The sequence below is a fragment of the Liolophura sinensis genome, chromosome 5, assembly GCF_032854445.1.
Source record: "Liolophura sinensis isolate JHLJ2023 chromosome 5, CUHK_Ljap_v2, whole genome shotgun sequence".
NCBI classification, from domain to species: Eukaryota; Metazoa; Mollusca; class Polyplacophora; order Chitonida; family Chitonidae; genus Liolophura; species Liolophura sinensis.
The window spans coordinates 3,984,462-4,056,550 of NC_088299.1; the positions used below are offsets into that span (position 1 = coordinate 3,984,462).

The 72,089-nt window shown below is 39.2% G+C and overlaps 2 protein-coding genes across 2 annotated transcripts; one reads left to right on the plus strand and one right to left on the minus strand.

Annotated features, from left to right (window-relative positions):
• Positions 1 to 18,228: 18,228 nt before the first annotated feature.
• LOC135466051 (galactose mutarotase-like) lies at positions 18,229 to 23,562 on the plus strand. The gene is made up of 7 exons (XM_064743461.1): positions 18,229 to 18,356; positions 19,366 to 19,520; positions 20,276 to 20,485; positions 21,215 to 21,296; positions 21,938 to 22,082; positions 22,602 to 22,773; positions 23,440 to 23,562. Exons 1-7 carry the CDS (start codon positions 18,257 to 18,259, stop codon positions 23,518 to 23,520), a joined length of 945 nt encoding a protein of 314 aa, XP_064599531.1. The 5' UTR covers positions 18,229 to 18,256; the 3' UTR covers positions 23,521 to 23,562.
• Positions 23,563 to 27,933: 4,371 nt separating this feature from the next.
• On the minus strand, positions 27,934 to 39,533 carry LOC135465973 (degenerin-like protein unc-105). Its single transcript, XM_064743356.1, has 12 exons — positions 39,096 to 39,533; positions 37,839 to 38,014; positions 36,927 to 37,007; positions 35,605 to 35,720; positions 34,660 to 34,823; positions 33,367 to 33,456; positions 32,805 to 32,928; positions 31,776 to 31,854; positions 30,926 to 30,983; positions 30,478 to 30,563; positions 28,999 to 29,074; positions 27,934 to 28,456 (listed from the first exon to the last, which is right to left on the minus strand). The coding sequence occupies exons 1-12, from the start codon at positions 39,531 to 39,533 to the stop codon at positions 28,157 to 28,159; spliced, it is 1,788 nt and encodes a 595-aa protein (XP_064599426.1). The 3' UTR covers positions 27,934 to 28,156.
• Between the last annotated feature and the right edge of the window lie 32,556 nt (positions 39,534 to 72,089).

Here is a 72,089-nt window from a genome sequence, read left to right on the forward strand (position 1 = left end):
AAGGCTAAATTGTCTTCAACGAACTACTTACTTATTTGATGGTGTTTTACGCCATGCTCAAAATATTGGACTTATACCACGGCTGCCAGAATTATGGTGTGAGGAAACCAGGCAGAGCGACCGCATTGGTGAAAGGTTCCTGGGTAAATGCGCCGCGCTGTCGTGCTAGAATTGCGCAAATGGCCTAACAAAGGTTTTTTTTTTTTTTTTTTTTTTGATTGGTGTTTTATGCCGTACTCAAGAATATTTCACTTATACGACGGCGGCCAGCATTATGGTGGGTGGAAACCGGGCACAGCCCGGGGGAAACCCACGACCATCCGCAGGTTGCGGAGACTCCTGGGTCATTACGCTGCGCTAGCGCGCTAACCAACTGAGCCAAAGAGGCCCCCCCTAACAAAGGTTGTCCCCTGCTTATTATCATAGAGAACAGAGAAAGCAGGGGCATCTAATAATTACCTGTTTAAGGGCGAGTTGGAACACGCACTATTGAACAGTACATATTATAAATGACAAATCCTGTTAACTTACCTGGTGTTACAATAAATGTAATTATCTCTCACTAACTGATCCGATTTCCTAACGATTACATAAATTGCTTGAATTCGATCCTCTGCCCAAGGCTGGAAATTAAACATTGCAGACATATAGAACAGAAGTCAAAGCTTGTGTAAATTGCCTTTCTAGCTTTTCCAAATGCCAAAACAAGAAAGCATTTTGAAAATACTACTTTTCCAATATATGTTTTCTACCAGAATAATGACTGTCAAAATCCACAACAGACCAAAAAATAGGCGTAATCTCCCAAACCTAAAAATGGACCTGTGCCTTGCCAATGGTGAAGCAATATACCAAAATAACAATATGAATACCCGCTTCGGATACAAGTCAAGTGAGCTGTTCCATTCAGGGGAAATTCAAAAACAAAACAAGAACTTTCACGTGTGGAAAATGGACAAACATGATCTGTTTGATGGTGAAAGAATTTACTAAATCTCAATTCAATACAGCCGAAATGACTTAGGAGCTGTGAACCTATGGAACCCACAGTTCTAGTATCAGTATGGAAATTATTTCATCGATGTTTTACGCCCTTCTCCAGAACGTTTCACTTATACCTGAGCGGCCAGCATTACGGTGGGAGGAAACGGGACAGAGCCCGAGGGAGACCAACGACCGTCCGGAGAGGAAGCCAGCATGAGCTGGGCTTAAACTCACACTCACTCGCATTGGTGAAAGGCGCCGCAATGGCGTGCTAACCACCTCTGTCACGTAGAAAAACCAATGAATTGAGTGAACTTCATCCAATAACGAAAAACAGCATCAAGAAGACTAACCTGGAAGACACAGACTCCTTGAGGATAGGTACCATTCGATCCAGCATGGAATATTGAAGAAACAGAAAGCGCGGTCAGTGGGTCCAGTGTATAGATGTAAGTCGATAACCAGCACTCCAGAATAATCTTCATGGGAAAGAGCCGGTTGTTCTCGAGCCGAATGGTCACCAAGCCAAATGTGTCTGGCAAACAGCTGGTCGTATCTGCAGCAGGGAGGCTGGCTTTTATAAGATCCGCAAGAAACAGTATCTAGTCAACAGGTCTCAAGTGTAACAACTTCGTAAATAACAATTCGCCAAGATTTTCATTCGGGTCCTAGTTTTCACACGAGAATTTATTGAGTAACTAAGAATGTGTGAAGTAAAGTGTGTTCCAGGGACGGTGGACAAGAATAAATCAAATGAATGAATGATTGAATGGATTTTTAAGCCGTCAGGGATTTTTGTTAGTTATAATGACGTGAACAGGACGAGTTAGTAGTGTCGTGGATAGGAAACATTTGAAGCACAACAAACCTTAATGCACGTGAAAGATGCTATATATCTGGAAAGTCAAATATCAGCTTTAAGTGTAAAGGGAATTTTAGGACGGAATACTCACGTCGATAAGCTGGTGGATCGCTGTGAAGAAAAAATACGAAGAGCTTAAAATTGTCGTGACTAGCAGACATGTATGTTGGGTAGCCAATAAAATCTGTGTCGAAACGGGCATTCGTATACCAGCCGTCAACCAATAAGGTTATTCCAGACGAATAATCGCAAGGCCAAAAACGACACATAAAATAAACCATCAAAGAACTAAGAAAGTGTATTAAGTACGAAAACAGGACGGAATCATGCAAAGAGGACATTTTCGTGCACTTAGTGGATTTACGCCGTAATTTCAAGAATATTTCATTCATACATCAGTGGCCATCACCATCGTTGGAGGAAACCGGTCAGAGCTCAGGAGAAACCTGGGACCATCTACAGGTTAATGGCAGATGGTCTCACCTTCTTTAGCTGGACTTGAACTCACAGCGATCGGATTGGTGCTTCCGAAGTCATTGTGCTGCGTAAGCAGGAAGATCACTCGACTACGGCGGTTCTGATTATTTGATGCTTTTGTGTGTAACATCGCTTTTGTCCTAACCTCCAAATGCTGTAAATTTGTATGATATATTCTAACTGCGTTCTTTGATACTTTGATTCTTTGACTGAAGTCCTTCAAAACATTTACCTTGCAGAACACGTTACAAAATCGGTCCTAAACTCTTCTCCAGCACCTTGCGCAAAAACCCAGATGATCTGTTCTTCCACATGAATGTCCCAGATCTGAAACCGTATCAGTCGAAGTTTCGTTAACTTCATTTTTCAATTGATATTTTTAGCTATGTAACATTCTAAATTTTTCAAAAATGATTTTAATCACATTCTTAATGAAACAAAGTTTAAAAAATTCTAAGAAATTGCTGCCCTTTAAAGAACGCCTGTAAACCCATCTTGGCCGATTTACCAGATTATTTATTTATTTATTTGATTGGTGTGTTACGCCGCACTCAAAAATACTTCATTTACACGAAGTGTCTCACATTTGACGTACAGATGTGTGATCTTCAACGAACATTAGACTGCACCAAGGTGCCGCATAGGGGTTGTCAACCGCTTATTGTCACAAAGGCCCCACAAAGGGGGATGGCGTTAAAATGTAGAAATTCCGTGCCAAACACCGGGTCAGTGCTAGTGATTAAATGGCTATTATCTTGACCACTCGGCCACAACTCGGTTCCCCACGTCGCACAAAGGGTTCTCTCATTGCACATGTTGCTCGTGGTTGCCCATACCCTAGTGGAGCGATATATCAACTTACGTTAAACACACATGATTGCGGCACATACTGGAATCTGTAACCTCGATTAAAGGTTGACGACAGAGTAGTGGAGCTGCGAGGTTTAATCTGCCGGGTGTACCTTTCGTTATGACACAGCACTTCAATCGTTACGGATTCATCCCCTTGATTGTCAAGATCCACGTCAAAGGCCCCGGCATTGTTAGGGTGGCAAGAGGATGTAACTGATAAAATCGAAATCAAGGCTGATTTAAATATGTCGTTAAAAATTAAGATTTGTATAATTGTCAAATGTATTCTGTCATTTACTTTTCCGAGACATCCATTTAACTAGATTCAACTAACACATCTGATCTGGTCTTTAAAATGTGTCCACATATTTAACTGAACAGGGATATCAATTTTAAACCAGTTTTAAGACAGGGCATTCCGGTAGTTCGCCTGATTGAGCAGTTCGTAAAACTGCATAATATTCAAGTCATGTGATACATTCAAATATTGACCTCTAAACTAAAATGAATGATTGACAACGTCATACACCGATATTATTCTATAATTAGAGAATGCTAAGATTTTGCCACTAAAACAACAATAAATACCAATATTGTTACACTGTCACAACTATGACTGTTTATCGTATGCGTCAGAGCAGTGACTTCATATGTTATGGAATTGTAAATCATTGCGGTGGTAAGACACTGTGGGGAGTTCGTGCACAAATTTAGCGCAGAGGTCTTTGATATGCAAATCGCGAATTGCATTTAACAATCTATGTACTATGGGTGGAAACTGTCACGCTGTGAATGGCTGAGGAAATGTTGAGCTATGAGGTAAAAAAAAAAATTCCTTGGTCTTTGATATGCACATAACTACCGACGATTGGCTATCTGAATACTATGAATACCCACTGCAATTCATAAGATTGGGCAAAACCTTAACAAAACTGAACACCAACTTCGTACAGGCGAGCTAAAAATGATGCAAACCCAGAGTCTGGTAAGCTCTCTTGACCTACTGGAGGGGAGCATAACCCTCCGTTTCACCAAACATCGCCTAAAAATACATTTACATCACTTGACCCGTAAAAAGGAAGGAATGTTCTAAAATCCATTCCTAAATCAATCCCTAAATACAAAGCAAATTGTTCTAGTGCCAAATGAAGGCATTAAAATAGACATTTCTATATCATCCGTCAACCAAAATGAACGTTTCCGGTCAATAATCGCACGAACTACTTCTAAGACAAATTCAACATAAACCAAGAAGGTATATGAAGCAAGAAATTAAGAACTGAGCAGTTTTCAATGATGATATAAAGACGCAAGGAATGTTCTTCGCCGAAAAACGGTGTCCTGATTATCTACCATGCTAGTTCATAAGTCACCGATAATCAAATATGTATCTCAGCTGCGCTTTGATTTCACCTCTTCATATATCCAACATAGCGATTTTATTCAGCGCACACAGCCCCCGTCTCATTCGTGTTTTGAGACACAATATGAAACAGAGCATCCGAGATCCTGGGCATTTCATCCATATTTACATACAAGTGATCCCTATTCATTGTAAACTTTAAGAAACAGTATGTGTACCTATGGGAATGCTTAAACACTGTTCGTAAGTGTTATAAGAAGTTCATTATTTCATATCAGAGACGTTACTAATGGGAAGTTTAGGCAATTCAATAAACAACGAGACATCCCATGAAGGTCTGTATGCAGTGCAACTGGAGACAGCTTTGTTGCCTTGCTAATGCAGCGAAAAACTGACCGTTATAAGAGAGGCAGGGGGTTTATGTCTGCTAAGGTACTATAAAAAAAATGCCATTTAGGCCTTCTCTACCCAATGAGGCTTTTAAAATCACTGCTTTTGACCGATATGTGGAAAAACTGCTACTCACACAGAACATTAGGGCTTTTGCGGGGATACCTGAAAGATCAAATATAAAGTCATTTTATCAGCATTGTGTTTATTTTATTGGTGGGAAGAAAACGGGAAGAGCCAGGGAGCAGCCCACAGCCAAGAGCAGGTTGTGGTAGGCCTTTCCATGCTCGACCTAAGAGGAAGCCAGCATGATCCGGAGTTGAACATACAGCGATCGCAGTAGTGAGATATTCTCGTATCAATGTGTTCCGCTAGCCCGTTAAGCCTTCGGTACTATCCGAACTTATGCAGCAGCGTGTACCACAACTACATGGTCATCCTATTTTGGAGAAAACCCGCTACTCTGTTATTTTAATGTAAGCAGTGCCATGTAGCATCCCAAGCTCGTAAATCTAATATAGATAACGTTCCAACACCCCAAACCCCGATACCTTCATCTAAACAAAACCTTGGTGTTTGACGCCGTATTCAAGAATATTTCACTTATACGACGGCGGCCACCATTATGGTAGGAGAAGGAGCCCGGGGGAAACCCACGACCATGCGCCGGTAGCTAACAGGCCTTCCCACGTACGGCCAGAGACGATGCCTTGAACTCACAACGACCGTATTGGTGGGAGGCTCCTGGGCCAATGCGCCGTGCATCCGAAGCCCTAATCTAGATATTAGAAGGCAGCGCCCCAATCTGATACCTTAATCTAAGCAGCGCCATGTGCATCCCAAGCCCCTAAACCTAATCTAGACAACACCCCAGCACGTCAACCCTTATCCTAATCTAGACATAACATTGCAGCACCACGATCCCGTTATACCAGGAGCCATGCAGCGTCCCAAACATATGAGGTTAATTTAGGCAATACGCTTTTCACAACCCAACCCAACCCACTCATAATAAACCGAGCTGTTAAAACCCAAGCACTCACTCACAAATCGAGCAAAACCTACTGCTGACCTCACACGAGACGATTATACGCTGTCACCAGGTTTAGAGAAAGATTCCAATCAACCATTACACTGAAAAAAAAATCATCTGTTACATTTAACAAAAAGCCTACTGTCGGAGTGATGGTAGCATATAATCTGTTATTGCAGAGGATTGTTCTGTTAAACATAGCACACATCTTCTGTTTATCATTAAAATTAACAGATTATTGTTTTCAGTGTATCCCCGTGCAGTAACAAGCACACAGTATTCAGAACACCAGATGCTCCAGGAATGGTCACGAAAACATAGAGGAATAAGTTACTTACTTCGTCTTACAGTAGATTAAGCGACTTAGCGGCCCTTGGCCATGCCCTTGGCTCACCACAAAAAGGTTTTGGGTGCCATCTTGAACCCATGGCTGAAAAAACAAAACACGTCCAGATATTGAATTATACAAAAAATAGAATTATACTAAACAGTGTTCAACCTAAGTTAAACGACGACATACAAAGTAGTGTCACTTGCATATGTGGTTGGTTGTTTCAGATAAGCCTTCATTCACACACATTGAGAGAAAAACATTATATTCCATAAATCTATGCGCGCAAACAGACATTCATACACGTAACGTCAACCATAATTGGCGCCTGGGTAAATCGTACAAAGACCATTTTCCAAACCAACGTTAAAACAGGAACCACTAAAGAACTAAGAGTATTTATTTAACTGGTGTGTTACACTGTATCGGACTTATACGACGGCGGCCAGTATTATGGTGGGAGAAAAATGGGCAGAGCCCGCGAAAAACACACGACCACCGCAGGTTGAAGTGTGCAGAAGACGAAAATAGGACGTATTATCATGCAAATACAAGAAATCATCAGTTTTTAAAGATGACCGAAAGACGCAGTGAGTATTTTTGGCAGTATCTAAATCGTCTATCAACACAGTTTATAAGTTGTTTTTATAAACAATCTTTGTTTTAATAGGAAGCACACAAATACGTCTGTCTCTAATCCCGGTATGCGAAAATATCCTCATTCGCGTTTATGATTTCTAATCGAGTTAAGTACGAATCGAGGCATAGGCTATTAGAAATATATAAAGATTATTCTACCAAAGCCATGCCAGATAATATCAGATATTCGTGAGTACCGCAATGAACACATTTTTCGGAATCAGCTGAATGAATAATTATTTATTTATTTATATTTGATTGGTGTTTTACGCTGTACTCAAGAATATTTCACTTATACGACGGCAGCCAGCATTGTGGTGGGTTGAAACTGAGCAGAGCCCGGGGGAAACCCACGACCATCCGCAGGTTGCTGGTAGACCTTCCCACATACGGCCGGAGAGGAAGCCAGCATGAGCTGGACTTGAACTTTTTTGTGAAGGCTGAAGTAATTGGTTTATATATTTATTATTTGAACAAAAAAATTCAAATTGCCCACATTGGGTTAAAAGAGCCTAAGTATACTTAAAAAAAAAGAAACTTCACGTGTTTCTTTACCTTCCAACCATACCCATTTAGATCAAAATGTGATGCTTGTGGATGAATTTTGTTTGACTTAAACGTACACTGGCGTACACATAAGCATGCCAGCTGCACGTTCACGTTTAACATTCTGAGGCATAGCATGGGAAAATGTTCATTTCTCTCTGGATTGTTCGCGTGTTTTGCCTAATCACCAGCAATCTCACGTCTTGCTGCTCAACCACAAGAAATTGGTTCCATGTTGGACTTACACAATTGCAGGGTGGCGTTTTCACTAAAGAGCCTGCTGCATGTACCTAGCGTGGTTTATAACACTTACAATGATGAGAATCATGAGGTCAAACCTGGCCATGTACTAGTCCTTTTCAATATAATTTATAACTTCAAATGTGGAGCTTCTTGTTTTGGGTCATTATAGATACTTGTGCAAAAGTTAATGCTGTGCTAGCACGAGATATGTGCTTACCGAGAACACGCAGAGTTCATCTTGAGCACCGTCATACACACCATTCCCGTAGTCCAGATCTCCCTTGTAAAAAGTTGCTGGGAACGCAGTCAAATAGCCCGGGTCTACCCTCAAGTGGTAATAAGTGAACCAGCACTCAATGTAGAAATATAGGGGAGCGTCACCGTTGTTGTACAGGTTAATGACGACTTCACCGCTCTCATCTTCTTCACACGTGCTCTGGACTGAAACCAGTGAAAATAACAAGAAAGCAAGGGTTTCGGGTATGTTTTACTCAGTAATACAAATTGAAAAACTCCTATGACCGTGGTACGGCGGTCTGGAAACACTTGCCTGGTATCGAACAACCTCCTGATGTGAATCTGGGGTCGAACAAAGAGCTAAAATCGAATATGCGACATCATTTGTTAAGAGACAATTAGGCCTGTTAGAATAAAACCCTGACAGAGGTAAACTGACAATAGGCCGTATTTCACCGGTATCGTATGACCATTTGCCAGCTATCACTGTCGTCTCTGCTCTGGTGTTACTCTCTATGCTGTACATCTTTAATTTTATGAGAATATGGTTTTGTTAGTGTTGAATCAGTCTTCGAGATGAATCTGTTCGCTCTGAGTTTTGCCATGCAAATGCTCTGTCAATTACAATAACGTAAGCATTAGCAAAAAAAAAACACCGTTTCAACGAATACTTGTTAAAGGAGACGAAAACATACAAATGAAGTCAAATTCAGATCAAAGAGCGTAAAAACTTATTTGCAAATATAGGCCAAATATTCTTTTTAGGATTTTTTTCTTTTAGGAGAAATGAGTATTTGAAAGCATTTTTGTATGGTGGGTATTTCAGACCACTTCTGGGTATATAATGGCTTTGTATAATAATTTATATAATAATGACCTGATTAAGGATGTGATGTATGTCGAAGAAACTTAGTTTAATGTAAATCTGTTTGTATCCAAACACATGCATTTAATCTGAATCATGACAATATTTATAAATATTATAAACGTGAATATGATCAAAATCCAGGCTGAACACATTTGTTAGATGATAATACCAAATTCTTGTGCCAATATATTAATTAAGCATGTGTTACATCCCTTTTATAAAATAACAAAGATATTTTAGATCACATATACAACTAACTTTTCGCACTCTGCTGAACTTATAAACTTATATCTGAACATAAGTAATTGCTATGTTTTCTCTACGCTAAAATTCGAATATCATACTTACATTGTAAAACAGGTTTTGGTGGATCAGTTCTGTTAAAAGCAAAGGATGAACGTAATCAAAAGGTTATAAACTTTTCGCACAGTTACAGAAATGGATGTCTTTCTGAAAGAATCTGATAAACACAAGTGCACATTTTTTGTAGCTTGCAAGTTGGTCTGGTCAAATTAACAAATCAAACACAAGCTAGCATTACCATTGCATTAATGCCAGTGTGTTTATTGGAGATAGACATTGGTCATGTCATGTAATATAAGAATGAAAATGTTCTGTTTCTTGGACAATAATGGGTTTTAGCCTTTAGATCCAGTGTTCCATAAATTCAACTTAGGCAAAGAGTTGTAATAACTTCATTGTTACACAAATCACAGCCAAGTGTTGTCATGGCAATTGTTAAAGATCTTCACCATAAGGATGACATTTTTCCTTGTACCTCTTAACACCATTTATGTGTGGTTGTGTTCCTAGCGAAAAGCAGCATGGTGAATTCTTTGTACATTTACTTGGATTGTAATTTTGCTTGAAATAATGATTTGTCTAACCACTGCACTGTGGTAAGCTAATAAGGTTGTAGGCCTATTTACATCATAGACTCACTGAAACCCCATGCTGATTAAATGTTTCTCCCAGTCCCAGCATGAGGAAACAGAGTCAACCTGTACATTGGCTGTTCTCTTATGCCCTAGATGTGCCGTACCAAGATAGACAATTTCGAGTCTTTGCTACGTCCTGGTACAAACCGATATTAATCTAAAACACTACAACAGAGAAAGAGAAATAATTACAAATAATGTTAAAACAATGCATCGATGCTACCTGAAACTTAAACGTCGCTTGCTTGTTTCGAATTCCTCAAAATGCTGCATTTGATGTTATCACATTTAGAAAACAAACTCCTATAAACAATACCTTACCTAGTGTCACAATAAAGCCAATCGTCGATAACAATCTTTAACGACTGGGAGATCACCAGGTAGACGCCTTGCTTTCCATCTTCTGTCCAGGGCTATGGAGAAACCAAGCAGAATCCGCTGATAAACAATGCTAATGTACATAGCATTTAGAGCTAACCAAAGGATGTTAATAAAGTGAATAACAAATTAGGTCATGCAAGTAGGCCTGGTTAAATGCCGGTAAGGAGTTGTGGCAACGCATCACTTCAGTATGTAAGTATGTATACATGTATGCTTGGGGTTTAGCATTGTATTTAACAATTAATGACGACGAGGAATCATTAGGTGTGTGTACATATGTTGTGTCCATGCCGCTAAAATGTTTGGGCCACTGAAGTACCATGCCAAAGACACCAAACATGACACCCCACACAATCACATTATGCTGACACCGGGTCAAAACAGACATGATTCCGTGCTCTAACCTCTCAGCGCTGAGCGACAAGCGAGGCAACAGCAAGTACAAAGACTTTTAAAGTCTTTGGTATGACCCGACTCGGGCTTGATCCCGGGGTCTCCGGACTTGTGTTACTATGGTAGTCACCTTTGCGCAAATTTGCGCACACTTTGTAGAACGGGTCTCATATTTTATTCTGAAGTAAATAAATCGCCTGAAACTGACCACATTATCTGTAAAATGTGACAATTTAATATCTTGCCATATATTCCAAAATGCACAGGGTTACTATTCTGAATCACCCCCACAAATCATATTTCCCGTTTTCCAGTACAGTACTAATCACTTACCAAAATCTTGGACGTTATATTTGTTATTTTATTTATTTCATTGGTGTTTTACGCCATCCTCGTGAAGTTTTATACACTGTAAAGTTTGACCATTCGGCCACGCATCAAGCGCAAAAGGTAATTCAAAGGGAATACCACACACCTCGGCATCGGACCAACCAGCTAGTAATGACATCTGTGTGTATTGCACAGGGCCGAAATACATTCATATTGAGTGGCGGATTTATTTATTTAAGTTGCTTAACGCCCTGCTCAGGATTTTTCTCTTTTACGATGGCGGTCTGTTTTATGTGTGGAAGAAACCGGAAGCCAAGGCCTAAATCAGCCATCGTTAAACAATCGGCCTCATAAACGCCGTCGCCCTTTTGTCAATAAGGTCCCGCCAGCAGTTATAGCTGGTGATATTTTTGAAACCAATTATTCAAAAAGAAATAAGAGGAAATATCTAAAGGTCATTTGAAATACTGAATAAAAATATAAACGCAGCACTTTTTTGCAATATTTCACAAGATAATGCTGGGATTATTGTCATTATAGTACCCACGGATGGCCATGAGCAAAATCTTGCACCAGTGTATATTCCAGTCTCCAAAACCAAACTGTTGTCGATTTCAAGCCTATTCACCATTTTCACCAGTCAGACAGGTGTGGCTCTATCTGTAGTAGTCAATGATCTGTCAATTCTTCCCTTCTTGGCACTCCTTCAGGTATATGAAAGGCCACCCCTGCATTATAAGTTCTGCCAAATGACACGATGCCATAGCAGCCACAAAACCAACGACAAAGCACCATCTGCATGCTCGACGCTGGCATTACCCTTAGGGCTGTCGACGATTAGTCGTCTCAGAAGACGTCATGAAGAATTCGGCACGACAGCTAATCGCCCAACCGCGTGTAAAGACCCCCAACCAAGACCGCCATATTCGCCTCCTACATTTCCGCGACCGTTTCAGGCCAGCCACTGCCAGAGCTAATGAAACAGTCGGGTTCCGTAATAACAGTTCGGAATGGACTCCGAGAAGAGAATTTGCGAGCTCGTAGACCACTTCACTCCGTATAGACCTTACCCCTGCGCGACGCTGGAGTTGGCGCGACTGGTTTAACATTCATGTACGCTGGTCTTTGATACGATGGCAGCGTGTTCTGTTTTCAGATGAATCTCGTTTTCAGTTACACAGAGCCGTTGGGAGGAAGCACGTTTGGCGGAGGATCGGTGAGCAGCCGTCGTGCACAGGGTGCTTGTGTGGGTGGTGATAAGTTATGGCAATCGCAGTCAACTTCATCCAGGGTAACTTGCATGCGACAATCCATCCCCATGTTGTTGCTGTATGCAGAGCATTTCTACAGGCCGAAAATGTTGCAGTGCTCGACAAGCCAGCGCATTTACTTGATATGTTCCCAGTTTAATACCAGCGGGATGTCCTCGACCGGCGGGTTCGTCGGCGACTTCCAGATCCAGATAAAATCGCGGAGTTGAATTTGGCCCCCACACAGGAGTGGGAAAACATTCCGCAAGTCACAACTGACCAGCTCATCAGGTCTATACGTCGATTATATGTAGCAGTGCAGCGCGCATTCTGCGGATATACTCGGGGTATTGAAGCGTAGAATTTCCCAAACTGACCCCACTCCCGTTTCCTAACCTTCCTCAGTGTTACCATCGGTTATTCGTTTTGGAATGTATGGCTAATAGTCCATTCTATGACCCTCTGCAAAACTGTATCAATAGGAATTTGATAACGCAGTTAATTTTATCAAAATATTGGGTTTTGCGTTTATATTTTTGTTCAGTATAGCTATGCAATGGTTTGTTTTGCAAACTGTAATGATATAAAGACTACATCATAAAGAGTGTTAGTAGCAAAATGAACACACGTATTACCGGTGAAATACAGCCACTTAGCTGAGCACTGATTAATTTGCGCGTGTGCAAATGAAAGTAAATACTCACAGAAAACACGCACGTGGTTGTTGACTGATCGGAATATGCGTAGAAAATGGCGGGAAAGCGAAGTTTGGAAAATGGCTCAACGGTGACAGTATGCGTATCTTCCCAGCAGACTAAGGATACCTTCAAAGGGACCGACCGTCCGTTTTTGAGATTTATGACCACGTGTCCAGATTGGTCTGGTTGGCAGGTAGATGTGTCTGAAGGACAAGACGCCAGGTGTGATGTTTAATGTCGTACATCAGAATATCTCGTTTATACGACGGTGGAGAGTAATTTACTTACTATACTGAAACACTTTGAAAACGCATAAACCAATCGGTGGAACTGAAAACATGTTTATCAGTCCATAAACCACAGAGGAGTATTACCCTCACCAGGAACGTCGTTTATAATTCATAAATGTTGTTTTTGTCTCACTATTTCTGTGGCCTCTATAATATTTAAAAAATTCACCAACTTCTATGTTAGGCGTTTCCAAGGAGTATAGCTATAATTTATTTCTTGTTGTTTCGTTACTATGCTTCGTAGAAAAAGATTTCAAGTGTTTGACACAGATTCTTACATTAAAACGCAAATATTCAGGTCTGAAATATTTATTTGGAAAAAATTCTGTGACTGGCCTCTTCCTTGGAAGCTACTTGTATACTCACATGTCAGATCCTCCAACTCGGACCGAACTGAAGATACCTGTAAAGAAATATGTGTTTTTCAATTTTTTTTTATACTTTTCCTTATAAAAAAGTCAGAGTCACAATACGGCAAGCTCCTTAATCAATAGTTATACAACGGAGTAAATAATTCAATCAGTAATCCGTAGCAATGCACTTTAAAACTGATGATCTAAGATAATAAGAACAAAAGTATCCTCTCTCACACACAAGAAGACAATACGGCTCCAGTGAAAGCGACACAGCCAGATAATCTACTCAGTATGCAGAAGGGATTTGTACTCTTTGAATCCATCATACTGGAATATTTATTTCGTGCGATGTGGTTTCAGACCATACCCAGCTATATTTCACTTAAGCACCGTCTTCCAAAAGTTGGAGTAGTGAGAAAACCGAGCAAAATTTTGATGAAACAACCTCCCTTCCTGGTACCCAACCACTTCTCATTACGTAAAGCCGCAGCCTAAATATCATCGTCTTTATTCCGACGCGTGTGGAATATAAGTCACCAATTCCACGAAGCCATTTTTGACTTCAGTCAGGATTTGAGACAGGATTTTTAGAACTAAAGTTTGAACCCAATCAATTTGAACCAATCAACATTAATGTTACCCAAGACTAAAGTGTCAAAATTTAATCTTCCAATGTAAAAAATTAAGCACTGTGACGAAAGATTTAAATTTTGACTAGAGTCACAAATGGCGTTGTGGAACCGGCCCCTGCCACCGAAGAGCTTAACACCGACATTAAGCCGTCAATATGGAGGTCCCCATACATTTATTGTCTTAAAAGAATTGTCTTATTGCACAGTAAATAGCCTCAGTCAAGATAATATTTATTTATTTATTTATTTATTTGATTGGTGTTTTACGCCGAATTCAAGAATATTTCACTTATACGACGGCGGCCAGCATTATGATGGGAGGAAACCGGGCAAAGCCGGGGGAGATAAAAACCGGTCAAGATAAGATAAATATACTTACAATCAACAAACAAACGATAGGGATCCAGAACATCCTGAAAAAAAAAACAGATTAACACTGAGTATTCTTAAGATTTTAAATAATGCCACAATAAAATGAGATTCCCATCATCACACATCGCATGTGATAGTCTAAATGTGACAACTCAACGTACACTTCGGGTAGATTGTGTTATTTATTTATTCTATTCTAATAAAGGTTATTTGATTAAATAAATAAATTACCAATGCAATACATACATCGGTGGTTGGTGTCATTATTATTTTACTAGTATTCAACGCTTCACTGAAGAATATTTCGCTTACACGACTTTGGACAACATTATGGTGGGAGGAAAATATTTATCTTCTAACATCGCCCACCGACGTAAAGGAAGCTTCAGTCAGGATAGCTCCTTTATTCTTCTCAAACTTGAAATGAGTTTTTTCTCATCATGCCACATAAAAGGTAACTTTCTTCCACATTCCATTGTTATTTCATCACGATGGCAAGCTCGCCCAAACAGCGCTCGAAGCCCGATCTTTGCACTGCTACCATATATACCTTGTAACACATATACTGGCCAGCGCCTCTTGTCCTTTATATTTTGTGCAATACATTTTAAATTCAGGTCATTTTTTGTGACGGATATATTCCTGGCTGGATAACAAACTGGATAAATATTGGAGTAGTGGGAATCCAGTTACAGTCTCACACTCTGATACAGACAAACCCAACAGAAGCTCAAATTAAGAATAGCCATAACAAAAAAGAACCAACAATAACTTTGTTAAGTTATGTGTCAAACTAGTAATTTCTTACACCAAAATGTTACAGCACAGCCCACTCTACGGTATAGGCTATTTTGATTTAAGTTTAAATTTAATTGCTTTCTTCAAACAATGGGTTGCGCCACAAATTTGTTCGATTTTATGGAATGGCAAAGCGTACACCGTAGATCAGAAAATGATGTAAATTTGTGAGCCTGTTTGTTTATAGTTTTCACGGTTTCGGAGTTGTATCTGGTGTAATGATTGCTTCCTTAATCACAAAAATAAAAATAGAATCGCACGAAACAATTTTATATTGTTTTCTCTCAGTATTAAATAACGTATTTCTCAACTATTAGGGTAAGTATTCATTGCCAATTGTGGCTTCAATTTCAATTTCCACCAGAAGTCTTGTGAAAGTGGTCTCTTTGTGATGCTAAAGAAGAACACACTCGGTACTGAGTGCTGTGAACTGTGATTACCGACCACTCCGTTTTCACGCTGCCATAGCTCCTGGATTATTGGGCTAAAATATGAAAACCTGGTAAAACTGAAGCCACAGTTGATAATGAATACTTACCCTTATTTTTGTGTTAACACATTATTTAATACGGAGATAAAACGAGATAAAACAATATAAAACTGCTTCGTGCGTTTATATTCCTGTTGAGTATACTTTTAATCAAATCGGAAAGGTGCGGAATGAAGAGCTGTTTACCCGTAAACGAAAAGAACAAATACAGAGAAATGAAGACCTAAGTTACTCTGGCCCTGGTGGAAATATAATGACCGAGGGTCGTGACCGGGAACGGTTTATATAGTAGCTGGTGCACATGCAATAGCTGACAGTCCAAAACTATTTGCATGTGTTGACAGAGAAGGCCACATCTGCAATGGTAGAGCGGATACCCTTCATGATAGATTACACGAAAGTACATTTAAGCATCGGTAGTACTCGCGGTTAACGTATTAAGAACGTCATTGTCTCTGCACCAGCCAAACACACCCAACGAGGGGTTTATGTGATATAAGGATCAGGTAGCTTTTGTACCTAGGAATATAAATTACACAAAGCCAGAAAGCTAGTGGATAACTGACTGCAATTTGTCAGTCTGCAAAGAACGTTGTGCAACTCAAACAAAAGCGCGTCCATCGGCCCTAAACCAATTATCCTTCGTGATAGGATGCACGAAGTTTCCCTGTTGGCGCAATTGCTGATTGGCTCGCGTCCTACTGCGGAAGAAGGACTCGTGAGCTTCTCACTCTCTCGTGAGCAGCTACAGCAATTAAGCATGACTGGTTGGCCCACTGTCAGTATAATGTGACTAGTCGGAGTGTCATGTCTGGTGTCTTCGGCATGAAACTTCAGTGGTGGCAGTATGGACTCGCCCTGCCATTGGAATTACGGAAGTGCTAATAGAATACTGATTCCCTATAGAGTGGTGTACTGCTCTTTTCCACCTCGTTTTCAGAAGAATTCCGATCAGAAAACCTAGTACAAAACAGAGAAATTGGATTTAATCCCACAGCAAACTAAAGTGCATAAGCCTACAGCGAAGACTGACCTAGCGCTTAACGCATAGAAACATGTATGTGAATCATATACTAATTAGAGTAGAAAATGTAGAGCACAAAATGATAGTGTTGGGGGATTGACCCGATTAAATCGTTTTCAACTACACTGGAGCAGTAGGGTAGTGCATAATTTAATTCACTATCATTGTATGAAAATGGCAAAGGTAACGATCGAGAGAGACAGTTTTGGAAAGACTTCCTCTGGGGAGAATGTGGACAGGTAAGCAATGGGAGACTGTGGATGGGTAAGCAATGGGAGACTGTGGACATGCAAGCAAGGGGGAAACTGTGGACATGTAAACAATGGAAGACTATGGACAGGTAAGCAATATGAGACTGCAGACAAGTAAGCAATAAGAGACTGTGGGCATGTAAGCAATATGAGACTGCGGACAAGTAAGTAGTGGGAGACTGTGGACATGCAAGCAATAAGAGACTGTTGACATGTAAGCAATGGGAGACTGTGGACAGGTAAGCAACGGGAAGACTGTGGACATGCAAGCAAGGGGGAAACTGTAGACATGTAAGCAATGGGAGACTATGGACAGGTAAGCAATATGAGACTGCGGACAAGTAAGCAATAGAAGACTGTGGACATGTAAGCAATGAGAGGTTGTGGACTTGTAAGCAGTGGGAGACTGTGGACATGTAAGCAATGGGAGACTGTAGACATGTAAGCAATGGGAGATTGTGATTAGGTAGACTGTGTACATGTAAGTGATGGGAGGCTGTGGACCGGTGCGCAATGGGAAACTGTGCACACCTAGTTAATTTGTTTGTCTGTTTGCCATTTGTTCAGTCTTGTTACGAATGTGTTTCCGCTCACCATACTAGTCCAAAATGTTGCCGTACTTTATGGTGCTGCCTCACTGGAACCACAAAAGGAAGACACCACATTTGAAACAACGGGCATAACCATCCCCACCCACCACAACCCCAAGTAAACTGACATTAGATCGATAGGGAAAGCTTCTGAAACCCACTGATGCTGCAGCACGCGGTATTTTCAGCAACCTGCGGGTGGTCGCGGGTTTCCCTCGGGCTCTGCCCGGTTTCCTCCCACCCTAATGCTGGCCGCCGTCGTATGAGTGAAATATTCTTGAGTACGGCGTAAAACACCGATCAAATAAATAAATAAAATAATTAAACTGCTTACTTCCATTAAATTCTATGCCAGATTGCTTCAAATGTTGTAAAGGTATTTTTTGTTTTGATTGTTTGTTTATATTTTTTCTTTTGTGATTAAGTCAATATCCTAATGTTTTGTCCTTATCTAAACAACAAAAACACACTTGGGATTGATAACCGAACGGGTCGTCGCCATAGGTACGATAAGATTAAACTTTTCACCATATAACGTTTAATAAACTCTAGGCCTGCATTTAGAAAATGTCTTACTTTTTGACATTAGTGATAACAATGGTTTCAGGTATACCTTCCGATCCCCCAACAATGTAACAATGCAGGTTATAACATATGGAGGGATTATCACTACCCTATATGTACCAGATAAAAAAGGAGCTGTGGACGACATCTGCCTTGGATTTGACACATTTGAAGGTAGGTATACCTAGACGGGCATGTCAGTATAATCTTTCAGGCGGCAGAGTGTAACACATCTTCCCTTGTTCTCTTATCTGACTGAAGAGTTTGACCCTGCAGTTTCCGATTTGCGACATTGTAGCAGTACAGTATCGGTCCAATTAATTCACCGATATACGGCACTGTGTACAGGACTGTGTACGCAAATACTCTGTACAGAAAAAAGCTTGTAACCAATATTTTTACATTTTCGCACTTTGGCACTGTATATTTCAGGGGAACAAAATTTGAAAGATTACTGACTTTTTTTTGATAACTGTCAGTATTGTATATAGACGTAAAATATCCGACCGCACAGCAGTTTTAATGTTTTCAGTCGAATTCAAAATGTAGTCTTTTTTTCAAGCTATAGAGATTTCAGATCTCAAGCATGACAGTGTGTGGCTTGAAATGGTCATACCCAAGTTAATTTATTTTATTTATTTACTTGGTTGGTGTTTCACGTCGTACTCAAAAATATTTCATTTATACGACGAGAGCCGATGGAAGGAAACCAGGCAAAGCCCAGTGGAAGTCGGAGAGGAAGCTAACATGTGCTGGGCTTTAACTCACAGCGACAGCATTGATGGGAGGCTTCAGGTCTAATAGGATTCCTGAGTTTCCTAAGTTTACCTGAAACGCTTGGTTTTTATTCCTTAATACGGACTATTTGATGTGGCCGTCTCAGCTTTCTCCTTGGGGAGTGAAAATGGAATTAAGCTACAGTTTTCTTGAGGCCCCACCGGTCAGTCCGGAATTGGGGGCCCAATTGTTTGTCTTCAGTTTTCTGTTGAGAGCCAGGCCTGCATGTACATGACGATGTGCTGAATTTTCTGTGGGGGTAATGTAACATTACTTTCATTTTTTATCCTGACCATAGTCATACATTTATTTATTTATTAATGATTAATAAATGGTTAATGATGTCAGACCCCATAGAGTTATTACAAATAATCTACTGTTTTGTAATGTGGTGCCTTCGTTTCAGATTATGAGAAAGATCATCCGTACTTTGGCGCCATTGTGGGCAGAGTAGCCAACCGGATTGCCAAGGGAAAGTTTGTGCTGGACGGAGTGACATACAATTTGCCGATTAACCACGGCTCTAACAGCATCCATGGCGGTATTAACGGATTTGATAAGGTACATCTAAGCGTACACCTTAAGACCTTCTTTGTCAAATCCTGTGTGATCTCGTATGCTGATGAGATCTGTCTTATTGGCCCAGCAGATCACGTTTCACATCTACTGTCAGATTGTACTTGTACAGAAAGTGTCTTTTTGAAAAATAAAGATGACAGTTGACAGCCCATTGCCGTCAACGTCAGATGGGTATTTCCAGTCGTGTGACCACAACAGATAAGTGTTTTTTTCAACACAGGCCCCAAATCAAGTTTTGCCACGTCATATTCCCATGATTACCACCAGCATAGTTCACAAATAAAACGTCCAAATATCCTATGCAAGCTTAATCTTTTATCATCGATTTAATTAAAGCACACAGAGAGATTCATATGGATCTGGACGAGAAATCTTATGATATTTATTATCCATAAACTTCATCCTTTGCTAGGATTGATGTAAACCGAGCTAGGGAAATTGCGTTCAGTCAAAAAATCTACGTGGTATGTATTTTAGTTCAAGAATTTAAAATCAGTACGGTATAGAAATAATTATGTTTTGGGTTCTTTCATATATCCGGTATATGTTTTTATTTATTCATTTATTTATGTATTTGATTCGTGTTCGTGAATATTTCACTTACGTCAGCGGTGGGCATTATGGTGGGGGGAAATCGGGTAGTGTCCGGTGGAAACCCACGGACACCCTTGCGTTGCTTGCAGATCTTCTCACGTAGGACAGGAGAGGAAACTCGCAAAGTTTTCTTTATTTGACAGAAACTGTGGGATGCAACATTAGATGGATCCCAACTCAAGCTCCAATATATAAGCAAAGACGGTGAAGAGGGTTATCCAGGGGAGGTAACTGTTCAGGTGATGTACGAACTGACAACAGAGAATGAGCTGCTCATAGACTACACGGCGACTACAACGAAAGCCACGCCAATCATGCTAGTAAACCACGCCTATTTCAACCTATCAGGACATGTAAGCTAAAGTGTGAAATAAAATTGTATTAAAGGTCTGAGTGGAAAATGTACAAGCTGTCTTTTACATGTGTCTCTAGTGAAAATACTGTCATAATCATCTTCTTAGTTCATTACAATTTCTCTTAAAAGGCAACACTATAGTCCAAATGGAAGGAATGGAGGAAGTTGAAAATAGCATTTTTTGTGATGTAGCACAAGAGAGATATCGGAGTTCAAAGTAAGAAAAATGGCGTACATGAGACAGTCGAAAGCGCCGCCATGTCGTCAATTTTAACCAATCAGGCGTGACTTATTTCTATAGCTCGAGGACGCAGCTGTTGCCGCTTACGTCACTCGAGCCCTGTTTTGCCGGGGTATCAGTGATGCGACATCGTGTTTCCTATTGCTCTAAAATAATTCCTGATTAAAGATTGATATATAGAGTTACGAAGCCTGTCCGAAAAAAATGTTTGTCGCCTTTAAGGCCTGTTTCAACCCCTCTTCCAAAATAATATTAAAATATTTATTGCTTTTTCTGTCAAGACTAAAATAACGACATAGAGTAAATACGCTTAACTTCTTTATGTTTTACTATTAACATTCACTTAACAACAGACAACTATTAGACACCTTGAATATTATTCTGTATAATTTACTCTCTAACCTGAATAGCACAGGCGCTAACTCAACTATTTTTGTACCATGAATCTTTGTCTGAGTGACCAAACTTGTTTCCTTACACAAACAGAACAGCAAGGACATCTATGATCACATGGCCCAGATTAACGCTGAGCGGTACTTGATCGTTGACGAGGAAGGAATCCCGTCTGGTGAGCTGAAGTAAGATGTATCTGTCAAATTTTGATATCGTTTGTTACTATTTATGTAATTCTTTAGTCACGTGACAACGATTTATGCATTGATATGAACTGTTAGAATAAAACTCTATCTGACGTAAACTGACAGGCAGCTGTATTTCACCGGTTAAGTGGGACCATCAGCCAGCTATTACAATTATTGTCGGAGGGCCTTCGTGACCGAGGTGTTCAGCGTGCTAGCGCGGCACAATAACCCAGGAGCCTCTCATCAATGCGATAGCTTTTCAAGTCTAACTCATGCTGGCTTCTTCTTCAACCTTGCGTGGGGAGGTCTGGCAGCAACCTGCACATGGGCGTGAGTCCCCCCCCCCCCCCCCCCCCCGGTTTCCTCCCACAAAAATGTTGGGCACAGGAGTACAAGTGGAATATTCTTGCGCACGACGTTAAACATCAATCAAATCAGATGAAATCAACCTACGCCTTTGGCCACTTGGTAAACCCTACTTTATTTCATCACTTTCACCTTCAGCCAGGAAGTGCGAATATTTCTATTTTTAAAAGTTTACACATGACCTCACCAGAGATTGAACTTGCTCGCGCCTCCCAGTTAAGAGGCACATGCTCCAACCATACAGTTGAATTGTCGTTTTCAGGTGAGATTGCTCCGGTAGAAGGTACACTTTTCGACCTACGCAAGAAGGTGCGTCTGGCTGAACGAATCAAACTGATAAACGACGGCATAGGATTTGACAACAACTTCTGTCTGGATCTTTCCGATCAAAGGAAATATGTCGCTAGGTAAAGATAATTTTTCATCTGAATTCCCACGATTGAAGTCTGTGGTGGGTTTGACAAAACCAATCAGTAATTTTGACATCTTAAAACAGGATTTTCATTTCATGTTTTATTGCTATCACCAGAATAAGTTAGCCATATATATCCGGGTACTTCACTCAAAGATTCATAGAAGATACATAACCCCATTGCAACTTTATAATACCCATTATAATGTCGGCCATTGATTTCGCTTCATTAAAACATTTTGGGTAAAGGGTTAAGGATAACACACTGAAGGATAATACAAGGATGATTATCACACATGTGTACGAGATTGTTTGGTGGAGAGTATATGGTGACGTCTAGTAACTTGCTATAAGTATCACTACATTTTTTAGACCTATTTCCTGTTTAAGCCACGGTTCTAAAGTGAGTGTAATTTGCTGCTATGCAGGCATTAACACGAGTAAACTGACAAGGGGCCATACTTCACCAGTTACGTATGGCAATTTATAAGTCTCTTTTTGTACTGCATTACAGAGTTGAATGTCCGCAGACAGGTCGCTTCCTCGAGGTCTATTCCACAGAACCTGCTGTACAGTTTTACAATTCTGGCTACCTGGACGGCGTCAAAGGCAAAGGCGGAATAACGTACGGCAAACATGGTGCCTTCTGTTTGGAGCCACAGCATTATAACGACAGTGTGAATCAGGTAAGTTGTTTACATGTATCTTTCTTAAACACAGTCATGCAGAATTGAATTTTTTTGTTATTTCGGAGTGTTAAGTGTTAAATGTAATGTATCCAACCCCCCACCTTTGTTTCTATCCTCTCGAGATTTGTGAAAAGTTTAACATGTTTTCTCAACCTGAGTCTTTGCAATGAGTATGATTCTCTTGTAAATACATATTGACAGAGCGTCCAGAATCTCTGGCACTCTGCTTTGATTGTGTCTAATTCCGCTTGATCCGGGACTAGGGGCGGTAGATTCATCGTGTTGTGAATCAGATCGCCAGTTTGGATATAGGAACAGTTGCAATAAAAGCGCAGTTGAGATGCATTTTTATTATCGACAACTTATATTCAAGCATGCTACACCGTTTGAATGCTGATTTCACTCAGTGGCCTAAAACATACCTTGTGTCTTTCCATCATCAGTGAAAACTGTTGATCGTTTCTCTTTGTATGATTCTGTCATATATACTTTATATACTTTCTTATTTCTTTGGTTGTTTGTGTTAAACGTCGTTTGGGGGGATTCGCCTTGCAGTTATTGACCCAGAATATCCTTACTGGTCGACGTCTGGTATGCAAATGTCTGTTGCTAGGCATAGATTACTAGGTGAAACATGTACGTCACTCGTCGTGTCTGTTTTAGCCGTCCTTCCCAAACACGGTCCTGCGACCTGGAGAGACGTACCGACAGACCACCTGGTACAGGTTCGGGATAGTCGAATAGGAAGTAGCGTGGTTTTATAACCGATGCCAGATTCAAAGGAAGGATGGGAGGATTGTGGTCGAGTTAGTTGAACTTATGAGGAAGGACATTTTGAAAGACGTTAAATGTATAACTCGTAAATCTAGAGCAACGTTGGTTTAAGGAGTTTTCGTACACTATGTAAGCCGTTTTGAAATATATCTAAGCTCTTCATAAATACAAGTTTTGGGCTTTGCTTTTTGTTTTACTTTGTTCATATAATGCTACAAAGAGTTAATGGAACAATTCCACTTTTTGAGGCAAGAAAACGTTACGGTTGTTTCCTCAGAAGCTGTGGCTCAAATGCCCACTTTGAAGAACACGATCATCAACCAACAAGAAGAAACGGCGACAACAATGACATGGCCGTCTTCCAATTGGGATGATCAACCGAGGTAAAAACTAACGAATATGATGCCATAATTCTGCGACTCGATGTGAGGAACGCGTTTTAGCTTCTATATACGAGCAGTTCTTCTCCAGGGGTTCTCCTTGATCATGGGTGCATTTTTTTAAAATTTAGCCTACATGCCATGTCCAGTTTATTGACTGGACATGGCTTAAGATTCCTTACTTATCCTCGATATTATGCAACAGTGAGACAATCTTTGAAGAAATGGTGGTATGGGAAACGTGGTTACAAAACCACAAACCTTTTCCATGGAGTAGCGATTGCTGCAGGAAATTCACTAACCCTTGAACAATTGGGGCACGGGTTCAAATCCCGCCGTCGTCGGTTCGGGTGAATTTAAGTCAGTTTTTTGTGTTTTTCTCCGAATATAAATCTGACCGCTGTTAAATAAGTTAAATATTTCAATACGTAGTAAAACATTAATCTACACAAATGAATTAATAATGCAAATGCGCGAAAAACTATATGGAAGCCGGTCTAGGTCATCATAGTGTATTATCATCACATTCGAGTAGCACGGTGTCATGTGGCGATGGTACAATGGTGTAAAGTTATGGTCATCGGTCACCGCTTCATGCTATCGTTCTGTTATCGCGTGTAAATGTGCTATCATTTCGCGCCATTATATGTGTTAATGTATGTATATGTATGGTGAGGAGAATTTACATAGGACAAAAAAAAATAATAAAACGCCTTCTTAACTTTCTACATTCTGTTATATTCCAACTGCAGTTTCAAACTTCATATTATTTTCAAGGAATACGAATATGAATGTCCACAGAGGTCTTTATATAGGATATGTGTTACCAGTAACTAAGGAACGTGTCGTGCATGTCAAAACAGGCAGTGGTTTAGTTACATGGCATAATACATGAATAAATTGTTGCTAGGAACAAGCTCGTACATGTATAAAGCTGTTAAGTAGCGAACAATAGAAAAATCAGTACCTAAGAGTGTCTGTCCGCAGGGCGAGTAGTGGCGATGCGTCTTTATTGGCATCGAATGGATGGCCCTGCGGATAATCTGTGACATAATATTTGTATATATACAATGAGTAATATATATACAATGAGGAATAAAAATGAAATGCTTTGACAAAATTAATCAACATAAATTATACAAGCATGATATTATGAGATACGATATTAGAGCCGATGACTACCATTGAGATATGGGTTGTATTTATGAAGAAAGTTTCTTTTACATCTAAGGTGGCTTGATTTCCATCTAGTACTTTATAAAATGGAAAGACTGTAAACGAGGGAGTCAGTGACAATGCGCGTGAGCAGATGTGCTTACTGACTGGAAGATGACAATATTCTTCGTTGTTGATTTCTTGTTGATGCAGTGTCAATCTGGAGCGGAGATCTGAGGTCTGGCCAATATATTGTGTGCCACATTCAATGCAAACAAGTGCATATACAACATTTTTTACAGTGCAGCACATGTCAGATTTTACATTAAACAAAGACTCTTCTCTCTCAATCTGAAAACTTGATCCTTCTCACATGTGTATTCATGCTCCACATCTAGGTTTATCGCATTTAGGGACCGATGGAGTCACAATTTTTTCTGAAAAGTGAGCGCGAATTAACATTTGTTTAGGCTTGGAGCCTGTCGTTTGCTATTAATAACCTTAGGCTAGAATGTCTTTCATCCTGTCACTGTTTTTTAGAATTGGTAAGGTATTCACAATGACTGGGAAGATGTTATTATTGTGATTATGTGTTGAAACAAATGGAATTACCTTCTCGTCAGGTTTTTTTCTGTGAGGGTTCCCTGAGTTCTGTCATTGAATGACTCTGAGCGGTCCTAATTCCTTTGTCAATTAATCCTTCCGGATAAACCCCTGTTGCGTAGACATGATTTAAGTTCTATTGATCTCTCATTTTGTTTCGATTTTACCTTTACCCTTGTACGGATTCTTCTGGCAAGGGAATATGGGATATTTTCCCGAGTACGAAGTGGGTGATTCGAACTAAAATGAAGATAGAGTTGTGTGTCCGTGGGTTTTCGATAAATATCAGCTGATATAGAAGTCCAATCTTTCAAGACAAGTATTTCTAAAAGGGTATTGATTTAGAATTTACTTCCATTCTGAAGGATATTTGAGGATGAAGGTTATTGAGGCTATCAAATAGAAAATCAATCGGCCCGGCTTCCTTTGGCTAGAAAGGATATATATATATATTATATACTGGTTTACCCGTATCAGTATAATGGCTCGGGCGGGGCGGCTTACTTGCCTTAGGTATGGCGTCTCAATGAAGCAGCACTAGATAAAAGAGCAGTGGAAATCCATCCTGCTACAAGGATGCACATTACATACATCCTAAGGATTCCGTCGTCGTCATATGACGCGACGTTAAACCCCAAGCACTCACTCACTCACTCACTCACTTTCAGTTCTGAACGCCAACGGAGGCAGCAGCAAGTATATTTTTAAAATCTGTTGTTTTTTTTTAAATTCTCTAACCATTAGGCCAACGGGGCGCTAGGTTTCCATCGTAAAACCCCTTCATAGTAGTGTATAAAAACATTTATTTGTAAATTTATCCCGCAAAAACACATCAAAAGATAGATGTCAAAGCTACACGTAATATATAAACATCTTTCTTCAACGGAAAACTAAATGCAGAGAGCAGGTATCACTTTACAGATACCTTGACAACATTCTCTCATTAACAAAATCCATAACATATTTCAAACATTGATTTTCGATTACCTGTGTGAAAACTCGCCACTAGAATTTACAAATAATACGTCGCTTAATCCTTAAAATCTAGTAAATAACATTTCACAAGAAATAAGCCCCATATAAAATACTTCGGTGGGTGTTGTGTGTACAAATTTATGTTCATAGCTTAAAATCAAGGAAGGAAACATAAACAAAATTTTCATTCCTGATTTACATCATATTCTCCTGCGAGATCTCGTAATATCAAACAAGCACCAAAGTCTTTACACTTATAGAGCTATGAGAAAGTCGATGTGACACCTGACGCCAGGCCAATGCGTAACACACAATATATCTCCGCATTATGCTGTGTATACTGCACTATATTATGTAAGCTATACCGCTGAAGTCCTCGGTACTTTTATATATGACCACTTATCTTACTTTCAGCAATGTTGAGCAGTGCCTGCATTTTGCTGTTACTGCTTTGATAACAAATATAGCTATATTAGCCACATGTTAACAACAGGAGATTAGTGTCGCCTCGTGTCAAGTGCGAATCAGGTCATCGTTTAAAGGGGGAAAGACTGGCTCTCGTGTTACTAGAACCCATTAATCAGAGTGTCTTACCCAAATTTCTACTTGCACTGTCGTTTTTCTTGGCTTAGTAGCCACAGACTTCGGTTTTGCTGAGAAAATCAGCGGTTCACAATTTACATTTCACGCCGTTTCTTTGTATCGTATTACGTGTATTCTTTGTGAAGAGCATGTCATATAGTAACTCACAAGAGTAGCCTCCCTTTGTGGTTGCCTGACCGACAGCCATAAACAAGTAGCTTCAATTCACTTTTAAGAAATGACTAGGCAAAAAGGATTTATCTTTGACAAATGAGACTTGAATTAAGCTTAAATTTTTCATGTAAATAAGACTAAGATAATATGCATTGCTTTTCCGGAGTAGGAGTCTGGGTATAAGACTGGCACTATCCATTGTTTTCTGGAGGGCTCGGAGTAAGAGTCTAATCACAAGACTGACACTGTCCCATTGCTTTTCGGAATGCCCAACATTGGGCGAGTTACTGGCAAACTATCCGTGTGACATACGTCACATTGGTGGAGTTTATATATCCAAAGAACTTAATGCAGAACCACACAACAGAGTACTATCACCTGACTGTTGCCACCAACGCTCCAAGAACAACTAGGCCTACTGAATCAAAGAAAAAAAACTTCCTCGTGCCAGAAAAGGACTGAATCCACGTCTCGATTGATCTAGGGATTAAAAAGACAGGCACCTAAACACTCGTCGTTCGGTATCGATTCTACGTTATGACATATTGCTAACGGTTTTATTGCAATACCATGTCGTAGGCAATTCTTCAGTGACCATGCTGCCGAACTGGATACTTGGGCCGTGAAAGTCCCCTTTTTAATACAAACTTTAGGAAGCAAATTCAGACCTTTTGTAGGCTGGTGACCACTTGCTGAGACGCTTATGTTTCTTTGTTTGAACCGCTGGTCACCATAATTCATGTCCTGTTGATAATGGTAATCGCCCATCCTCCCATTAAGATTCCTACGTCCCTAGGGCCGCCGTCCCTTCCCGTAGAGACGGTATTCACCGATCCCTTGGAGACAGGGTGAGTTCCATTGGCTTCTACTCTCTCGACGTTCCTTCCCCTGGAGCTGTCTGTTTTAGGTTTCATACATTTCTGCCCATCCACAACGAATATCTGCAGGCCAAGCTCCAGAACCTCTATGATACTAATGACGGATAGTCCCACATACAGGCCGATAGAACCACCGATATCAGACAAGAACTGGGACTCCTGATGGGATAAAAAAATCCATTATTGAGTCAGACGGAGAATGCATAAACAAAGAATAAAAACACGTATGAATAAATTTCAAAATTAAATGGGCTCTAGCAGGTTTCAAAATAGAACATTTAGTCAAGAAGATTTTATACAAAGCATATATATTCTTTTTGCCTTAAACGCGATGCGTTTAATAGGTTTTATTTTTCGTCATAGAGTACGACTTTCATTACTTCTTTGGCCAACGATTGGCATTTCGGTAGGCAGTTGTAGAATCACATTACCCTAAAACAATCGGAATTTATGGATTGATAATTGATACGGAGGCTGTTTACTATAACATTTGTGTACTTGAAGCAGATATAACCTGTTTCATATCGGTGACATTTTATAAAGGGCAAGGTAAAATAAATAATAAAACTATATTTAATATATTCACTAATGAGCTAAGAGAAAACTTAATTTAGATTATTTTTTTGTTTTATGCCTGATTTAATTTCGCATTTGCGTTCATAATAAAACTTTAGGCACTCTCGCTTAAACTTTTCACATACCGGGTAATCTGCCTCTTCCGATAAAGTCTCGAAATTCAAGTCTCTGTAGAACACATTCAGCTTCACAAAGTTTCGCCTGTAGAGAGAAAATACATCCGATAAATTATTTTTCCAAAATTATAAAGTAATTTCAGCAAATTGCACCACGCACATTTTTGTTTCCGGAGCGTGTAAAATCGAAAGTTGAACAAATTTGTTCCATTTTCAGTTAACGTACATTGTAGTTGTGGATGTCGCAACGCCACGTTCACCTGGTGAATTCTTAAGAATGAAAATACATGTATGGCAAAAATTATTTCATACAGTTCATTAAATTCAACAAATTACAAACTGTGTTGGGTTCAGGAAACAAAGCACTGCTAAAGGAGACGGAAACTTACAAACATGACACTATAGACTGAAAAGAGCACATTTTTTTCTATCTGGTGGTGCCCCCTACATCATTTTTCGATTTTTCCTCGCGATACACGTACAGCCTGAAAAGGCAAAGCTGGCAAAAATCGTCGAGTCTATCGCGTCCTCCATCTGTAAAACTTATGCTGGTGGGGGGGAGGGGGGGGGGGGGTTGCTCTCAGCCAGTGAGAGTTGTTAAAACTGCCAGCTTGTTCGTGTAAACTCGGAACCTACGTCCAACATTCCGGTTTCCCGATCGTCAATGCGGAAAATGTACTGCTCGCTACCTTCTGAGAAGAAGAGTTGCATCAGAAATGCACTTCGGCGGTTTCCGACGGCAATTCTCCTCCTAACACAGTAAACTAAAGGACTAGTTGTTAGTCAAAATGGAGTCACCCACAGGGGATTTTGGCGCTGACTTTATTTATAATTTATCAACTTGGCAGGCATGCACCTGCGAGGAAATACAAACTCTTTTCAGTGGTATTTAAAAATTTAAATTTTCTACTCCTTTAAAATTTATTTTCGTTCGACGAATTCCATGACTTAAAGGATAATAAAACGTTCGGTTTTTATTTCTTAATATACAGCTTTCTTTTTCGGGTTTCAACTGGCGTTTTCCTCAAGCCCGAGCTATCAGTCCAGAAACTAAGTAGCCTGCAGTCGTGACGTCAACAGATTGCGTCAAACAACTCTGTGGGAAAAGCCGAAGTTTCGAATAACTGACGTCATTTCCAAATATGTTCGCTCACCAACGGAAAATATGCATGGTTAATCAAGAGATATAAAATATGCAGCAAAAATGAAAATTTTTTTACTTTTTCAGTTTTTTCATTTCCGTTAAAACTATAATCTTCGTTTTAGAGTTCTTTTCCATGTATCTTTTAACTTACTACAATCTCGTCCATAAGCGTAACGAATCCCTCGACCAACGAGGTCTCCAGGCCTGCTGTAAGTCTGATATGCACCTATCGAAGGGCAGTTAATCCACCCAAGTGAACCATGCCTCAAATTTTCAAGTTTTTCATCATCCGAAAATACTGAAAATAAAAAGAAAAAATTGAAAAAAAAATAACCGAGACTGACCTTTGCTCAGAGGGAGGTTTTCGTAGAAGATCGTTACAGCTGCCCTTTGTGCTTTCAGATCTGCAAACTTTGTCTATCAAAGCGTTCTGAAAAATAAGTAGTCAACTTTAATATGGATTAAAGTTTAATACTTCTGATTTAATAGCAGCTTTCTTCCACGATATATGGGGATATCTGAGGGTAATATCCTTAAATATAAAACTGGAGATATTTGCGGTTTTATAAACTAGACTAATTGGAAGTGGAGATATTTGGAGGATTTCATGACCTAGCCATTCGGAAGTGGAGATATTTGAGGCATGTAACGGCCATTTGTAGATGTGGATATCTCCGTTCTGTAAGAATCTAGAGTATTTGAATATGGACTCGATAAAGGAGGCAAGACTGAAATACCAATAAATATGAAAAATATGTCTAGTTTTACTTGTTAAAGGCTCTATTTACTCACCAAGTATCCATCCTCAGGCCATTCCCGACTAGAAGGTCGCGTATCATAAGCGGTTTCACTAAAATAAAAAGGTGATACATTTAAACTGTTTGAAAAATCCTTACATAAACATAGGAGGTCACGATGACTGGAAGTCACGCTAACTGGTTTGATATAAGTCAGAACAATGTAAGTATTAATATTACAGATTTAAGGCATAGAAAGTAAAACTACAGCAGCGACGACAGTATGGTAGTCAACTGATGACCGTAGTCTCTGTGCTTTAAGTCTTTTTATATTGTATTCTTGTCGGGATTCTGTTGGGGACTGAGCATCCCCCAGGTATGGTCCCTTTGCATTGTTGGAATATTTTTGTATGTTAAATGTGCTGATGATAACACAGCATTTTGAGTCATCCTAGACTAGTGACATCTAATAAATGGGGAGGCGGCATATTTTTAAATCCCGTGAGGTGGCGCTAGTGTGAGGCAGGACCTCGAATTATTGTCATGTCATGAATTGTGAGGTAACATCTACACCACTACCATGTATCAGTTTCTATTGTAACGTCTTTTAAGTGACGTCATCATGATAAACTGGGAAAGGAACATTTAACGTCAATAAAATGACGTCAAGGTCCTGCTGCCGGGTGTTTGACACGGCCCCATTGCTATTAACATCTCTTTTTTTTTACTTAATTTTGTTTTTGGCCATGATGCTAGAGAGCCGGCAAATTGCTACTACATGTATTTCAGCATATGTGTGGATAAGAGTATAAAATTAAAATCTTTAATATTATGTGCTGCATTAGCAGTATGTCAATGTTCATATAATAATATTCTGTCGAGACAAAGAAGACATGTGCTATTACCTGCATGGGTTTGGACAATCACATGTTAAGGATCCTTCTATCATTACTTTTAGCTCTGTGTTTTCCATACAATCGAGTTCTGTGAAGAGCAAGGAAAAGAACATTTTTACACAAAACTGTAAGCAGAAACGGAAGCAACAATGGAAATGAGAAAGGAAACAACAACCTTCACGGCATGCACAAGTTGAATGGCCCATAGCTTGTTTAGCGCCATACACTATGACGACTTTCCCCACGTCTGACATAAAGATATGTACTGTTAGAAAACAAGTTATGTACAACGAACGTCAGACAGCGAAAAAAAGCCAGTCGGAATACAAGAAGAACACTAGTCTTTAATCAGGGATACATTAGGGCGTTCATTTCCTAGTTGGTAAGATAATGATTTTTTCAGTAACATACATGACAAATACAATCCGTTTTGGTGAGTTTCATCTCAAGCAAAGTAAAAAAAATAAATTTAATGTTAAAACTATTTACAATTATATTAAGTCAATGCCTATCCTATTGAGAGCCATGCGGCACAAACTGCTATTATTAAATCATCACTCTTGCAGAATATTCCCTAAAAATAGGGAGTGTAAAATATACTGTCACATCTTAAAAATGCATAACATAGATCATAGGGATTTATACACATAATTCAGGCCAAAAAAGACATTGCGGCAAACATAACTTTTATGAGTGACAAAGACGTATTTTGCTGAGGACAATATTCTTCTGTGGTTCATTGACTGATAAACTGTTTTCATCGAATAATAAACGTACGTGGGAAGGTCTTTCAACAACCTGCGGATGGTTGTTGGTTGTTCCCGGACTGTGCCTGGTTTCCACCCACCATAATGCTGGCCACCGTCGTATAAGTGAAATATTCTTGAGTACGGCGTAAAACACCAATCAAATAAATAGATAAATAAATTTAATAATAAACACCTTTCAGTTCCTAGGATTGTTTGTCGGTTATTCGTTAACATGGTGTTTCAATACAAAAAAAAAATATCCAGTCAGTGCAACGCCCTACTGTCTTACCCGTTTCATTTGCGCATGGCGAGTACTTTTCCCTGACGTTGAGTGGGTACAGTCGTCGAACGGAGGGGTCAAAACAACCACATTCTTTCATGACGTAGGAGTGTGGACAAATGGACTGACAAGCCTGAAACGAAAAGCGACCATGGTAGATTTGTGCATGAATTATATAAACATCATGGATAAAATGTCACATTAATCTCTTCTCTGAATAGATCAAATCTAAGTTATCCAAAGGAGCAACATGACGAGTAAATCCAATCAGCAGAAAAATCCTTTTTGTTTTGCCCACAAAATGAAAGTACTGCAGTGATTTCGCTTCACTAGAAATATAAACTGTTCGCGTTATATACATCTCAGGATTTGTCATGTTATCAACTCAAGCATTTTCCAAACAACACTTCCAAGTTACACTTAAACATTTTCCATGTTACACTTCTATTTCAAAATCTTCCTGTCTTCACTTCAATTTTACACTTCAACATTTGCCGACGGTGTTAAACCTTTCCATGCTTGACTTTCGTATTACACATTTTACGTTTATAAAACATTTATTTAATCTTACCGCCCTTGAATATTCAAACCCAAACTCCCGTACAAACGTTCCTGGGTTTTCACATGAACCATATACGCCCCCCAGACGAGAGATATTGACCTGGAGACGAAACACACAGATGTAAATCCAAATATGAACAAACACACAACTTTATAAAACAAGAAACTGATTGATAGATTGCATGATTGGTTGGTGTTTCGCGCCGTGCTGAGGAATTGTTCTCTTAAATATAAGGGCGGTTAGGTTTTTTGGCTGGAGATTGTCCGGAGTAAAACACCGACCTGACAAGTACCCCACAAAAATCTCTACTTATAGACGCCGCCAAAACAGCCAGAGGGGTATTCGAACAAGCGGTCTGATTTGCCACGGGTCTGATAGTCTGTAAAGAATGAGAGCCGGTGTGGCTAAGTACTATATCCGAATATCAGGAAGAAACCTGGCATCTACGACATTTTCGACCTATAACGTAAAGCCAAACCCATATACATGTACGTTAAAACTATTCAAATGTAGGGCATGAAATGGTCAACCTATAACGTAAAACCAAGCCCATATACATGTCCGTTAAAGCTATTCAAATGTAGAGGGTACAGATGAAAATGGTAAGAATCAAACCTTAAACTTATCCCTACGTCCGATTCTGCATGACACCAAACAAAAAACGTAATATTTTCAGTTACCCGAACAATAAAATAGTATTTCCAACTTTTTGCATTTACACGATCATTATTGTTAATACTCCTGTTTAAAAATAAATGTAATATAAAAATACATTTGTAATATTTGTGATACATCATTTGTAAATATATGAAAAATGATGTCCATCATCTGCATAGTTCTTTTCAAGAGATTTGATTCTTCTTTGAAAATTGAAAATTGGCCGCTTTACACGTTAGCAATGAGGTTTCATTTCCCTTTTATGTTCGGTAGCTTTACTTTTAGCGTTAATGTAACGTTTTACATATAGGGTTCAAATTTTGATTGTTAGCTTTTGCGTTTATCATTTTGTTAGATTGATATCGATGGCATTCACATCTGTACATTTGATTCACTAAGCATGCTGTCTCTGGCTCTTATGTTTGAAGTTCTGGCTCGCTAAGACTATATCAAGCCCTTGACTAATGAGTCGTGAGATCGAATTCAGCTCTCTCCCATATTTGTCGAATAATAACGAATGGTGGTTTACTTCAGACAGTCCGGTTTACCTCATCCATAAATTTTACCGCCGTCATGTTGAGTGAAAAACTCCTCGTGTCCCAATTTCAACATCAACGGAATAAATAAAATATATATTTCACTTACCATTTTTACTCCAATATCAGTCTCCATGCCAGCCGACACAAACATACCGTCTGAGGACGGGAATGGCATAGTCTTGGGGTAATTGACGGTCACCCGGAGCCCGTACCCCTGGGCAATGCCGGTAAGGTATTCATCTACTTGCAGAAACATCATCAGCTGAAACCCTGGACAAAAAACAAACAACAATAACAATAACTTCACATATTTTACATCGAGTGTTATCTAGGAAAATATTTTATCCATATATATCACTGTGTGCGTGCGCGTGTGTGTGTGCGAGCGCGCGCGCGTGCGCGTGCGTGTGTGCGTGTTTGTCTAACTAAGATTAAAATCCACTCTATATGATTTGATAAAATAAAGCTTTACTGTTTACAACACGCAGTATTTTGAACATGCGGCCTTGTAAACATTAGTAATCTCCATAAACAAAAGAGCAGAAATGGCCTTGCTGACATTAACTCTTTAATGCGCAAAAGTGATCATGTATTTATTATGGCAGAATAAGGTGACATCTGTTTGCACAGAGCAAATCACTGAACAGGTCATTTCAATTGATGGAATAGTTCATTGGAAAGAGGTAGTTAATGGACAGAGCAATTCATTCTTCAGAGAAATTCAATGGACAAACACATTCAACGGATAGATCAATTCAATGGACAAACACATTCAACGGACAGATCAATTCAATGGACAAACCAATCCAAATGACTGGCCAATTTAACCCACAGCCTAATTCAGCAGATAAGCCAATTCAATAGACAAATCAGTTTAATGGACAGACCAATTCAAGGGACAATGCTCATTTAGAGGTACAATTTTGCCACTTGCAAATGACATAAGTCTCCCCCTTCACGACCACCTTCAAGCTTCACCCATTTTCATTCGCCACAATTACCATCAACTATCCGTACATTTCCGGGACAAGCAGTCGACCCGCTGACTCACCGTATCTACTGCCTCTCCTGTATGACTTTTGTAGGGGCTCATGTGAGCTGCCCAGCTTGATCTGGTTAAATGAATAACATGCGCCATAATCGTCTGTCAGGAACTTGGTGAAGTTGCTGGAAGTTTCAAAACAACAAGCAAAATTCAGAGAATTTATATCACACGCTAAAGAACAATCATAATCAAGGGGATTCATCAAATATGCAAATCGTATGCATGATTTAAGTCTTTTATAAGTTCATCTGATGGCCTCACAAAATGAATCGACACGCAGAAAAATATTTATGAAAATCTGACACCATAAGCAAAACTTATGTACGAATACTTTTTATGTTCAGATTTGATCTGGTGTTCTACAAAATAAACCCGCAGACAAAATTTTATCAAAATATAAAAAAATGGGTAATTGTATTGCATGGAAACCAAAGAGACTCAAATGAACAGAGAGAATGTATTGGTGACCATTTTAGGGCCTAAAAATCTTGAGAAATATATGACTGAGCCAGTTACAGATGCATTTCTAAACTGAGCAATTGGAAACATTACACAAATGCCCCCCTCCCCCCCCCCCCCCCCGCCCACCCCAAAAAAATGCGCTACAGGACGTTTTGTAGATAAAAACAAATTTACCACTGAAATTAGAGGTATAAAATGTAATTTTTCCTGTAATTAGTGAGTTACAATTTGCTGTGTAATTTTGCATGTGATTTATTGTATGATGCTCAGCTATTCAAACAAAAGGCATTGATAATGTCATTTTTATCTGTCATTTACCACCACGTATCTCGCCAGATCTTTGTTTGTTGAAGCCATATTACATCCAAATGGTGAAATCAATTTCCCAAATGGAGCTCCCATCTCAGAGTCAAAATCGTACTTGTATTATGATGTATTCTACTTTGCATACCTCGTATATACTCTGTTGTGATATTTTGCACGTTCGTGAGGTTAGAGATATTTTTTATGGCCTATTAAACAGGCTGTTCTTGTTTCTGGCCTAAAACGTGAACCCAGCTCACGCTGGTTCTTCGTAGCCTTTCATGACGTTTGCAAGGCTTCTTTGTGGAGCCTGCGGGCCGTTTGCCAGGCGTCTTCGTGGAACTTGCCTCGCGATTTGTCTGTTTCAGTGGGTTTTTGTGACTCCTTCTGGTTTACTTTATATGTACCTGACCGCTGTCGTGTAGACTGTAGTATTCTTGAGCTCAACATAGAGTCAGTAAAATAATTATGACCGACTTGGCATAAAAAGTGAAATAATCTTGGAATACGACAAAATGTATCGATCAAGTCAATGAATTAGAAAAAAGTACACCTGTACTTACTTCACCTCGCAGGTCCGCCCTTCAAATGCACATGATAACACCATTTCATCTATCTGGTGGCTCATTGCATACCGTGTCGTCCTGAAAAACCGTCAAGCTAACAGTTAAGTATGGTTTGAAACAAATCCACCATTTGTTGACTCACAAACATATCAATAATGAAGACTAACTGATTCTTGACCAACGGACTGGATTATTGCGTTTGTTCTTACATTTTGCAGCGTAAATTTGGCATAAAGTAAAACTGGAAAGGCTTCTGCCAGTAAATTTAGTGACAAGCTCAGACTCTGGAATATTTTCCCCTTCACTGAACTATACCCTGGGACCATTTTCACAAACAGTAATCTGGGACCATTTTAGCAAAACTATAATCTGGGACCATTTCAGCAAAACTGTAATCTGGGACCATTTTAACAAAACTATAATCTTGACATCGGGAAATGTTGGACGTAGGTTCTGAGTTTACACGAACATGCCGGCAGTTTTAACGACTCTCACTGGCTGAGAGGCAACACACCCTCAGCATAAATCACAGGGTGTTAAAGATGTAGGACGAGATAGACTCTGCGATTTATGCCAGCCTTGCCTTTTTCAGGCTTTACGTGTATGGCGAGAAAAAATCGCAAAATGATGTAGTAGGCACCACCAGATAGAACAAAAATGTGCTCTTTTCAGTCTATAGTGTCATTTTTGAAGTTTTCTTCTCCTTTAACTCTTGTCCCTTTGATGGCGATTTGTTGCCAAACGGGTTGCGTATAGTACTCGTTTATTTGTCCATCTGTGACCCTAGCCATTATTATGCCAATATTGACAAGAGGCTGTATTTCTAGCGGTTAGGCATGACCATTTGCCAGCTGTACACTTTAATTGTATAGTCGTTCGTCTTTAGTTGCATTTAATACATGTACTTACGCGTTTTCCAGGCCGATCAGATACTTTAACTCCTCTTGGGACTCGAACCGAGGATCAACCTCACCACCCAACGCCTTTCCAATTTTATCTTCATGAGGACGGAATGTTCTGTTGCCGCCATTTTGCATCCGTTGGAAGTTGTCAATAAATCGCTTGTTTCGACCAGGTCCTGGCCCCTGAAATAGGCAAAGGTTATCTGTTAGAACTGACATCGTGAATAAAGCCCTAAATACGGTGCAGAAGGTGAATTTCCTTTTAAAAATCTCGTTTCAAGATTTCTTTATTCACATTTGTACGTGCAAATGAACACTAACGTCTTCATTTGATGACAGGGACATTCCGTTGTCCATTTTAAGGTTCACTTCTAAAGTGCAGCCATCATTTTTCATATATGTATATATCAAGAAGTTACAATATGCTCTTGTAACTTTAAACTTCCCTCCTATGTTGAGAATTTCTGACAATTTCACCCAATTTCGCAGAGCAGAAAGCCGAGTGGCGAAAGCTCACCAGGAGAGGGTTCAACCACAGCCGTGGGAATGGAATGTGTGGATTCCGTCGCTTTATTATCCGTGTGGTCTTGGTGGCAATAAGCGGTTGACGACGTACAGGAACAAAATCAACAGTCCCTCTTATACTTTACATGTTTCAAATGAATGTGGTTTATACATGGTCTTAATTCTGGCAGAGACCTACGTTCACATCTGACTCAAAAACTTGACGTCAGAAAGAAGTCAGACCTTAATTACAATGATGTTTGTGCGGTCGCATCTAAGTATCGTCATTGGGTGTGTTGAAATTTGCACAAAAATGTACAACTAATTTTTTTTGGCATATAATACTAAAAAATGCATGTATGTATGTATGTATGTATGTATGTATGTATATATGTATGTATGTATGTATGTATGTATGTATGTATGTATGCTTGAGGATTAACGTCGTACTTTACTCAAAAATGAAAAGCATAGGTGACGCTTAGATTACACATACAGTGGTGATAACAGATGCTTAAATGAACGTCCATTCGCGACCTGGTGTTCTGACCAAATGAGCTCATGTTCCTTATAAACGCTATCGTTATTGACATTCTGATTTTCCCATTATATAACCTCATTGAAAATGGCAGGGTATTAAGCAAAGTGTCCCATGCTTTGAAATAAAGTAAATATACCATGTGCAGATTCGCCAGTGCGTTTCTTTTTGACCCTCTTTACTTAAATATGTAAGAAATACCTGTTTATTCATAGGACTTACAGGAACCGGGCGCATAAACTTATCCGTGTCCTGAAGATCCACGAACTCCTGCAGCTCACTTCCTGCCAAGTGCAGTTTGGACTTCCGGACAGCATTCATGTTGCACACGGTTACCATAGGAAACGTCAGAGCCGAGTAGCCAATAGTAATCGTTGTCTTTGTCGGTCTGCTGTAGTAAGTATCTATGTTCATATACAAATTGGTCAGGGTGGCAGCGATCATTACTAAGAAAACCACGGACCAGAAAAACTTGGAGTAAGAATGGTTCGCCGAATTAATATACGGTGGCCCCACACACGATGTCCGCTCCGCAAATCGACTGAGGATGCTGCTGAATGGACGGTTGGGATGGGTGTCGTCCGTTTCTTTGATTACTTCGGTAGACTCGGACTCCGTAGAATGGTTTCTCTTGAATTCGCCCAGTTTATCTTCTTGCATCCCATTGAAGCGCCTCTAAAAAATAAGACCATTGCCTTGTATATATAATTTTTTGGTTCAGTGTTATAACCAAAAACATTTTCATTAACAATGAGAGGCTCGTAAAACTCCTTCCCGCGTTTTTTTTTTTTTTTTTTTTTTTTTTTTTTTGATTGTTTGTTGGTTGGTTTTTGTAGTACGTTACACTTTTCGGTCTGTATGTGTTTATACAACACGCTAGTAGCGTTACGTCAGAAAACGATGCGTTTTACTGCCGTTTTGGGGCCTTTATCTAACCCCCCACTACTGTAACATTCAATTTTACCCAGTGTACAACTTGACTTGATATTTTTACCACCCTCATTGGTTTTCCTGATAAGAGGGATATAGAGGATTCAGTAAAGAAGGAAACATTGCCGAGCAAGCCAAGATGACAGGCTTACAACTTCAAGAATGAAATGATTAAGGTTAATGCCACATTCTTAAATACAGTTTGCAACATGTTTTAGAGATACATGAAGTCACACACAACATATTGTAATGTGTAATCGAAAATAACAGTTATATATTACATTTGATAATCTGGTCAAATAGTGATATTGTATGTATTCCTCTCAACAAACTTGTAATCGTCATAATTCATTGAAGCAGAACGGGCACCTGCTTTTCTAAGACCTTAGGGCACCCGGGAGGGTTTGTTTTGCATTTAAATGGGGTTAACAAATATTTGCCAAAACCTAATGAAGCGTGACAATGATGACCTCGTTCAAACCTATATCCTTAGCCTACCCCACCACATACCCATCCATTGCTACCAACTTTAGCAGCTAAGCGCAGTTGAACTTCTGCTCTTGTATAAACCTGTAGGGCAGTTCGACCTATCATGCATGTATGTACCTATACACATATAAACGTAGTAGTTTCTCAATTCATAATATATACCTATACAGCCACCATCAACAACTGCGACAAGAGCATACTACGTGTACTTCGCCGAGAACTAAATAAATGTGGTCTACATATTCATCTAATACATCGCGACGAACCATGCTTATATTTTGTGAATCACCGATTTCTGTACAGCTATTTCCAAAACGTCACATCAGAATTATATAATATATTAACATGTGTGATGTGACTCATATAAACAATCGCTAACCTTCGATAATGTCAACAGGCAATTACTACCACATAATCGATGACACAAACAAAAATGTTATTGCATGTGGTAAGATGCATCGCGAATGTACGTAGTACATCGAGCCAGATGTCCCCTTTCGCAAAGCCATTTTGTACTGGTCCAAAATTTTACACAACAAAAATATTTGAAGTTTGATGTCAAATTTAGCAGAAATTGTACTTATTATACTGTAATTTATTTGATGCATGTGTATAAGAGTTTAGTTTGAATTACAATTTTTGGTTAAAGCTGACATACTGACCATACTGACCGTATCATTAAGTACACATGGTTTCACATTTCGTTACTATTGTTTCTCCTTGGGCCTCCGTGGCCGAGGGTGACCCAGGAGCATCTCACAAATTCGGTTGCTGTGAGTTCAAATCCAGCTCACGCTAGCTTTTTCTCCCCTCCTCCGTGGGAAGCTCTGTCAGCAACCTGTAGACGGTCGTGGGTTTCCTCCCACATTAACGCTGGCCAACGTTATATAAATGAAATATTCTTGAGTACGGGCGTAAAACCCCAATCAAATAAATATATATTGTTTCCCTGTCTAATCAATATTTCTGATATTGTAATGCGAGTAAATTTCGGATACTTTATCCAGTACCAAGGCTAAATTCTTTCCCCGTCTAACCAACATTTTTGAGATTGTAATGCGGGTAAATTTCGGACACTTTATCCAATACCAGGGTTAAATTGTTTCCCGGTCTAATCAATATTTCTGATATTGTAATGCGGGTAAATTTCGGATACTTTATCCACCAAGGTGTTTCTGGAAATAGTACCGTACTTTTAACTTTAAAAAGATAACAAAGTGAACTTCTCGGAATTGTCGTTCCTTGCCGAGCTTTAACCAATCCCAGATACAGCTGATGTTCTGGTTGGACAATAGAGATGGAAAACCAGGCAAGTTCTAGTTGAACAATGGCGGTATACACCTATTGATAACTGGTTGAACAAAACTGTTTCTATTATAACATATCTTCACTCTGATTTTTCGAAACGGAAATTAAATTTTGTGTAACATTCGGAACTATAAAATTAAAACTAGATTGGCATTATGTATGTCCACTTACATTCTGAATACCATACATTGGCAACGTATGTAGAAGGTTTCCGTAATATTCAGAATCTGGCCTGGTATTGACAGTCGTTCGTGAAACGTCTGAAAGGCTTCGTGTCCATAACGGCTTGGGAGGATTTGGTTCCAAAAATCTGTCAGAAAACTCACTGCGCCGCCAGTCGTTGTTGTACTGTGCATAACGTGGATCACCCATTCTGTAAATCACTTAAAGTCACCTGCAAAACTCGTAGACGTCCTTAGTGACTCCTCACACTTCCAATCGTGATGTTAACAAGAAAAGCGATATTCTTGAAATTAGACCTATGCGCTGCCAGTCATTGTTTCTGGAATTGTTGTTGTTGAAATAAGTGAATATAAAGGACGTGTCTGTTCCCTTAGACGAACTTGAGTGCTTACTGCTGTCACCACAAAGCCTGTGCATATTTGTTATGAACGCTGTGGATGGTAGCAAGGACGTCTTAACTCCCCTCCTGTGGTCAGGAAAGCACCCTAGTGCTTGGCCATGGACGGCAGCCTCTACCTATGGCTGTTCTCACGTCAACACACAAAAAACCAGTTCTGACTAATCCCTCTAGCTTTTGTCACCTGGACAGACCCAGTGGTATAAATTAACCAACTTTGGCTGAGCCAGATACGGTTGATTAAACCAGATGTGCAGCAACCCCCGCCCCGTACCCCCCCCCCCCCCCACCTCCCCACTTACAAACCCGCCACCCCACTCATGTCATATAAACGCCTCACAGTCAAAAGTTCATCTGATTTTGACAAGTGCAGAAATCTTAAACCCCATTGTGGGGACGGTGGGGGGGGGGGGGGGGGGGGGCAGATGAATATATCCAGGCTACTCGTCCTTAATTGTTTCATTAATGTTGATGAGTGGAAAAAATGGAAGGTAAGTGCTATTCAACAAACATTGGACTGCGCAAACATTGGTAGGTTATTGTTACCACGGTCCCAAAAGCGGTGACAGAAGGGAGAATTATACAACCCACGGTAATAGTGGGTAGCTTTGTGTTACCACGGCACCACAAGCGGTGACAGAAGGGTTCATAAAGGTCACTAGATAACGAACTGTACATAAGTAAAAAAACATTTGAATGATTAAGTAAAGGTATTTCAGATACTGCTTTAATGGTCTTTCTACTCCTGCTTATTTCATCTTAATAGTTGTTTTGTGTGTGTGTGTGGCATGAAAACCTCAAAAATATGAAACAGGTGACTTTAATTTCTTTTTACATATTCTTTCGCATTGGTTACTATGAGTGACGATATGAAATAAGCAAATAACATAGCCTAGCAGCACTGAGTATTTTTTATATCAATTTTCCAGAGGCTATTTTCTATCTGAAGCCCTCCACATACTGCATGTAGTGCCGAATGACTGATCCATTCAGTTGTTCATGACGACCCATTGCATTGGTATAGTGAACTCACGTGGTCGCCATTATTGCTGTACCTCCGAAAACTGTTATGGTAAACAAGTCGGAAAATACGGCACTCGTGAGTAGTTAGGACTCGAGAATGACAAGGCAGCACGCTTGATAAATATGAAGTACAGAATGATCACTGCTCAGACCAGGTACAAAAATGGAGTCGTGACATGTAGGCTACTCTCATGGCTGTAAGACGGGAGTCTCGATTTGAATCGGTGGTGAGAATCATTACAAACCAATTCAAGGTTCATCACCCGGTTATATTCATATACAATGTGTATATCACATATACATATCTCATGGTGGGAGTGTGAATGTCAGAAGATCTTTCATACCTGCTCATTCTTATCCATGTCACGAAAGGTTTTATTTTGAGGAAAATAACGAATCGCTCCAAAATGAAAGGCATATGTTTTTTGTTCAAAAGGAGGGAGAAAATCCCTTTTTTGAAAAAAAAATGAAAACAGGTTTATGTCGTCTCTAAATTAAAAGTTGTTTCTATGTTGCCTAAGTTCAAATTACTAAGGACCCTGCGTGCCCGAGGGGTTGGCAAGCTAACGTAGCACTATGGTGGAAGGAAACCCGACAGCGCCAGGAGAGAAGACAAGGGACACGACCATCCGCAGCGTTACTGGCAGACTTACAACGTGAGAGGAAGCCAACATGAGCTGAACTTGAATTCACAGCGACCACACTGTTGATTCATCCCTGGGTCATTCTTCTGCGCTAGCATGCTTATCTCCAGGTCACATAAGCTGTTTTATTCCAAACACCAACACAGTGGTCAAGGCCATTGGTCTTTATAGCGAGTTACCACAGATATCAATTTTTTCACAAACAAAATGTCCTGTAATTAGTCCATGATCCAGTCATTATGAATGTACCCGGTGTCAGTATAGTGTGACTGGATGGGGTGTCATGTCTGGTGTCTTTGGCATGACACTTCAGTGGCGGCATATATAAGTTAGTCACACTGCAGCAGACCTGGAGAAACAACCAATAATCAGGGGACTTAGAAGAACTTCAGTGTCGGACTTATCAGAACTATCAATGTCACGTCATTGTTAGGCCTACTATCTGTTTCAGTACAGAACACGGTAGAATCTAATGTTATAAAACCATTTTATTGGGTTGGAAAAATTCTAAAAAAAATAAATTGAACTGTTTTCCCGCTCAGTGTTTAATGGCCTTTCATCTGATGTATAATTCATTTTAGTGTTTTCGTAGCGTTTAATTTTATATCTGGTATCATGAATTCTGATTGCAGTGGGTGAATAAAAGCTGTGTGCGGTTTTTTGTTCTTTAAATCAGTACACTCACGCTTCCAAACCTGTTAAATATCGAAGCTCCCATACGAAATGAGGTAACACAGGTATTATTCTGGACTTACAAGGCCAGACGTAATGTTGTATATTTAGAATGGTGACTCTGATTTGAAGGATTCAGTCAAAATGACTGAAATCTATTTCTCAATATGTAGTCTATGATATAGCCTAACATATAAATGTACACAAAAACTTCTTAGCGTTTTTCTTAAGGCGAAAAAATGTCTTTAAACTACAGTTTCCACAAGTCCCTAGCGGTCAATCGGGAAATTAAGTAGCCTGCTGTGGTGAAGTCAACGATGATAGCTGTCAAAGCAAGTTTGTCGAGGGAAAACCCGAAATAGGGGCGCAAAGCTTTTCCAGAGTTCTTAGTATGTTCAATCATCACGTCTTTTCCGAATATTTTCGATCTTTCACAGAAAACATGCATAAAAGAAGGTGATTATTAAGAAATATAAAATATGCGTCAAAAATGAATTTTGTTCTATTTTTTTATTTGTTTGGCATGTCTATTTTCATTGTCCATTTTCCCCTTTTTTTCATTCTCAAACCACACTCTTCGTTTTATAGTACCTTTTCATGTAGCAGTATTAGTATTGCTCAGTGTACAGAACAGATCCGTTTTCGAAATTGGACTCAGTCAGTCAAATAACTTTTTATTACCACCACCAAGTAGGTTATTTTTTGACGGCATGTTTTTGTGTGTCTATTAGTCTGTCACCAACGCTAAGGTAAAAGTTATGCGGGGACTGTGATGAAAGTTTTAACGCGCAGGTTGCAGTTGACCTCAGGCCAAGGACTAATCAAATCAATGTTGACGGTGATTCAAGGATCCTGAAATAGTTGAAACGCTTTTTCGCCACTGACAAATAGAACACGCAGAGTAATGTCCCTTTGTTTGTAGTGCAGAAAGGATGGAAATTTCAAACACTTTGTGCGTTCCTTTTATTTACTATTGCAAGCTGCGGAATACCATTGCCACTTATTTAAGTCATTTAAAAGTCTTTCTCTTTAATCTTTGAGTTGCAAAGAAGGCTCTCCATGACCTAATTTAGGTCGTATAAAATGTCACTCAGTTTAAGTCGATATATTGATCTTACGGTAGATATACAAGACGAAAAAATAAAAAACAAGAAAACAGCATTAATATGAGTTCTATTGCAAAAACATCATAAGCTAATTACCCTTCACAGTCAAGGTCATACCATGTGCCAGATCAAAGCTGTATGACCTGAGAACGTTCATTGAACATACTAACATTCAATCCAGATGTTTGTGAGAATAGCAATAATTGGCCGATGTCAAGGTATTGACTGGAGAAAAGTGTCAAAATCGATTGAGTGGACAATTGTACATAACTATTAATGGCGACGTCTTACAGGATTGCCAAAATGTGGCTTTTGATAGTCTTAGCATCGAGTCCAACATCCGTTCCCAACTCGTGCGGCATTAACGACTAATAATCCCTAAACCCATTTTCAAACAACCTAAAAGCACGACATCCCCAAAGAAATAATCTATTTATAGTAAGTAATGCTGGTAACATGCAAGACAGAAGCAGTCAGCATGTTTCTGTGAAGTGGAGAAGACAACGGATATTCTAGACATGACGTCATTGACATAATTGCCAAGTGGAGAACATATTTTGCTAACAACGGTGTTATGCTCACTGTAGAATTTAAGAAACTTATAGCAAATATATAATATTAAGACGATTATTAAGATATTAAGAAGTTAGGGTTTTATTATAACTGTTCATATAAATGCATAAATAGTAGCAAATCACACGCCCCCCAGCACCATGGCTGAAGCAGAATTAAGAAAACATGCAGTGATGTTAACTGCAATTTATTAGACGTCACTGGCTTAGAATTACTCAAAGGCGATTGATGAGTATCAGTATTAAACGTTTTCATTGCAATAATATGGACAGCCAAGAAATCGATATGTAGTGCTTGTGGTGGTAGGCGTTACAGGCAATTTGGCTGTGAGATTGGGTCATTTTACAGGCAGGTGACTATAAAGGCGACACGTTACAGAGAAACAGACTACAGTGTAGTTACATGTACTAATTACCGATAAGTAGATTGTGCAGCTACACATTGTGCCATGCTTATCATTAAAGGTTGTTATGCTTTCCTGTTAACAAGTCCAGCATGTTACATGTAGTCACGTGTTCCACGCCGCTCACGCAATCAAGATAGAGGGGAGTTTGTGGCCGAGGTGGTTAGCGGCCAGCAAGAACTCAATAGCCTCTCACCAATCCGTCGCTGCGAGTTCAAGTGAAGCTCATGCTGGCTTCCTTTCCGGTCGTACGTGGCGAAGGTCTGTCTGCAACATGGGGATGGTCGTGGGTTTACCCTACATTCTGTCCGGTTTCCTCCCACCATAATGCTGGCCGCCGTCGTATAAGTGAAATATTCTTGAGTGAATTCAAGTCCAGCTCATGCTGGTTTCCCCCCGGGCTGTCTCCCGCTTACTGTCACCAAGGCCCCAACATTTCAGCCATATCGTGGGGACTACGGCGATTCAGTGCGGGACAATGAGACGTGCATTGTAAGAGACATTTGTTAGCACAGGATACTGTGGTCCATACAGCTTTAGTGTTGGGGTGAGAGCCCGAAGATAATCACCAATACATCTCCTTAACTGTATTAATTGATCAATGCAAGACATGACATCTGCTAGAGACAGAATCTTCATCCATATCTACATGATAAAAATCGATTTTAATTTGAAGATGGCACAGGCTACCGAACAAAGGTGTCAACCAATGTGCTAACTGTGCTTAAGGTGATTGCACTGGCAATGAGAGAGAGAGAGGCTAAATTTACCGATTCTCTCTATCTAAAAACGGACCTGAATCTGCAGACCCAGTGGTGTTAGATTATCGCTTTTGCTAAGTTGGCTAAAGTAAATACGCACCGCACAATATTAGCTAATGATTTGATTTTTACCGGAAGTACTACCAGACAACCCCATGGTTACCGTTACAGTGATGAAAGCTAAACAATGCTGTTACGACGTTCCGTGCGGATAATGACAATCCCATGGTTACAGTTACAGTGATCAAAGCTAAGCCATGCTGTTACGATGTTCCGTGTGGATAATCTAATCTCTGAAGCCATGTTGATTTTGTTTCAGCAATAATGATATCACTGATATTGATCAAAGGAATTTATTTATCTCTACGCGCGCTTCAAAGGACTGAATTCTCTTAGAGTAGGAAGACTGGACTGCCGGATCGCTTACAATACATACCAAGAAATAATTTATCCTTGTACTGTCAAGAAGTAGAGTATATTTATTTTTAACTTATTTATGTTCCTTATGTCACGTGGTGTGTGTGAATGGCGAGGTGCTGTGTGTCAAGGATCCCTGCGAGGAGAGTGAGATACGTTTTCCTGTCACGCGCAATGGGCAGTGATTCGTAGATACGCTGGCATGCATACGCCTTCCACCTAAAATAATAATCACTTCAGCTTAGTGACTAGAAAATTTTCACTATACACCAATGGTGGGAACGTACTTTCTTAAGCAAACTTCACAATAATTTCTTCCAAAGGTGAAAATATCAGTATAAAAATTTGGTTCCATGTGATTGGCCTTTAGTATTACCGGTACGATTAAAATCAATAATCAGGATTGTGGATGCTATTCAGAAAGTGACTTTAATTTGTTAGTTGTGAGCGGCCTTTTGGCTGAATAGTGTAGACGACTAACATAAAATGATGACAGTTACTCGTCTGACATCACGGCATCGCGGATATGATCCAAGAAGCCCAAAATAGAATTCAAGCAATGGTTTCAATTCGGTCAAAAGAAGAAAATCTAGCAAAATTAAGCAACGATATTTTCTATCATACACGTTGCTTTCAATCGTCTGTCCCACGTTTTTACGCATTTTTTTTGGCTTCACTGCTATACAAATATTGATTTATTTACCGATTTCTTTGGTGCTTTACGCCGCACTCAAGAATATTTTACTTATAAGACGGCGACAAGCATTAAGGTGGGAGGAAATATGGGACACCCACGACCAACCACAGGTTGCTGCATTATAAAAATAAGGGCGAGCGTAATGGTTCCGTGGTTCATTGAAGGAAATTTCTTTACAAATAAAAAAAAATCCCGCCAATTAATTTGCCTCACACAGCTAGAATCAAGTTAACGGTTGATATTAAGATAACGGTATATATATATATATATATATATATATATATATATATATATATATATATATATATACGCTTTAGCATAAAGTACATTTAATAGAGCATTGTATACATGTTAATTAGTACATATGTACTAATTAACATGTATACAATGCTCTATTAAATGTACTTTATGCTAAAGCGTCTTGAGTGCGGGTTATAATCGAGGACAACGCTCTCAGTCGAGAAACGTGGTGTTCATGCAAACTGTCGATATGCCAGTAAAATTTTTGATGGGGATTTGTTGACAATAAATAATCGATGACGCTCGTGGGTTCTTTTGCCAAGAGTCCTACGCTCCCCGCAGACCTCTTGCCTTCCACCAATATCTGTTGTATGTGTGAAAGTTCGTAAGTAACTTGCCAAAGGTGGATGGTTTACTCTTCACACTTTCAAATTGGTTTCTTCCATCCACAAAACTGGTCGCCACTTAATAAGCGGAAAATGACAGTACGACTTTTAAACAAATATTATTTTGTTTACATCCACTTATTAACATTTACACTCAATATAACGTATACTATGGTAAAGTAGTCCTGGTGAGATTAAAATTTAGGGCAACCCTCCCAGTTGACAAAAGTGGTGTTTATGTCAACAGAATTTACCATCAATATGTCTGTAAAAGCTTCGCTTGCTCCTGAAGAAACCTTGTCATCTGCTGATACCTTATTGTAATCTGTTGTCACTCTCTCGGCTACTCCGCTCGCCACCCTATATGGATTAAGATTAACATACACACCCTAATTAATTATTCTATCAGTATAAACAAATGTTTTTCCATATCTTGTATGCTTTCGATGATTTAAGTCAAAATCCACTACTCTCTTCTACACCTGATAATCTCTCCTATGTCTGATAATCTCCCAACCACAAAGAATGCTTTCGTTCGCCATTTCCGATGTGTTCATTCCGGTCAGCTGTTGAGGGCACGTTGACCTCTCAAAGATTATGTCTGGCGACATCACGCGATATATCAGCAAGAGAGAAACAATCATCCGATTGCTTCGAATATCAAATTACCAAAAACAGTAGATTAGACATTATTGGAGATTTTAATTAGTTTACAATAAATGTAAGTAACAGATTTATCGTTCAACACTAACGTTGATGACCACTTGTTTACCACCAAAACAATACTTGTAAATCACACGTGGGAAATTTAGTCAGCAACTTACTAAAGGTCAGTGGTTTACACCCTTACTCCCTTTAAAATTCCTCCACCCGCTACGGCATAAGTGAAAAATCCCTTGACGTTAAAGGGACATTGGCTTGCTAAACTAAATTAGCCTATTCCTTTCAGGTTCACTTGGCTCCAGTTTGTTTCTGTTATATCGCGACGGAAAATAAGGCAGGGGAAGATTATAGATTTGTTTTTCTTTTCATGAGATCTTCATCCTGTTTATATAAACAGTATTATATTGAGGTCAATATCCTCCGATATAAATCATGTATCGTATATCAATATCAACTTTACGCTCAGAGGCTGTATAAGAGTCGCACGTGTCAGTGTCACGTGATCTGAATCGAGGCCACCTGAAATGGGATATTTTTTGTGGCTCATTCTGTCAATAAAAATCGTGCGAAACCTACATATGTTTTGCAAACCAGCTCAGACAGAGGCTGCCCTATGCGTCTAGCTACACTCGACAGCTAATCGAGCAGGACATGAGTTTCTACAGGTTTGCTCAAAGGGTGCTGGGTAAATATTTTTATAAGAGCTCGATAATGAGAAAAAAGAAGAGTGTGTACTGAGTGCTCATGTATGGTCGAAATGAAAACTAACAAATCTAAGCAATAGACTTTTGTCGACTTGGGTTTGTAAAACACATCACGAATAACCATGTCGGCAGGCGAAGAAAAACTGCCCAGGTGTAATATTTTACGCAAGGCAATTCTTAAACTGTATTATTAAGCGTCGTGAGAGATATTTCAGTGAGATTATGTTTGAAGAATCAATTACCCATAAATTCCCCCAAAAGACTTGGCAACTGGTTATCTAAAGGGCCATGCATTCACATCAGAGTTACAGAAGCTATCTATAGACGTGTGATACGCCGCAATGTTTTTATTGTTGTCAATACTTGCAATTTACAATGGAAACCCCAGAAACTGTTTGCTGTCACACTTTGACTCTTTGAAATATATGCGTCGAAAGAGACATTCGTATACCAGCCGTCAACTAGCAAGGACGTTTCAGGTCAATAATCGCAAGGCCAATTTCCCCAAAACGACGTATAACACTCTTACGGTATAGAAAGCAGCAACAGAAAACAGACTCAGTGACTCAATATTACAATGTTAACAATGCCTTATATATAGAATGAGACGTACAGTTTTACAGACAGTTAAACAACAACAACATACACATCAGTATTACCGGTCTTTACAAGTTTCCAGTTCACCTTTGCATCCCAAGGAATGTATTCCAGGAAATCCAACGTAAAGACCATGGGATAAACACACAATTCACACAAGTCACAAATTGTCCTAGACAGGTACTTCGCCAGGTTAGCGAACACGAACACAGTACACAGGTTACACAGAACTGGAACAGTCAAGCCTTTGAATGACGTCACATCCGCAGAGCACAACACAGGGTAAATACAGGCATGGAGGTATAATCCACTTCAGATCAGTCACAGCTCCCGCAGAAACTCACAAACGAGCCGTTCAGAGACGTAGAGTAATGTCACCTTGTGGCAGAACGAACGTCCTTTGCAAAACTGAAAACTTATATATAGAATGAGACGTACAGTTTTACAGACAGTTAAACAACAACAACAACAACATACACATCAGTATTACCGGTCTTTACAAGTTTCCAGTTCACCTTTGCATCCCAAGGAATGTATTCCAGGAAATCCAACGTAAAGACCATGGGATAAACACACAATTCACACAAGTCACAAATTGTCCTAGACAGGTACTTCGCCAGGTTAGCGAACACGAACACAGTACACAGGTTACACAGAACTGGAACAGTCAAGCCTTTGAATGACGTCACATCCGCAGAGCACAACACAGGGTAAATACAGGCATGGAGGTATAATCCACTTCAGATCAGTCACAGCTCCCGCAGAAACTCACAAACGAGCCGTTCAGAGACGTAGAGTAATGTCACCTTGTGGCAGAACGAACGTCCTTTGCAAAACTGAAAACTTCAGTTTAGAGTCCTTGACGACCTTGTCGGTCAGGTGAGGTCAGCGTGTTAAACAAATTACACAGTCCACACTGTATAATCATAATAAAGATCCGAACACCAATAAACGTGACTTCCGCAGAAATTCACATAAATCAGACATCAGTACTACTGTGGTAAACAAACGGTGCCGGCATAAAAATCTGTCCTCCCAAATGAAACTGGCATCACCAGCTCATATCAAAATAATGGACTCGATACGAGAGCGTCTCACACTCTCCTGGCTCCCAGTGGATGCAGCAAAAATACCTCCCCTCTGCACAGAAAACACGGCTTATATACGTGCCAGGTGGATTCAACTATTTTTAGACACAGAATTAACAGCCAATGAACAGCCAGTTAAATAAACAGAGCCTTGAACAAGGTGCTTTCAGCCAGGTCCGCGCTGTACATATATAACAGGGCCTGTTATGCTTATAACATATAACACCAAGGTCCGCAGACTAACAGTACATGAAGACGTTAAATAGTCATACATAACAACACAAACAACCATAGAACTAAGAAAGGATATAATGTAGGAAAATAGGACGGAATCACGCAGAGAAGCAGCCCATAAAACCTTTCACGATGATTGTTTGTCGCAAGTACGACAAATTCTGATCAATTAAGCTTAGTCAGAACGTAAATACGATAATCAAAGATAACATTTGATCTTATCGTGATCACCTCGTGATCGCTCTCGATATATTCAGATTGATTAAGATTTGCTACGATGGCCGCCGGTTGCCTTAATTAGTCTTAAGTGTACACTAAAAATTAATTTCTTTTAAAAGAAAGTCTGAGTGATGCTAGAATGTATTGTGCTATTGCAGCAGATTATTCTGTTAAATATAACACATATATTATATTATATTAATTCAACATAAAAATTCAAGATGTTATGTTAAATATGACAGAATATTGTGTTATTGTAACAGAATACATTCTAGCATCACTCAGACAACAGACTCTCTGTTAAAATAAACAGATCTATTTTTTTAAGCGCAGGTGTGACTAGACCTTATAGAAGAATTCGAGCAGCTCATGTGCATCTGACTCCCATCGCGTAAGGTTACTGAAAAAGTCCAGCACGTACGCGTCAGAATCATGTGAAATGATGCTGGTTTCAATGTTTCAAATCTACCAATATCCGCACGGTGTTATCCACGTGCCCAACTTGTTGCTCTATAACGGTTTGGGAGTTTAGAGCTAGAACTCTTCTATTGTTAAAGGTAAAAAAAAATCCAACCGTATCACGTGACCTGTTATATTTACTATAACATTGTCGTGTGAGAAAAAGTTTCACAAGAAGTTACTTAAATTACACGCGTGATAGAGAACACTGGGAAGCTGAATATTTGTGGATTTGAAAAGTTTCTAAAAGTGAGAGGTGTCATTTGTGCCTCTGGAACACAATGAGATGAGTGATCAGTAAACTAATGTCAAAAAGAGCTGCATGGCATTTTTCATAAGTCACATAACTGTTTTTATATTTCTCGACAAAAGAGTTCGAATTCAAAACTCTCCCATTGCCGTACGCCGCGGCACCCTCAGACCGTTTCAGGTCACATCTGAAGTAAATTACAAGCAGGAAAAGGGGTTCTTCAATAGGACAACAACCCTGTTTGCAAGATCTTAATTTTGCAGAAAAAAAAACAAACGCAATGACTGAGATACTTTAAACAAAGTCTTTGTCATTCTCCAATTCACGTTGAGACACTTCAAGCAGTCAATACTCTGACTGTCTCTCTGAATTTTATTTTGTGGACATTTCATTCGTTTAATTCCCTTTAAAACCCCATGTAATTCCTCTGATTTTTGCTGACCTGCTGACCTCACTGTTGTATGGTTATTCCAAGTCACTGATGGCAATCCTGGTTTTTAAAAAACATAACGACGACTATAGCTTTTACGTGGACACATTTACAAAATCGACTAAAGATAATGTATACAACACGATGTGAAGCTTTCATCAGAGTTGTGCTTGGCATTGATATCAGTTGGAGGACTGTTCTTCAATTGTATTTATTTGTGTATCTAATTGGTGTTTAATTGGTCGCACTCAAGAATATTTCAGGTCAGACAGCATTGTTGTCCGGGGGGAAACCCAAGACCATCTGCAGGTTGCTTTAAATCATCCAACGTACGATTGAAGAAGATTGCTCTTGCAAGCACCCCAGTTATGTCGTGTTTTTACATTAAATTGTATTCATTTATTTTTGGCGTCTTGAAGCTACAATGGTTAGCAGTTATCCGCATGACAAAGTCCTAGAACTGAAATCAAACCAAGCTCTGATCTCAAGTCACGTTGATGGGATCTATCCAGGCACCTTTTATGTTGATAGCTTGACTGCACAACTACAGCCCATGTATGTCGTGATTTAGCCGTTCCTTTCACGGTACGTATAGATTTTGTTCCCTATTCCTGGTCGTTATTCTCAGAATCGATTAGCTATTGGCTGACATCTATAAAGTAAACATTACTTCTCATTATAGAATCGAGGGCCATCTCTTGACGGGTCCGGCAGCAAGGTATGTTGTTGATGTTACAGTGTGTATCCGACTGCGTGAGACTGACAGTAACAACGACTAAACTGAGGTCTTCTTACTAAAAAAAAAAAAGAACGACAGTTCAAGAAATGCAATGCAATTTTCGATAGAGATCGAGCTACTCTTCTCGTTCCAGGTAAGAAAGTTTCTCACACTGATATATTTTAAGAATATATATGGTTTGTATACACTGTATATATACAGAGACTCTGTGGATGTACAGTTTCAGACTGTTGTTGTGACAACTTTATAAAAGACAGCTGGCTGTAGAATTTGTAGTTTACAGTGAAAATTGCTGGTTAGGCTACATTGCTTAATTGTTAGAAACAGCTTTTTTCTGACTAAAAAAGACATTAGACGGTGTTGTACTTTTTCACGGCCGAAATGCTGTATTCCTGCAAATGCCAATGAAACATACAGCAACATGATGTAAAGTTACGGTATTTTCTTGTAAATCTACTCCGTTTATCGTTGTAAAGTATTTAGAGCACTGTTCTCGGTTATAAACTGAACCAGGCATTGCGTATATATTTAAAACTTTTTTTCTATGTTAATTATGTTAATGTTAATCATTCGTTCCTTATGAAAATTTTTTCCTATGAGACGAATCTTTCAAGGTACAATACACTGAATATAATATTGGCCATTCTGATAAAACATGATGATTTACTTGTTAACAATTTGTACGCCATTAAAATTTCGGCGAACATATATCAAGATATTAAAGAAAACCGGCATAAAGTGTCTTTCTTCAGCGATCGTTTTCCCCCACATGAAGCTGTTTTACCATGATATATGAGGTCTGTATTTTATACCCGTGTCTTGTGAAAGGTTTTTCTAATTTTTTATACATGAGAATTTCCCTCTCATATTATTTTTTAGTAATTCAACAGTTTGCATGCGATTTTGTAATGCAGGTATAAAGTAACAGTATACTTTAGTTTTCAAAAAATTTTAAATAGCAACCGTGCAAAGACACGTGCAAGGGCGGTAAAATGTACATGTTCATAAATTATTTCATATTTACTTTACTTGTTCGTTTATTTTGTCCTATAGTCAGGAATGGTTACATATTGAACGCGGTCTATTTATTGATGGAGGATACAGGACAGTTTCCCATGGGAACCACCGCACCTCACGAGATACCTCACCAAACCATCCTGCAAAAAAGGTTACAGCCTAGCCACTGAGAGTTTATTCGAACCCATGATCGTATTGGTTACTCAAAGTTCGTAAGAGTCTATCATAGCGCTACTATCTTTGAGGGAAAAATTTGAAGTTCATGTGAATTGATATTATTTAGTCATTTCTTTACCAGTAAACTATCGCGCAATATGTGTGTTTTCACAGTTCATTTCACATGTGTCATATTACAAGACAAAAGTTGAGATTGGTCAGGCATAGTATAAAAGCAATTGCCGATCGACGAGTGAAAACACAAATGATGCTAGACCTACTTTGATTTCGGACCTGTGCACTGCCCACATCTACTAATTTCAGTATCGTTATTGGAGTCATCTAGTGCATTAATTTTCTTCACTATGATCTTTTCGTACTTAATAATGTTATTTTAATTATTTACGGTATGCATCAGGGCAGCTAAATATAAATACTGGCTAACGTCTGAGTAGGCTAGAGAGTAATTGCTGTACAAAGAGTTATTGTGTTCATTTAGGAACACTAGATCTTGCTAATGCAAAAATGCCTCGTGAAGTGATCCATTCATTAGGTTTTCTTCACATGACTGAATACCATTACTAATAAGGGTGGCGAGTATTGTGTATGGATTGTGGTAACCTTTCAGACCTAAGGTTACTCGGGCATAAGCCTTGTAGTCTATTTGCAATGACGTTTTATGGACAATTTGGTAACGTATTATTCAATGGACCCGAGTAGGCATCGGGGCGGTAAAATGTACATCATTATCCCAAGTGGGGCCTCCGTAGCATAATGATTAGCGTGCTATCGCTGAAGAATGACCCAGGAGTTTCTCACCAGTGCGGTCGCTGCGACTTTAAGCCCAGCCCATGCAGGCTTCCTCATCGGTCGCACGTGGAAAGTTCTTGCAGCAACCTGCGGATTGTCGTGGGTTTCTCCCTTCGATCAGTCCGCACCATAATGCTGACCTCCCCCTTCTCACTGAAATATTCTTGCGTAGGGCAATCAAAATAAACAAATAAATCATTAGTGATGTGCTAACGACGCCATGCATTTGTCTTCACCATGTTCATGTAGTGATGACCTGTAATTCCATTTTTTTATGATTATATGAAAAATGATTTATGTAAAACTGTTCTAATATTAATACAGCTTCACAAAACTTTGTATCTCAGTTTTTCCGTAACCCTTTTCCAAAAAGACGTTGCCCTGGTTATAGTGCCATAAGACGACGTCATTTATGAGAAAAGTGATTTAAGAAGTTTTGTGAAAAAGGGCCCTCATATGTTTGGGAATATCTGAAGAACTTGAGTCCTTATGTCACCTACAACAGAAAGTTTATCTATTATATATTCATCAGGAAGCGCTCAGAGCAAGCTCAATGGCCATTAATATATTTGCGGAAAGCCAAAAAGATATTCTTTAGATAATAATGCCACACTATGGCTCTGAAATAGTAATTTCTTTTTTCAAACGAGAGCGAAGTATAGTCAAGCCTAGACAAAGTACAAAAATTACTCACTATAATATGATGTTAGGATCCCAAGTCAATTGAAACGTGATGAGTCCTTTTACTCAGTCATGTGGTGCTTCGGTGAACCAGTCTGTCAGTCATGTGGTGATTCAATGAATCAGTCTGTCAGTCATGTGGTGATTCAGTGAATCAGTCTGTCAGTCATGTGGTGATTCAGTGAATCAGTCTGTCAGTCATGTGCATAATTCATTTTATTTAGTCTGACAGTCAGTCAGTAGTGTGTTAGAAACAAACCCATAACTATCGTTTGGTAACTCATATCAAATACCGCTCTGGAATGATTACCGTCTGGTATTTAGCACATATCAGCGAGACAGAACCACTTGACATTTTTCTCTTAGTGAGGGTCTTGTATCCAACCGGAGATATAGCATGAAACTTGCCACTATTTAAGCATTTTCCATGAACAGATTGAATGAAACCCTAATTGAGGTAAACTGACAAGAAACCGGATTTCACCAGTTACGTGTAGCCATTTGCCAATCGTCGCTGCTCTGGTCTTAACTCCACCTGCCGTTGCTATTCGTAATGCATTCCTGTATAGGCTAAGATGCTGCTAGTGGACCAAGCATCCCCCAAACCTGGTCGTTTTGCAATTTTTTCGTCTCATTGTTTATTAGATGTGAAGAAAACACAGCATTTGAATTATTCTAGACCAGTGACGTCTGATGAATTGTAAATATCAACAATGCAATTTTTTACCCAATTCTTCTTAAGCCAGGTGCAAGCTACGTGTAAATTGCTAATATTTATTCAAAACACATATAGATTAGTGTCTGGAGCTATACAGTAGACAAGAAAACTCGCATGACTCTGAATGAGGAAGCAGCGAAGAAAACACATATAGATTAGTGTCTGGAGCTATACAGTAGACAAGTAAACTCACATGACTCTGAATGATCAGATAATGTCCTGGATCACTATATAGACATTACACTCAACATGTCACCCACTGCTCTACATCTCTTATTGTGGTTCAAACTGTCGATAACGGAATGCACCTACATGACCTCTACGTACATGTAATAAGTACATGTAAAACCCATATACTCAGTTTCTTCGTTTTTCTACACACAGAATACGACATTTTTACTCTAGACAGCTTTGACAAATTTGGTGACACGCATTTTCTTTACCAATGCTTGATCAATTATTCAAATCTTGTATCGGGACCTCCGTGATGTTAGCATTCTGTTGTTAGAAATTTGTCTTCCAATGTTTGACCCGGTTCGTTTCTTAGGGTTGTCGGCTAAAATACTTGTACGATTACCTGATTCGATGCTTGAATTCGCGAGCTCAGCATTGATTACATGCTGTGTTTCTCCTGTATCAACAATGACTTTTGTTCACAGGCTATAGATGGGAAAGGGGGGGGGGCGAAAATAAGGCGATATTGGTGCCATTCTCTCCTTGGAGCTGAAGTGGTATCAAAGATGGCGGAGAGTCGGTGGCGGTCTATTTCATTTCATTTACCTCGTTGTAACATTGTTCCGTTGTCACAAAGGTGTCAAACAATAAAACATTCAATTCCTTCACGTCAGGCTATAGTGCATTGAAGCTTTGTCGACTAAAAAGATACTGTGGGTGTATGCAGACAATTGCGTTTGTTTACATGGTTACAAAATGCCTTCTCATGTGCGGTGTTATGCATTCTCTCTGGTGAGATATCCTATAGTAAAGTGGCAGCTTGTTTGTGTTGTTTGTATCAGTAATGGTGTCTGCGTTAAGTGCCTTGACTAACCGTCTCTCGGTGTTTGCACGCTCAGCATTGACAAATACTATTATATTCCTTACAGCGCTTATACAGTGCTCCCTAACGCTCGCTTGACATGTACATCACTTCCACCACTAGAAAATTTTGTATAAAAATCTCGAACAAAACCAAGGTCTCTGATCATGATGAGGTGGTAAGTGATGTCATACGTAAAGTAACAACTGTGTATCAGTCATTGTTCATGGAGGCTTTTATGCCCGAGGTGGTTAGCGTGAGCAATGACCCAGCAGGAGTCTCTCACCAATGCGGTCGTTCATGCTGGCTTTCTCTCCGGTCGTACGTGCGAAGGTCTGCCAGCAACTTGTGGATGGGTTCCCCCGCGCTCTGTCCGGTTTCTTCTCACCATAATGCTGGCTGCGTCGTATAAGTGAAATATTCTTGAGTACGACACAAAACATCGATCAAATAAAAGTGGTGGCAGCGATGTAAAGCGAACGTAAAGAGCGGAAAACGTGCTGTCGGGAGAAGTGTGATGTGCGGTTAGCTTTTTTTGTGATAGTGAAAATGTCTTGAGATTTTTAATACAAAATATACACCCAATAACAAATATAAAACAAATAACAGAAATCAATTTCGACGACGTTCATCCAATGGCTGGCTACCACAAATTTGTGATAAATGTTCATCTTAACTCCATTTTCTTTGTTAAAAGGATAGAGAATTGACGCTAGTTGGGCTGACAGTGGAGATAGGCTTAGGCTAGGCACAGCTTGGGCTTGCCTATCCCTTACACTAGCCAATCAGAATCGATTCTGTATCCATTTAAAGTCTAAATGCTCTAGACGCATGATGATTTTGTCGGTCAGAAAAAAATGTCCAGTTGTCATGATACTGTCTGTATAATACAATGCACTTAACCAACAAGTATTATGACAGATCAAGGCGTAAGTTCTAATGGCTTTTGAGAAACCAGTTACCATTTGGTTAACCATGCGGATGGCGATTACTTTCTGGTATCAATAAGCAGAGTAGATCGGACATCAAAAGTTTGGCATGCTTGTAGGTTACACTAAGCACAATATGTGGATAATTGTGGCGAGTAAAGCAAAGTAAATAAATGATGTATAGCATTTTCTACAGTCCTGTGCGCTTGGGGGAGTGCGAACATTGCCGGAGGGCACTTTCTAACTGTCCCTCAAGATATATACACTTTGTATATTGCATATTTATAGTTGTAGTCACGCCAGCTTGGGAAAAGTTATCGAACTCTTTGTGATGAAACGTCAGATAGGGGCTATTCAGCCATATGTAATATCGGCTAGAATCTCCTACAAATAAATCTCCTTTGAAGCACCCTGAAGTGTCACGTGAAAATATGTCTAGTCAAAGAGATAAAATGACAACAACCAAAAAACAAGTTGGTTTAACCCCTCTTGTTTATTTCATTCAGACACGGTGCTACGGGGATTCCTGTACGCTTTTAACCATACGCATGATAGTTAGAAATGACATACTTGGAATAAAACGCTAACAACGGTGTAAAATACCAAATAAATAAATAAATAATAAATAAAACCCTAACTTTGGCTAATTGACGAGAGGCCGATTTTCACCGATAATTCGTATGACCTTTTGCCAACTATTACCTTCTTGTCACTGCTCTGGTTTTAACTCTCTCCTATTTTATACCATACATCTTGCTACTGGAGTGGTTCGGGAATAAACTGGTAAATATGTTGATAATGTGCTTTAAAAAGTACTGAATAACCTAAATAAAACTTGTGAACCTCTTTCAGGTTAATATAGCTGGTAATAATCGAACGATGGATGAGCAGACGCAGGGAATAACGTGTCTCTCAAACAAAGAATATTATACGGGATGTGTTAGATGAAATAAACGGACATTACAAAGTCTAAACAAATTACGTCCTCATGACTATAGATAATGAATATTTTAATTTCCTTCTGCGCTTTTCGTTTTGTCTCATGTGTTCCTCCAAGTGCAACCTTTCAAGTTCCCAGTTTTATCGCACTCATAACATGCTCTATATTTAATTCATAAATGTCAAGCGACTCATAATATAAGCATTTGGGCTGTCGAAAAATTGCAAAAACAAATAAATGGAACACATCAAAACACAGCTGACTCAACATCAAAGATAGCTGTTACACTAAACCAGCTTTAATGCCGATTATAAGTGGCCTTGTGTGTTTGCTGTGTTTAATGAGCTGGGAGATTTTCCTTTATTGAATCCAGTTTGAGCTACATTTGAGCTGCAAAATTGTGTTGTTATTGTTCTGAATTTTTTTCTTTGGTTTTATGTTTCTTTTATATCTTTTCCTTTCTTGCTATTGTTTTAAGGAGGTTTTTAACCAGGTAATAAATTGTTTGTCTCTTGTATTTCGTGTGTGCCCACATGTTAATAACATTACAATACATAGCTGGAATGAATGAATGAGTGAATGAAACCTTTAGTTAAAGCGGTTAGCTCTGTCAAATTAAACACTTTGCTCTTCCCATACACCCTCTATAACAATACATGAACATTGAACAAGTACAAACAGTATATACAATTCCACTTTTAAAAACATGATAACAATCAATAACACATCACTATCAGTTTACTGGTTGAAATAATTTTTTTTCGTGTAGCAATGAATTTTTTCCTCTTTGTCTTGTGAAAGCACGTTGTTTACGGCAAACGTTAGACGGAGCAAATGGCCCCACGCGTTCGAACTATGCGATTTGTCGTGATTCGAATGCTGAAATGGCACATTTTCCTTCTACTAATCTCACGGATGACTCGACAATTGCATCCTGAGAACGCGACGTCGCCAAGTCCCAAATGAATAATGAGAGCTGGGAAAATCAGAAATTCCCTGTCAAACGTCGAGATTAAACTCGTACCCCCTGTAGCTCGTGGTCTGCACCCCACGGAAGTTCTTCTCATTAGTAAAAGCTTATAATTGGCACTTGCCTCCATTTTGCTTTTGTTCCGCTGCCCGATGCTATGTACGTATATAAATATGAATGCATGGCTGAACACCACATCGGCAATGTTTCAGCCATATCGTTGTATGTATAGCCGGTTTATGCTTGTATGCTCTTTATACCAGACCTGAGACGTCATAAATCCAAGTCGTTCAATAACAAGGAAGGCAGAACAAGCAGGTGTTCCGATATTGGTCGGCAGTATGTCAATTATTGATCTAATTTCCTAACAGAAATTGCCATTTCTTGATGTTATCGTCTAATTATTCTATGTACGTGATCTTAATTTGTTATATATAGGATAATAGTACTACATTTGATTTGTGAAGTGTAGATAATCTGGTTTGTGAAGTGTAGATTATCTGATTTGTGAAGTGTAGATAATCTGGTTTGTGAAGTGTAGATAATCTGGCTTGTGAAGTGTAGATAATCTGATTTGTGAAGTGTAGATAATCTGGTTTTTGAAGTTTAGATAATCTGGTTTGTAAAGTAAAGATAATCTTATTTGTAAAGTGTAGATAATCTGATTTGTGAAGTGTAGATAATCTGATTTGTGAAGTGTAGTTAATCTGGTTTTTGAAGTTTAGATAATCTGGTTTGTAAAGTAAAGATAATCTTATTTGTGAAGTGTAGATAATCTGATTTGTGAAGTGTAGATAATCTGGTTTGTGAAGTGTAGATAATCTGATTGTGAAGTGTAGATAATCTGGTTTGTGAAGTGTAGATAATCTGGTTTGTGAAGTGTAGATAATCTGGTTTGTGAAGTGTAGATAATCTGATTTGTGAAGTGTAGATGATCTGGTTTGTGAGGTGTAGATAATCTGGTTTATAAAGTAAAGATAATCTGGTTCACAATACAGTTGTGTTATAATTATAACGTATTAATATCCTGAAAAGAGGAATTATTCATTTATTTGATTTATACTTCGTGGTGTCTGTGCAAATCGCCTGTAGCAAATTTACAAAGTCTACCAAAGTCTTAAGTGGATCTCCCACTAGACGTTAAATACAGGTGTGTTGCTCGATTATGTATAAACGATGCGACATTTTACATAGGTCTTGTTCTACTCGCTGCTATTTTGTCTTTTGTATTGTATTTCGGCATAAACTTGGATTCTGCTGGTGGCCTCAGCATCACTGATGTCTGGTCCATTTGCATTGTTTTAATGTGATTGAATACTTATTGTGTTGACAGCGCAGCATATTTAGTAATTCTACACCAGTAAAGTCTAATAACTTACAACAGTCATCAATGCATATTTTTTAAGCTAGTACTGCTTGAGACAAGGGTTAGACAAGGGTTGCAACTTTTAAGCGCTTACATGAACTGCTGGAATAAATCCCTCGATGCCGGAATCTATCAGGAATACGTATGATTATTTGCCAACTGCCACACAGGCTGTACTTTCTATATGCTGTAATCTTTTATGCTGTGACATTTTAAATATGAGAACTATTTAAAATCAAATTATGACAGCTACTGTACCGCAAAGTCTTAAGACGTAAAAACAGAAGTGAAAAATGGGGCAGAAGGAAAAGGATGTTCGTTGAATGGACGGTCGAAAGCGTTGCGTGTAGACGGTACACAATGCAGCCTGGCCAACATTGCTCCGTCTAAGTATTATACCGAAGACATATTCTACCATAACTGGCATGCTATAAAAAGACGAAGCTTGGCTAAAATTGCTACTTATAATAGAGTTTTAAAGCCGGACGCGGTTGTTCACAAAGTAAGCTACAGGTAAGTGGCAAGTTAAAAAAGTACTAACTAAGCGACATCTTCGTGCCTCGTGAGACCCTTTTCTTTCTTCAGTTTACGCCACCGTTCAAAATGACCACCAATTAAAACTCTAGTCTTGCTTGTCAACCTGTCGAGCTCTTTTTTATGCCCCTTTTTATGGCCGATCCTGTCATGAGCGAGCCGTAAGTCCTTGTTTTACGCGTGTAACCAGCCATGATTGTTTACATATGGAGTTTGTGATTCCACTGAATTGAGAGCGACTCATTTAAATACTCTGGCAGACTTTTCAGTTTCATCTTTTTTTGTTACTTTAATCAACCACTGAACGTGCAATGTTGTGGTTGAGATTAACGAAAAGCTTGTCACTTTTACTTCTTGAGAAAAATACCCGATACTCATGGTATTCTTTAATAACGCAAAAATACCTAATATTTGTGCGCCCGTGTGGCTTTAAGCCACCAGTACAGCACTCATCTCTTACGCCATGAAGAGCAGCTCTATTTGAGGCGTTGTTGTTGTTGTTGTTGGACATCGTGTTCTTAATCTTGATCGTGGGGTACATTTTTTTAATGCGCATGCATCGTATCTTGTGGTTGTACATTGGTTATTGTGTTACCCTTATGAGAATCTCACTAAACCGCACAATGTACACGTTTTTTCATACGTCTGTGGCTCATTCCCCAGTAATCTTGGGGTTAATTTTCATCAAAATAGCCGTAAAAAATTCTTACATGTTTAAACACAAACCTGTGGTAACCAGGATCCAAGCCCGGAGTGTTCATTGTTTGCTCATGAATCGTTAGCGACAAGAGCGGACAATGGGCTACACAGCTTTGGTCCCAACTGCTTTAGGACTTCACATTAAAAGCTAATTCCCGCTGTCTGATGATAGCGGAGCATAGGCACAGGAATTCTGCTGATATTTATTTATTTGATTGGTGTTTTATGCCGTACTCAGGAACCAACATTATGGTGGGAGGAAACCGGGTAGAGCCTGTTTAATAGTACTACATGAAACCCATGACCATCCGCAGGTTGCTGGCAGACATTCCCACGTACGGCCGCAGAGGAAGCCAGCATAAGCTGGACCGCATTGGTGGGAGACTCCTGGGTCATTGTGCTGTGGTGGCGTGTTAGCCCCCTTGGCAACGGTGACCTCCGATTATGCTTTTAAAATACATTCCTTAAGAGTATCTGAGTAGTTGAGTAAAAACATGCTCAAATCAATAGTCTGATATTCCTTCATCAAATAATCAATATCGTCATTTCAAAGGGAACTATTCAAGATCTAAAGCCATAGAAAAGCCAGTATTGTGACAGACGAGACAGGCATACTATACACAAAGAACTTCATCAAGCACCCCCTAGAATATTTTACGATTACAAAGCAGTTCTTAATTTTAATACTATAATGATAATGTTCATGTCACACACCTTAATGCTGGCCGCTCGTCGTATAAGTGAAATATTCTTTAGTAAGGCGTAAAACACCAATCAAATAAATAAATAAATATACAATTAAGGCCATTGGACGACAACTGGGTTACAACCATTCCATCATCAGAAGGCTTATGATCAGAAGGTCAGGACAACCCAGGAAGACAACCCCCCGTAAAGACAAAGCCCTAGCACGTCTGCTTGCACATCAGTGACATTCTGAATCCTGATGTCGTAGTTCATTTCGACAACCACTCATTGGGTGTATTCATCCGTATTCATGGATGGCAACGCCAGATCACATCGTGCTCGAGCTGTGATCACTTTGTCAGGAATAAAGTGGTTTTGAATCTTCCTTGGCCTGCAATGAGCCTCGATCTTCGGGTTTGAACCACTGCTTCAACACTACTCACTATTCAAACCATCGTTTCACATCAAAACCTGTGACGATAGAAATGTATGTGTGTTATTATAAAAACACATGGATTCCATTCATTTTTGGCGTTTTTCATTGGCCACATTGTCACACGTTTCTTTTTCGGGCACCCACGTTCAAGACATAACACCAGTTGTTTCTTTTTCCAGTCACAAAATAGGCAAGTAGCAGGGCATGGACCTCTTAGGAAAAGCGAAAGTGTTTCTCGGAGAAAATAAGTTGAAAGTTTCCTGTTGTCATTCGATAAATAATTTAGGTTGGCCAGGTTCATTACACATTGGATAGCGAGGGCTAAGTTTCAGTAACTTTACTTTTTACGTTCTTTTTCCCCTATCTAGCCTATATTAATTATTTCTGGTGTTTGATGGAATGAGTTTGACAGTGTGCAGCCAGTTCAGCCTGATAAAATAATTTGGTCCGTATTACCTACATGCACTTACCGGTAAATTTGCTTAATAGCGGCCACTTATTCTTAGCCGCATATTAGCGCGCCAATAGTTGTTCCGTGAACCGTAGATTTTACACTGGTCGTTAATGTATTCAGCAGAATGCGGTGTTATATATACATCTGCGTCTGTCTCGAAGTAAAATTATTACTGGGTTGTCAGCGAGCTCTTTCCTTATTGAGAAATAATTTACTAGTCGGAGACAGAAGTTCTGGGTACCTGACTCTGCCTATCAAAGGTAACATTTTTCTCCGGATGTACTCATACAATGAATATATCATACAGGTGAAGCGAGTAGCGATGCATCTTCTGTGATCAATATATAGATCCCAGACAGGTTTTACTCTGTCTTAATGAGCTGGCTTTTTATCTGCCATTTACCTGTGCAGTAATCAATAAACCAAATCACTATTGTCTCGACTGGCTAATTTTAAGCTTTTATCCACTTCACCGCTATCTGCCAATAGTACACACCCGTATTTTTTCAAGATTAACCAAGGTCAATTATAAAGTCATTAGAGATGATGAACTAATTGTTGCTTTACAAATCCGCTTTTCTTTCAAGATGCCGTTCTCTATATCCTAAAAAACAAAAGTTTTACCTTCATTGATTTCGAAATTATGTTGTATTTTGCGTGGCCGCAGTGCTATATTAAATTGTCACATTACATTGAGGTTCGAAACAAACATTGTTCTATCTTATTCGTCCAAGTTATTCGTCTGAAAGCCTTCATATATATCATTTAAGTTTTATATATTGACTAAAATAACATAATAAATAAGTGAATTATCTATCTATTTGATATGAGTTTCTTGATGTCTTTATTTCTTTCTTTACCTATTTGGTTACGTTTATTTCTAACTGTAAATCTAAACGGTATGTGTTATTTTTCTTTGCTTGTTGTTTTCTTTTTTTTTCATTATTATCTCTTTTTTATTTACCTGTTCTTTCCTTGATTTAATATATTGATTAAATATAATACTTTTTTATTCATTCAGTTCTTAAACCTGACACAAAGTGTTTAGGCCCAAGACTCACTGTGTGTTACATACTAGTATTAGCTGTTAACAACTGATCCTCAACAAAATCTCCATATCAAATATCCCCTGTTCCAAGATCATATCCAATCAATACCCGTAATTCTTAGAGGTTGGTAGACCTCGTCGACGACAACCTATCCATGGGTGAGCTGTTGTGGCGCTCCAAGAGAAAAACATTTTTTTCCATTTCATCTGGCTATAAAACCCCAGCGAATATTGACAGCTCCGCTCAAATCATTATGACTCTTAACCAAAGACTTGTGACCTTTCCTTCAACTCAAATAAATATTTCTAGCTGAAAACGCACGGTCTTAGGTCGATGTGCAATTAGTAATAAGTATGCCAATTGATTTCATGTAGAAGGTGCTATTGAAATATTATACACACGTGGGTAGATACCGTGCCACACCCGCCTTTGACCTTTTTCCGTTTAAGAATCGTGCAGTTTCCCTATAGGTTAAATGAATGCAATCACTAATTCTTTTCAAGATGCAAGTTTCTTTTGACGGCTAAGAAAAATGATGTGCTTGAAAAAATCACCTCCTGAAAAAAAAACGCCTTGAAGTTTTCAAACCGTCTTTGTTTAGACATGCTCTCTATCGCACATAAGTAAGATTAACATCAGAATCGGTCTTTTGTTATATAGCTGACATCTTCTCGCACTATGTGGTTCTAATTTGAATTCTCATTTAGACGGGTCGGGCTGACGGCATTGTTGTTGTTGGACATGGTGTTGTTGTTATTCCTGATCACGGGGTGCCTTTTTGAAACGCGCAAGAACCAGCAGCGATATTAATCGATCTGGTTTATTAAAACACCATGCAGTAATGTGAATTAAAAGCTGTAATATTCATACAGTAATTCTCAGAGCTTGTCGATGTACACGAGGATATTTTCTTCCATACAACGTGTCCTGGGTTAAGCTATTTGTTCCTTGTAAGTTTCGAAAGATTGATTAAAAAGCAATGTCAAAGATTCACCTACTTTTGAAGATAAGCTAATGGAAAAGCACCCTACTGTCAATACATATTTATTTATTTATTTGACGTTGTTTAACATCATACTCAAAGGCTTCTTATTGATACGAAGGCGGTCGGTTTTGTAAGTGGAGGAAATCGCAGCACGTGGCATACAGTTATATAGACACCACACTGTGCGTAGGACCACAAGAACCTACTCGACTGCTTTTGTCACCATTGCCCCATGTACAGTGAGAGCGCGGAAATCCCCTGATTTCTTGTCCATTGCCGGATTTGAAGGCAAACCTCTTATCTTCTGGCTTCCTCTCCGGCCCTACGTGGGAAGATCTCTCAGCAACTTGCGGATGGTCGTGGCTCTGCCCGGTTTCCTCTCACCATAATGCTGGCCGACATCGTATAAACGAAATATTCTTGAGTACGGAGTAAAACAGCAATCAAATAAATGAATAAATCTTATATTCTAGAACAGCCCCGATAGCGTCCGCTTCGGGGGGAGGTATACCTACGATAACGTCCTCGCTTGACGTTCAGCATTAAGGGAATAGTGCAACGACTGGTTGACCGGTATCAGTATAATGACTCTAGACAGCACTAGATAATAGAGCGGTGGAAATCCACCCTACATGCACTCTAAGGATTCTTTCTTCGTCATATGATTGAAAAAGTGTTAAGCACGACATTAAACCCCAAGCACTCACTCACTCACTCTTGTCTGCTATACAGCTGTTAGGGTTGTAACATGTTACCATCTCAACCTTAGTGGATTAATATCTCTAGAATTATGTTTTACCTTTTCTGATGGAAAAAAAATTACAGTTTTTTGCCACGATATGGCTGATATACTACCGGAATATCGTAAAACGAAGTCATTCCTTCCCGTTTAGGTTTGCACGCAGTATCGTGGCTTACTAAAATACCGAATTTTGACGTCACTATTTTATGCCACATGAACATGACGAATTATTTGAGGCGTTAAGTTAATGTATGGCGAAATCACATTCTGGGACGTGATTTGGACGTTATCAGTTTGTTCACCTGTCAGCCTTATTATTATGATGAAACTCCACGTTTACACACGGGATTTCGCGCGACATGAACTGTATCCATGTCTTGAATTTCTGTCTACAAGGTTCGGTCCTCCGACGCCTAATGCGGTCGCTGTTAGCTCAAGTCAGGGTTATGCTGGATTCCTCTCCAGTGGAACGTGGGTAGGGCTACCAGTAATCTGTGTCATTTGTTTCACCCGAGTTCTGCTCGGTTCATCCAAGCATAATGCTGGCCGCCGTTGTATAAGTGAAATATTCTTTAGTATGGCGCAAAACCCAAATCAAATAAGCAAATAAAATTTTAAAGAGCCGAAAACAACAAAAACATTCGATGGAATATGGGTTTTTATTGATGATTTTAGCGCCTTGCGTCATGCTCAGAAATTGTTCACCTTTGTGGCGATGATCAGCTGTGTGGAAAACCAGACACGATTTCATGGAAGCCACGTCTCAGCACCGCAAAGTATATCTAGATGTTCTCCAGCTTATGAATTGTGTATTTGGAACGTTTCTAAGGAACGTAATAATGTGTATAAAACTGCAGATTTATTTTCGGTATTCCTTATAATAATTTTTTGGAATATTTGAATGGATTATCGTACACAACATAAACACTGCATACACTACATACCCCGGTCGCACGTTCAGCGGGCGCTGAACTCCAACCTGTGACCTCAGGGGTCAAGGTCATGGAACATATGACCCCTAACCATTAGTTCAGCCGGTCATTGAGGGGTCTGGACGTACCTTACAATGGTGATCCATTTCAAGACTTATTGTAGGCTGTAAACTTATGTTATACCACATTACTACACAACCGTTATGCAACATTTCTGTACCATTATTGAACGTCTGGAGCCAGAAGCTTCCATCCTGTATATATCGACCTAGTAGTTTTAACTCCTGCGTGGATGGATCGGAAAATGCCGACAGTCTCATTCGTCACTATTACACAACCGCATCGAGGTTCAACACTATATATATATATATATATATATATATATATATATATATATATATATATATATATATATATATATATATATATGAACGGCGAGATAATATAGCTTTAACACATAATCACCTTCGGAAACGTTCCCTGGCTGCAATAGCCCTACCTTGGCTGTTGATTCACTTGGAAACTGTGTGGAAGAGAATAGTTTTCCTTCTCGTGTACAGTAGTTGCTATGGCAATACTGATACTCAGGTGGTAACACTGGCGTCTTTCAAGATAGTTCAAAGGCTTTTTAGATGAGCACATTGTCAGGATAATCTGCCTGAGCTATGTACATATAAGTGATAATAAGTGAGGGGCTTTAATTTCATATTCAGCCTTCGTTAAAAATGATGCGGCATGAAATGTGACCTTTCACCATTTATTTATTTATTTATTTGATTGGTGTTTTATGTCGTACTCAAGAATATTTCACTTATGCGACGACGGCCAGCATTATGATCGCGTGACGTCTCAGGGGTGTCCGTGGCCGAGTTGGTTAGCGAGGTGACAAGAAATGTGAAGTATCAAAGAACAATTAATTTATACGTCAGAATCGTTATTATTTCCCTGAAGAAAAAACTTGCACCATGTCCAGGCTATTGAATTCCCCACATTAACTGTAATATATGTCATTATTATTTATGAGATGATATCCTTTCAAATGGCCGTCTTTTCATTAATGTATTTGTACATGTGTTTTAATGGTAAACTTTATCAAATGTTTCGGGCAGTAATATAAATTGTGGCTAGATTGACATTTTTAGAATCTGTAATCTGTGACAATAAGTTAGTTTTATTTCATTAGTATTTTACGCCGCACTTAAGAATATTTCACTTCTTCTTACAGCGGTTGAAAGTACTGACTGACAACAATTGTAACAGGCGAAACGCACGACTGGTTTATTTGATGTGACAGTATGAAGAATCGTCCAAAACTGAAAATGGTCAATTAACCTATTTATATTAATTAGACAAGTACAATTGTGAGTGCTGATGATTATATCGGTTGCTAGAATTGTTACAGCTCAGTGTGCTAAGTCTCCATTTACAAACGGATTTTCCTAAGTGCACTTAGCTAAATAGTCCATCTCCCATTAGCCTACTAAGCCATTAGCAGCCACTATACCACAACTATAGCTGTGCTAGTTGAATTCTCTTTGATATTTTATAATTTATTTTCGGTTCTTCCTTTAGTTTTTCTTTCATTACAAACAATAATAAAGTTTTTTCTGTTTTGGGCTGATTTGTTCAAAACTGTGTTAGCAGTTAAGTCCGTTATTAACTTTAGTTTGGACTTAAGTGTCCTTAGTTTTGTATTAGGTCAATGTTGTTATTGAGACTTAAGCGTGACCTTTAATGTGCTTTTGAACAACCGGCCCTGGTATACAACAAGGACTCTGACGTACTGTTTAGTACATCTTTGATATATGTTCATGTTTTTGTTTGGGTCAGGTTCTGTTTCCACAAAAATGGTAATTACATAGACATGTAATTGAAGAGACTGTACTATTGCTAGCCTATTTGATCTGATAGTATGGATTTTTTGCTGAAAAAATCTCACGTATATTTTGTTGAGATAACTTTTTAATACACCATAGGACTGCACGTTTGACAGGTTACAGGACAACTTAATCAACAAATATGATTTGATTTGCACAATGCACATTTATCAAAAACAATATTTGGAATTTGAAGGATGTAGCTACTGATTGCTTGAAATTCAACTTTATGTTCACCATAGCCTTAGGGTCTCTTATAGCATGTGTAGAAAGATCTCAGAGGTCTCCGCGACCGATGGGCTTCGCACGCCAGCACAGCGCAACGACCCGGGTGCCTCCCACCAATGCGGTCGCTGTGAGTTCCTCTCCGACCGTACGTGGGAAAGTCTTGCAGCAGCCTGCGGATGGTCGTGAGCCTCTGCCCGGTTTCCTCCCACCATAATGCTGGCCGCTGTGGTATACGTGAAATACTCTTGGGTATTGTGTAAAAGACCAATCAAATAAATAAATAAATTAAAGATCCTATCTCAAGCCACAATCAACTTTTTGCCGCGTAATGGGTTGGAATTTCAGATGACACGGTTTA

Coding starts and splice junctions, on each gene's coding strand:
- LOC135466051 (XM_064743461.1), top strand. CDS start 18,257: ATGCAGGTTATAACATATGGAGGGATTATCACTACCCTATATGTACCA. Junction 19,521..20,275: donor GTATTAACGGATTTGATAAG/GTACATCTAAGC, acceptor TTTATTTGACAG/AAACTGTGGGATGCAACATT. Junction 22,774..23,439: donor ATAACGACAGTGTGAATCAG/GTAAGTTGTTTA, acceptor TGTCTGTTTTAG/CCGTCCTTCCCAAACACGGT.
- LOC135465973 (XM_064743356.1), bottom strand. CDS start 39,533: ATGCAAGAAGATAAACTGGGCGAATTCAAGAGAAACCATTCTACGGAG. Junction 37,008..37,838: donor CTGATCGGCCTGGAAAACGC/GTAAGTACATGT, acceptor ACGGTTTTTCAG/GACGACACGGTATGCAATGA. Junction 29,075..30,477: donor AAACCTCCCTCTGAGCAAAG/GTCAGTCTCGGT, acceptor TTCTCTCTACAG/GCGAAACTTTGTGAAGCTGA.